Raw genomic sequence first — 72,089 nt, 5'->3', positions numbered from 1 at the left:
TTATGTATCTTCTCTCCTCTTAATCTCTCTTCCTCTTGCAATGCTTTCTTCTATTTTGCTTTGGGTGCTCCATTTTCTTTACCTACTCTCCACTAACTTGATATGAAGCAAAGTTTATATTCTCTATCTTCTCTCCTCCAATCTCTCCTCCTCTTGCATACATTTGGTTAGTAGTTTATTAACTGCCCAATCCTTATTGCATGTTATAGGAGATCTTAAAGAGATCATACTCGCATGAGAAAGAAGTAAGAATAAAGTAGACTAATAATGTATTAGATATGGAAACTTTAATATCATTTAACTATTAGAAGTATGCCCTAGAAGCCAATTTGGCAGACACATTGTATTTGTTCTGGAGGCATAAAATTTGTACTTGATCTTTTTATTAATTAATAAAATTGGGCATTTTGTTCATTCATGTTATTATGTGTCCATGAATCGTCCTAGGAATTAATAAGAAGATAATAAATATTCTCAAGAGTTGAGAATTTAAGACATGTGTCATTAGGTAGTTAATTCCTGAATTGCTTCTGATTGATGGATCATTACGAAGGACGGTGATCGATCCGATGAAGTTAGTGCACATATCACTTTTCTTGATGGACGAGTCTTAAGTTTACAGTGTGGGGACACTGAAGTGATTGTGCAAGTGCTTGTTAGAGAACAAGGGTACTGAGTGTGACCAAAACAAGAAGTCACTTGGATGCCTATCCACTCGTCAGTGACTTACTTGATGTTGCAGTTGTATGACTATTACTTAGACCTGTGATGCCTCAGCTAATCACGGTGAGGTTGCCATAGTTTGATGAGCACATAAACATGGGCCCTAAGGATTCTTGTGGTGCATATTGGCTGCAGTAGGTTCACTGTCGGATTATGGTTGCATCTAGATAGGATCTATCGATCTTGATAGATTAGGAGTGATCCTATATGATTTATAAGACTAAGTTCGAAAGACCCTAGCCAAGGCAGTTCTGAAAAAAAAAATTTTCCAATCTCGAACTTAAAGTCAAATAAATTTGACAAAAGACAGACGATGGAGTTTGACGAGTTATCCATAACCTCAGTCATGTCGGAATCTACGATAGAGATACCGTATTATACACTAACTATACCTAGAGGTTCATCCATTCCATTCTGCTGGATTGCCACTATATGTTGCTAGGTGTCACTAGTGAATTGTGGGACTCGAAGGCATTCACTTGATGATCAATAAATCCTGAAGAGTAGAGTTGAAATTGTTTCAACCCATTGAAAGAAGTTTCAATGATATTGTGTGGAGTGATTGATTATAACCCTATTTGATTTTGATGAGCTCAAAGCATTTGAGTATATCTTATGTTTACTAATGAATTCAATCTAGTGTTTCAGTGAAAATCTTGTAAATTTATGGTTAAGTGTCTCTAGATTTGGTTCAAGACATTTTGGATAAGTTAAGAAGTCAATTTGAACCAAAGTCTGAGACTCGAGTCGACTCCGGGATTTTACGAGTCGACTCCAAGCGTATCAGAAGCACTGGCACAGGCTCGAGTCGACTCCGGAACATTATGAGTCGACTCCGACTGAGAACAGACAGACGAACAGAAATACCCATCTCAAAACCTGTCAGCGAGTCGACTCCTGAAGAGCGCGAGTCGACTCCGATGCTTGCCGAGTCGACTCCGGAGTAGTATGAGTCGACTCCAGGGAGTTACAGACAGAAAGACAGAGAAATCATTTTGGACCCTGAGAGCCGAGCCGACTCCTGAGGAATGCGAGTCGACTCCGATGGTTGGCAGGTCGACTCCAAAGGAAGCGAGAGTCGACTCTCAGTGTTATACAAGGCAAAAGTCAGAGAGCAACTTTCGGACACTGAGAGCCGAGTCGACTCCCGCAAAGTCCGAGTCGACTCCGAGACAGCGCGACCCTAAAAAGACAGAAGACAGTATTTTTGTCTCTGAGACGCGAGTCGACTCCAAGACAGTTCGAGTCGACTCCAAGGCAGCGCTACCCCAAAAAGACAGAAGACTATTTTTCGGATACTGAGAGCCGAGTCGACTCCAAGACTGCACGAGCCAAAAGACAGAAGATCGGAAGTTCGGGCTCTGAGCGCCGAGTCGACTCCCAGAATTTCCGAGTCGACTCGAGTGAGCGAAGTTGAAGAATACCTCTATGGATTCGAGTCGACTCCAAAAGTGCCAGATCAGCTCCAGATTTTGGGGAGTCGACTCCGGGTTAAGTCGAGTCGACTCCCAGTCGAGAAGACCACTTTAATTCAAATCCGGAACAGTTGCCGAGCCGACTCCAGAAAAGCATGAGTCGACTCCTGCTACAGCCGAGTCGACTCCAGATCGCGCGAGTCGACTCCGATCCCAACGGACACATTGTCAGAATGTGCAGAATGTGCAGAACGGCTAGTAGATTGTGTCTAACGGCTAGTTTCCGTGGGGAATGGCTTAAATAGCTACAGAGAACTGTAGCACGGTAGAGAAGTGACATTCCACTCTAAGAAAATAAAAAATCTTCATCTGCAAACTGATTTCAACGGAAAAGAAGGAAGAGGGCCATTAACTCCATTCAACCAACTCTTCCCAGCATTAAAGAAGTCTCCTTCAGCCTTCAAGTCTTCAAGACATTCAAGAGGAGACCCAGAGTTCGAGAAGCCCTCCTCTACATCGTCATAAACTAGTTTGAGGGCTCTTAACTTCTGTATTGTCTATATTGCTGAATATCTGCTTTCTTAGAAGCTGTATTTTTCTCTTTGTTCCTTCTATCCATTTGTCCTTTACTTGATTCAATCAGGGGATTGAATCAAGGGTGTAAAGGTTTGTTGGTGAGCCTAGGTTGAAACCAACGTGTAAGGGTTCGATTGTGATCCCGGAAAAACAATCGGGTGGTTCTAGTCGGTGAGCCAGGGAAAACCGACCGAGTTCGTTGTGACCTCGTAAAACAACAAGTTGGGTTGTGAGCTTGTAAAACAACCGGCTGTAATCCGAGGGGTTATAGTGAATTCCCAAGTGAGGCTTGGGGAGTGGACGTAGGAGCAAGGGTTAGCTCCGAACCACTATAAAATCATTGTGTTTGTGATTGTCTTTGTGTCTCTCACTTTCATTTCATTCACTGCACATAGCATCTAATTAATCAACTAGCAAAAAGTATTAATTAGTATTTCACAAACCATTTAATTGCAATAATTATTTTAAAACCCAATTCACCCCCCCCCCTCTTGGGTTGTCTATCTGGGCAACAAGTGGTATCAGAGCCGGAACTCTTTTACCCAAAGAGTAAAAGATCAAAATGACACCCCCATTTGGATCTTCCCACATTGAGGGCCAGTCCACCCAAAGACCCCCATTCTTTAATGGATCCGACTACTCATATTGGAAGGCTAGGATGAGAATATTTATCCAAGCCCAAGACTATGAGATGTGGACCATTATACTAAATGGACTACACATCCCATCCATTTATGTAGAGGGTGTCACTGTATCCAAACTTGAAAAGGATTGGGATGACAATGACATTAGGAAGGCACAACTCAATGCCAAAGCAATGAATGTGCTTTACTGTGCATTAGATAGAAATGAATTCAATAGAGTCTCTATTTGCAATTCTGCAAAAGAGATCTGGGATAGACTTGAAGTGACCCACGAGGGCACAAATCAAGTAAAAGAATCCAAAATAAATATATTAGTACATAAGTATGAATTATTTAAAATGGACTCTAATGAAACAATCACTTGCATGTTCACTAGATTTACTGATATTGTCAATGGCCTAAAAAGCCTTGGCAAAAATTATACTAACAGTGAGCTTGTCAGGAAGATTCTTCGGTGTTTACCAAGGTCATGGAAAGCCAAGGTGACAGCAATCCAAGAGGCTAAGGATTTAAACAAGCTGCCACTCGAGGAGCTACTTGGATCTCTCATGACGCATGAGCTAACCATGAAACAACACAATGAAGAAGAGTCCTCTCACAAGAAAAAGGTAATAGCATTAAAATCTGTGTCTACTAACAAAGATTTGTCTTGCAGCAGTAGCAGTGAAGAGGAAGATAATGAGGGAGATGATGATGAGGCTCTCCTTGTAAGAAAATTCCGCAGATTCATCAACCGAAAGAAGTCCTCTCATCAAAGGAGAGGCCCCTCAAATTTCTACCATAAGGATAAAGGTAAGGAAAGAGAAAATGAGGGGATTGGATGTTATGAGTGTAAGTAGCCGGGGCACTTCAGAGCTGAGTGTCCTTTGCTGAAGAAGGGGAGCAAGTACAAGAAAAAGAAAGTCCTTGTCTCCACCCTATCGGACTCCGACACATCATCATCATCATCGGATGAGGAACAAGAAGAAAAGGCCAATCTGTGTTTTATGGCTAATGACAATGAGGTAACATCCGGAACACATTTAGATTTTACTTTCGATGAATTATATGATGCCTTCAATGAGTTAATGGACGAATATAAGACAATAAACCTTAAAAACAAAGAATTAAAACTAACCAACCAAACTCACCTCCGTAAGTATGATACATTAGTTAAGGATAAAGATGTTTTTATTAAAGAAAATTTAGAACTTAAGACAAGCAACCAAATCTTAATTCAAAAGACTAATACCTTAACTAAAGATAACGAAAGGCTGAACAAAGAAATATTAGAACTTAAAAATAATAAACATATCTTAAAGGAGAGTATCACAAAAGACTTAAATGATCTAAAAACAGAAAAACAAAAATTGACACTAGAACTTGAAAAGTACAAGCCTTTTGTAAAAAAATTTACATATAGCTCAGAAAAATTAGAGATAATACTTAATAGTCAACGAGCTGTATTCAATAGAGCTGGTTTAGGGTATAAACCTAAAAATAAGCAAAAACTCCTTAGTAATTTCTTTGTTAAAGCAGGGGAAAGTAAAACTAAGAAAATAACATGTTTTTGCTGTGGAACATTAGGACATAAAGCAAATGTGTGTGATTATAGAAAAGGAAAAACTAAAAAAAAAATTAAAAGGGTTTGGGTTCCAAAAGGAACCAACATTACTAACCATGAAGGACCCAAGAAAACTTGGGTACCTAAAATTGTATGATTTGCTTGTGTAGGAGTGTCTTGCAGCCAAGGTCGACAAAAATTGTTGGTACTTGGATAGTGGCTGCTCAAGACACATGACGGGTGACAAGGATCAATTCTTCACCCTTGAAGCTAAGAAGGGAGGTGCTGTGACTTTTGGAGACAATAACCAAGGTCACATCATTGGTATAGGTAAAGTACAAATTACCCCTTCAACTTTTATTGATAATGTTCGATATGTTGATGGTCTTAAGCATAATCTACTTAGCATTAGTCAATTGTGTGATAGAGGTTTTGATGTTTTGTTCAAACCATCCCTATGCATCATAACCAACTCAAATGACAATAGTTTAGTTTTTAAAGGAATAAGACGTGGGAATGTGTATGTAGTAGACCTCGAGGATCTTGCCAAACATAACCCATGTTTAGTTGTTAATGAAACTAAGGATAATGATGCTAGTTGGTTATGGCACCGTAAGTTAGGTCATGCAAGCATGGACACAATATCAAAACTAGTTAAAAGAGATTCCGTGATAGGTTTGCCAAAACTAAAGTTTGAAAAGAATAAAATATGTGAAGCTTGTCAATATGGCAAACAATCAAGGAACTCCTTTAAATCCATAAATTGTGTCTCTACCTCTAGACCTCTAGAACTACTACACATGGATCTATTCGGACCAACTAGAACCACAAGTCTAGGTGGAAATAAATATGGTCTAGTTATTGTAGATGATTTTTCTAGATACACTTGGGTCATGTTCTTAGCTCATAAAGATCAAACATTTTCAGTTTTTTAAGAAATTTCATAAGGAAGTAACAAATGCTAGAGATACTTCAGTCATAGCTATTAGGAGTGACCATGGAACCGAATTTGAAAATCATTTATTTGATGAGTTTTGTAGTAAAAAGGGGATAACTCATAATTTTTCTGCACCTAGGACACCACAACAAAATGGAGTTGTAGAAAGGAAAAATAGAACTCTAGAGGAAATGGCTAGAACCATGTTATGTGAAAGTAACCTCCCTAAGTACTTTTGGGGAGAAGCCATTAATACCTCGTGTCATATTTTAAATAGAGTTTTATTGAGACCCATTATAAAGAAAACACCTTATGAACTTTGGAAAAATAGAAAACCAAAAGTAAACTATTTTCATGTCTTTGGTTGTAGGTGTTTTGTTCATAATAATGGAAAAGATAATCTAGGAAAATTTGACTCTAAATCTGATGAGGGTATATTTTTAGGGTACTCTACAACTAGTAAAGCCTATAGAGTTTTTAATAAAAGAACCCTAGTTATAGAAGAATCTATACATGTTGTTTTTGATGATTCTAGTGATATCTCTTCTAGCAAGAGAGTTAATCTTGATGATGATGCTGAAATTCTTGAAGAAAAGATTGATGAGATGACATTACAAGATGATGAACAAAAATTAATTGGAAATGCATCATCAAGCCAAGAGGCTATTGTGGATCATGGGCTGACTAAGGCTTGGAGGTATGCTCACGGGCATCCAAAGGAATTAATTTTAGATGATCCATCTCAACCTGTTAGGACTAGAGCATCTCTTAGGAACTTAAATAATCATTTAGCTTTTGTCTCACATTTTGAACCCAAATACGTAGAAGAAGCTGAAAAAGATGTAAATTGGATAAATGCAATGCAAGAGGAATTAAACCAATTTACTAGAAACAAGGTATGGAACCTAGTTGAACGACCCTCTGAATATTCAATTATAGGTACCAAATGGATATATAAAAATAAGCTTGATGGAAATGGAATTGTAATTAGGAATAAGGCTAGACTAGTAGCAAAGGGCTATAATCAAGAAGAAGGTATAGATTTTGATGAAACCTTTGCTCCTGTAGCTAGACTTGAGGCAATTAGATTATTACTAGCATTTGCATGCTCTAAGGAGTTCAAATTATTTCAAATGGATGTAAAAAGTACATTTTTGAATGGGTATATTAATGAGGAGGTATATATAGAACAACCTCCTGGTTTTGAAAATCATCAATACCCCAATCATGTGTATAAATTGAACAAAGCACTTTATGGTTTGAAACAAGCACCTAGAGCATGGTATGAAAGACTTAGCAAATTTCTACTAGAACATGAGTTCTCTAGGGGAAATGTAGATACAACACTATTTCTAAAGAAGAAAAACAAAGATATGCTAGTAGTGCAGATTTATGTTGATGATATTATTTTCGGTGCTACTAACAATCGCCTCTGCGAAGAATTTGCTGACTTGATGCAGAGTGAGTTTGAGATGAGCATGATGGGAGAACTGAACTATTTCCTCGGGCTTCAAATCAAACAATCTAAAGAAGGAATCTTCATCAATCAAGCTAAATACATCAAGGAGATGCTTAAGAAGTTTGTTATGGAGGGAAACAAGTCAATCAGCACACCCATGAGCTCATCATGCAAATTAGATCAAGATGAATCAGGTAAATCTGTAGATCAAAAGATGTATAGAGGTATGATAGGATCTTTATTATATCTCACTGCAAGTAGACCTGATATCATGTTTAGTGTATGCATGTGTGCTAGATATCAGTCTAATCCTAAGGAATCTCATCTAATTGCAGTCAAGAGAATCTTTAAATACCTAATAGGAACAAAAAATATAGGTTTATGGTATTCTAAAGAATCTAGCCTGAACTTAATAGGATACACAGATTCAGACTTTGCTGGTTGTAAACTTGATAGAAAAAGCACCAGCGGGTCGTGTCAATTCTTAGGAGAAAATTTAATCTCATGGTTTAGCAAGAAACAAAACTCGGTTGCATTATCTACTGCTGAAGCAGAATATGTTGCTGCCGGGAGTTGTTGTGCTCAAATCATGTGGATCAAACAACAATTGGAAGATTATGGAATTAAACAAGATAAAATTCCCATTAATTGTGATAACACAAGTGCTATTAACTTAACTAAGAATCCAATTCAGCACTCAAGAACCAAACACATTGAAATAAGATATCACTTCATAAGAGATCATGTATTGAATGGTGATGTTACACTTCAATTTATTTGCACAGATGATCAACTAGCAGACATCTTCACAAAACCCTTGAGTGAAGAGCGATTCAGTGTGCTTAGGAGAGGATTAGGAGTGATTGATCCATCCTAGTGATGATCTCTTCTAGTTCATTGATTTTGATGATTAGATTTTGTTAAATATAGAGTTTCTCATCTATGATCATCAAATCAGATCATAACTTAGTGATTGTCCCTTGTTTGGTACGAAAATAGCATGATTTTTAGGTGCGTGCCAGAGTTCGAGTCGACTCGGATACGTTTCAGAGTCGGCTCATGACGGGGAGTCGACTCGCACATAGACGGGAGTCGACTCGAGGTCGATGGCCGCATAAGGGGAGTCGACTCGCACATAGACGGGAGTCGACTCGAGGTCAATGACAGCATTAGAGGAGTCGACTCGCGCATATTTTGGAGTCTACTCGAGGTCGAGTCGACTCGCGACTTACTGGAGTCGACTCGCGGTCGGGATCCGAGGTTTTAACCCTAATCCAAGCGTTTAATCAACACTTCTATTCACCGCCTCCACTGTTCACAAACCCTAGAGCCGTCTCCGACATCGTCTCCGACCGTCGTTAGGGCTTTTCCGTCGACCTTCTTCCATCCATTAGGCTTTTACCCCATCTCTAGGTCAAGAATGCCTCGGAAAATGGTTGTCCCAAGCCGGAAGAGGCCCCAACCCGCGAGCGGTGCCGAGCGACGGTCCAAGGCTCGAAACGATCCCGTGAGGCCACAACCTCCGGTTCGTTCCCCGCCGAGGCCGGTTCCCTCGCGACCGTGCGCCGGGAAGGCGGTCTCCACCAGGAGATATGTCAACTTTGACTATCTCTCCCGGGAGGGCTTCACCATAGGGGATAGGTTGAGGGCCCAAGGTTTAGAGTTCTTTTGTTCACTAGATCTCCCCACATACCCAGGTCTAGTTAGGGAGTTCTATGGAACAGTGCATAGGGGAAATGGTGGAATACAGGGAACCGTAGCGGGTGTCCCTCTATTCATTTCTGAGGATTTCATAGCACAAATCCTACATCTTCCCCAAGTTGGGGTATTTCCTACACACCCTGAGGATAGGACTGAGGCCCTTACGGCCATTTTAGGGAGTCCACCCCAGTCCCCACTAGATGAGGTGTCCGCTGGTTCACTCTCTGTTGAGATGCGGCTCCTCCTGAGCATTATATCTAGGACCCTATTTCCTAAAACCGGACGTTTTGACTTTGTGTCCGAGAGGGACCTAGCCCTCATGTACTACATTCTCCAAGACACCCCTATTAACTTCCCCAAGATGATCTACAAATACTTATGTGAGCCACTAGACAAACCTAGGCTCACCCTTCCATATGGGATGATGTTTACCTTGATTTTTAGGGAGTCTGAGATCCCCATTCCTGAGGGGGAACCCCCTCGCGCACTGCGATACACAGATCGCATGGGTGAGGGAACCCTTCATAGGATGGGCTTTGATAAGGTAGAGGGAGTCTGGGTCAGGAAATCCTCTTCCACACCTACCACTCGACACTCCCCCAGTCCTGATCCTGAGTCTGACTTTCCCACCTATCCCTCCACCTCAGCTCCATCCACCTCAGCCGGACCCTCCTCTTCAGCTCCACCCACTCAGCCGACAGAGGTCCGGATTTCTCCTGAGCAGCTCCGGGAGTTGCGACAGGAGATTGTACGGGATCTTCGGGAAGATCTGCTGAGGGAGCTCCGAGGTCCAGCCACTGCCCCTTCTTCTGCATTGGTTCCCTCACTATCAGCCGTGACCGAGATGACGGCTCACCTGAGGGAGGAGATCTACAATGTCAGAAGCCTGATACAGGCCCAATTCTCCAACATGAGCGATGTCACAAGCAACACACGGAAGATGCGAGATGACATCCGACATGACTTGGGCACTCAGAGTCAGGGGGCCGAGCGCTTGGCGAATGTGTTGATCGCCAAGTTGGATACACTCCAGGAGACTCTGACTGAGCTTTCCACGATGCACAGTAGAGCCACCTCGGCGATCATCACCCAGCTAGGGAACGTCACTGATGGGGTCAGTCTACTAATGGAACAATCAAGACTGAGCAGAGGAGCCACATCCTCGAAGAAGCCCTAGCTTATTTTTTTTATTTTGACATGTATTTACTGCTTTACTCTTTGTATTCACAAATGTACCTACACATACATCAATACAATGAGTAGACACTTTTCTTCAATACTGTGCAAATTAATCTCTAACTGCTTGTGTGTTCTACTTACTTCCTTTTTGCTATGATGACAAAAAGGGGGAGAAATATATTGAATAGACACGTAAAGGGAATCAATGAAAATCAATAAAAAGAAAACTTTTAAAACACACAATAATTTGTTCTTAGTGGATTCGATACCTCGAGGCTCATTATCTCTCTGTTGGGGCTCCTAATGGAGTAATCTCCAGAATCTATTCAAGGGATATTCGGAGATTAGTTGAATCATACTTAAGAACAAATTGGCAGATTTTTTCTCTAAAAACCAAAAATTTAAGTTCAAAAGCTTTCATACACTAAAAGAAATTTCAGAGAATCAAAACAAAGTTGAATGCATGTGTTGAGGGGGAGAATCTGAATTTTTAAGAAAGCAAAATCACTAAATATATATAAGCCAAACAATTGATTGCATGACATGAAGGCTTATATAATTCCAAATGAAAGGGGGAGCTTTAACTTCAAAATTTATTGTTTCACACCTTTCAAGTTTGGATAAATTAAATAACCAGACACTTGAATTTATTTTAAAATTTTATTATAAATTTCTTTGTTTATTGAGCAATTCACTTTACATATATTCAATGTTTTGTCATCATCAAAAAGGGGGAGATTGTGGAGTGATTGATTATAACCCTATTTGATTTTGATGAGCTCAAAGCATTTGAGTATATCTTATGTTTACTAATGAATTCAATCTAGTGTTTCAGTGAAAATCTTGTAAATTTATGGTTAAGTGTCTCTAGATTTGGTTCAAGACATTTTGGATAAGTTAAGAAGTCAATTTGAACCAAAGTCTGAGACTCGAGTCGACTCCGGGATTTTACGAGTCGACTCCAAGCGTATCAGAAGCACTGGCACAGGCTCGAGTCGACTCCGGAACATTATGAGTCGACTCCGACTGAGAACAGACAGACGAACAGAAAGACCCAACTCAAAACCTGTCAGCGAGTCGACTCCTGAAGAGCGCGAGTCGACTCCGATGCTTGCCGAGTCGACTCCGGAGTAGTATGAGTCGACTCCAGGGAGTTACAGACATAAAGACAGAGAAGTCATTTTGGACCCTGAGAGCCGAGCCGACTCCTGAGGAACGCGAGTCGACTCCGATGGTTGGCAGGTCGACTCCAAAGGAAGCGAGAGTCGACTCTCAGTGTTATACAAGGCAAAAGTCAGAGAGCAACTTTCGGACACTGAGAGCCGAGTCGACTCCCGCAAAGCCCGAGTCGACTCCGAGACAGCGCGACCCTAAAAAGACAGAAGACAGTATTTTTGTCTCTGAGACGCGAGTCGACTCCAAGATAGTTCGAGTCGACTCCAAGGCAGCGCTACCCCAAAAAGACAGAAGACTGTTTTTCGGATACTGAGAGCCGAGTCGACTCCGAAACAGTCCGAGTCGACTCCAAGACTGCACGAGCCAAAAGACAGAAGATCGGGAGTTCGGGCTCTGAGCGCCGAGTCGACTCTCAGAATTTCCGAGTCGACTCGAGTGAGCGAAGTTGAAGAATACCTCTATGGATTCCTTGGAATGAGTCGACTCCAAAAGTGCCAGGTCAGCTCCAGATTTTGGGGAGTCGACTCCGGGTTAAGTCGAGTCGACTCCCAGTCGAGAAAACCACTTTAATTCAAATCCGGAACAGTTGCCGAGCTGACTCCAGAAAAGCATGAGTCGACTCCTGCTACAGCCGAGTCGACTCCAGATCGCGCGAGTCGACTCCGATCCCAACGGACACATTGTCAGGATGTGCAGAATGTGCAGAACGGCTAGTAGATTGTGTCTAACGGCTAGTTTCCGTGGGGAATGGCTTAAATAGCCACAGAGAACTGTAGCACGGTAGAGAAGTGACATTCCACTCTAAGAAAACAAAAAATCTTCATCTGCAAACTGATTTCAACGAAAAAGAAGGAAGAGGGCCATTAACTCCGTTCAACCAACTCTTCCCAGCATTAAAGAAGTCTCCTTCAGCCTTCAAGTCTTCAAGACATTCAAGAGGAGACCCAGAGTTCGAGAAGCCCTCCTCTACATCGTCATAAACTAGTTTGAGGGCTCTTAACTTCTCTATTGTCTATATTGCTGAATATCTGCTTTCTTAGAAGCTGTATTTTTCTCTTTGTTCCTTCTATCCATTTGTCCTTTACTTGATTCAATCAGGGGATTGAATCAAGGGTGTAAAGGTTTGTTGGTGAGCCTAGGTTGAAACCAACGTGTAAGGGTTCGATTGTGATCCCGGAAAAACAATCGGGTGGTTCTAGTCGGTGAGCCAGGGAAAACCGACCGAGTTCGTTGTGACCTCGTAAAACAACAAGTTGGGTTGTGAGCTTGTAAAACAACCGGCTGTAATCCGAGGGGTTATAGTGAATTCCCAAGTGAGGCTTGGGGAGTGGACGTAGGAGCAAGGGTTAGCTCCGAACCACTATAAAATCATTGTGTTTGTGATTGTCTTTGTGTCTCTCACTTTCATTTCATTCACTGCACATAGCATCTAATTAATCAACTAGCAAAAAGTATTAATTAGTATTTCACAAACCATTTAATTGCAATAATTATTTTAAAACCTGTTGCCCAAGGTGACAACCCAAGAGGGGGGGTGAATTGGGTTTTCTAAAAATTATGTTCCCTAATTTTTACTTTGAATAGAATGCAGCGGAATAATAAGATGTTATTTACTTAAGCTCTAGGCAATTACAAGTAAAGCAGTGGAAAATTAAGCTAGAGCAATTATACTATGGCTTTAGGGTACAATTGATCTAAAATTAACTTATAGTTGTATGATCAATTTTAATCTATGTGTATGGTAAGAATGGAGTGGAAGCTAAGCAAATTCTAAACAATCACTTATAACTCTATAGAAAACAAAGCTAGAGATATTACACAATCAAGCATGAATGTAAGGCATGAAATACAAGAGATAAGGCATCACAAACACAAAGATGTATAGTGGTTCGGTGCACCCCAGCACCTACATCTACTCCCCAAGACCTCTTGGGAATTTTACTATAATCCCTCAGATTACAGTCGGTTGTTTTACAAGCTCACAACCCAACTTGTTGTTTTGCGAGATCACAACGAACTCGGTCGGTTTTCACAGGCTCACCGATTAGAACCAACCGATTGTTTTCACGGGCTCACAATCCAACCCAGTTGGTTTTCCCAAAGGCTCACCAACCACAACCTTACAACGATTGTTTTCCGGGTTCACAATCAACCCAGTTGGTTTTCCCAAAGGCTCACCAACCACAACCTTACAAAGTTGGTTTTTCCTTTGGCTCACCAACAAACCTTAACCCCTTGATTCAATCCCTTGATTGAATCAAGTTACAAGATAATAGAGCAAGAGTTTAAATCAAATACAAGCTTCTCAAATAAGCAAATATAGCAAATATAACCAAGTAAAGTAAAGAGAAGAAGCCCTCAAACAAATTTGTAGATGAAGGAACTCGGCTTCTTCTTTACTTGACCCTCTTCTGATTTTGCTTGAAGTAGAGGATCACCGAGGCAGCACACAGTTGGTGAGGAAGCTTTGGGATTCACTTGGATGCTCTTCTTCTCTCTCTTTTACTTTGAATGGCCCTTTTGTGCTTTTGGGAGATTTCTCTTGTAATCTCTTTGAAATCTCTTCCCTAAATATTCTCTCCCACTTCCATACCTTCTTCCCTAGCTCTCCTCTTGATTTTATAGCTTTAGATAGCGTGGAAACAAAAATATAGCCGTTAGAGACAAAAATAGAGCCGTTGGAGTCAAGAAAAAACTAGCCGTTATGCCTCCCAGCGTGCTAGAGTCGACTCGGCTGAAGCAGGAGTCGACTCGGCTGAAATAGGAGTCGACTCGTGAATAGTAGTCTGCCGGCACTGTAGCTGGGAGTCGATTCCGCACTGTAGCGCTGAAGTTGGAGTCGACTCGAGATCACTGTAGCGCTGAAAATCAACTCTCTGTCTTTTTGTTTGTTCTCAGTCGAAGTCGACTCGTAGAGTATCGGAGTCGACTCGAGCACTGTTTCTTGAAACTCTAGAGTGCCAGAGTCGACTCTAAACTTCCAGGAGTCGACTCGAGGACTATTCTTTTGAATCTTTCTTTGAATTTGCTCCTTCAACTTGAATCCTTTGAACTTGAAACTTGGGTCAATGAAGTGAAGCTTTCTTCCAACTTTTTTGAGAGCTTTTGAGGCCTTCTTGTATTTTTCCAACTTGCTATGTTCCTTGCAAAATAAATTATCTTTCTTCTTGCAACACAAACATTAGTAATTATACTTCAAGGTTTTGTGATCATCAAAATCAATCTTTAACTCAATCTTTGGGTCATCAGTCTCCCCCTTTTTGATGATGACAAAACTTGGAGTATGTGCAATATAAAATATATTGTGTTCTAGAACTAATGCATAGCTAAGTTGCATGAAGTAGAAAACATATATATTTAAAACATACTTCATGATAATGCTTTAGATTTAATCCTAACATAATCAACACATAAAGCATTATGAGCATATACTCAGATATTTCTCCCCCTTTTTGACAACATCAAAAAGGTTGTAAGATAATGAAACATTAAGCACAAAAATAATGGTACTCAAATAATTTTTTTTTTATAGTACTCTGATTTTCAGTTAATGCATGTCAAATTATTGCAAGAATATGAATCATATAACTCAAGGCAATAATGTTAGAATAAGATTAATTAGCATAGATCAGAGCCAATTAAGATGATTTCAGAGCAAATTATGATGAGAGCACATCGAATGTGATTCCAAGGATAGTTTTCAAATCAAGTGTAGGTGGAATCTTTTTCAAGTTAATTCAAGGAGTATCAAGACTGATATTCAAAGAAGGCACGAATGGAAATCTAACCTCTCTTCAATAATAAGTATGAAAGCTTGTTCATTTAAGATCTTTTGCCCAATATATTAAGTATTTTATCAACATGAGAGCAATTTAATTAATTTTCAGAGTATAAGATCAAAACTTATATACTCGAAAAACATATCATCATGTTGGATCATTAATTCTTAATGACTTCAAAGTTCTTTCATGATAATAAGAGCATTGGGGCACAAATACCAAAATATGGATTCATGCAATTTTTGATACATCTTAGAGCTCTTTTAAAGACTTTCTTTTATTCCTTTAGAGAGAAACACATTTTAATATATATAAAAATAAATTGGCACAGGATTGAAACTCTAAAGAGCAAGCCAATAAGGACTCATTAGTGAATTCCAAAATAGATTTTCTAATAGAGACAGATGAAATTTTTTTTTAAAAAAAAAAAATTTCAAAGCAGCTGATTTTCTGATTTTAAAATCTATAAATCTACTTTTAAATTTGTGTTCACAAGAGATACTCAAGAAAATTCAACATTATTCTCCCTTAGAAAATTCAACACATTATTCTTCCTCTTTTTCATTAAACTAGAGGCTCTTAAGATCAACTGTTTGAATTGTAATTTGGTTCATGATTGATGCATAAGATATACTAACCAAATAACAAGCTTCAAGGTGTATCATAAAGATTTTTATATTTAAATTTCAAATGATACATATTGGAGAGTATTAGGATCACTTCTCATTTAGTATTCTTTCTCTTGCCTTTAGTTATGGATTTATGCAATTAAGTTCCATATGATCTCTCATTCTGAAATTTTCTTTCTCCCCCTTAATTGATCATTCCACTTAAGAGTTTAGAATTTGAAGATAATGTTCAATAAAATTGTCAATCTCGAAAATATATTTTCTATAAGTTTCAGCTTATTTTCATAAGACTCAAGGTTTGAGATAAGACAACCTTTATAGAACTCACCTCAAGGTATAAACTTATTATATAATTAAAGCAAGTCTTGCAATATAAGGAGGTTCATCAAAATCAATCCATAAAAAAAATCAAGGTATGCATCAAATTAAAGTAACTTTTAGGGTAAGATACTGAATATCTAAAGCTCCCCCTCAAAAGATGCATTCTTCTTCAATCATTCTTTTCTTTGGTTGAACTTCAGATTTTAATGATAAACGTGAATAAAGCTGAAACTTTATGATATCAAGAATGTAGAGTGATCTAGAATTATTCAAAATTTATAGCAATCACTCTTTTTAATCTTTCGAGAACAAGTTATGCTTCCTCTTAATCTTTGAGAAAATGTACTGAAATATTAATCAGAAAATGATTCATTTGAAGCTCAATTTCTTTTAAAAGCATTTACATTTTCTTTCTTTTAAGAATCATTTGAGTGAGCTGAAATGTTTCTAGACTTAAGATCATTCACTCTTTTATAGAACTCAATTTCTTAATCATAGTTTTTCAGCAATGTATACATGAAGCACAATAAATCTTTTGCAATCAAGATCATTGAAAGACACATCATTTAGACCAATATTAGTACACTTTAACGATAAGAAAAGATATGTTTCGGATGCGTATCAAGACAATCAACCAAGGCGTCAAAATTAATTCTGTTTTTCTTATGTTAAAATTTTCATTTAGGAATCATATTGAGTTATTCTCCTAAATGACGCGATCATTGAAGCATATAACTAAGGTTACAAAGATGTAACGATATAAGCATTTTTAAGTTAAGTTTAAGCTTTTATACAAAATCAGATTCTGAATTATCATAAGAATTTCCAAGAAGGCTTTCAAAATTATAATTTGAGATATGTATCTTCTTCATTGTAGCTCATCTTAAATCATTACGATTGAAAACACATATTTCAAACATATAAGAGCATATTCAGAATATTTGTATTTATGTTGAGTTTTGGTATAAATTAGAACATTATATACCAAGGTTAGGCAAGTTGAAGGATAAAACAAACTCAATTCATTTTGCCTATATAGAGATATACTTCTCTTCTCCTTTTTACAGATTTATTCAACTATCAGATTTTAACGATGATTGTGAATGACAAATCTGAAATTTCTTTTCAATAATACCAAACAAAAATTTTATGTAGTATTTCAAACATTCAATCAAATTGTCCAAGCATGGAGCATCACAAAATATTGAGAACCCATAATACAAGACATCATGCCACATGCAAAATATATTATGTGTTAAGTCATACATTAAAATATTAAGAGCAAGCATGTCAATAATCAAAATCAATTCTTTTCAAATAAACTCCCCCTATTTAAATATAATCTTGCACTGATTTCATCCTTAAAGTGTATTTTCAAGTGATTAAAAATTTGACTTGATTCTTCTTATATTGTCATTTACTTTGTCTTTCATTTTTACTTTCTTATGCTCTATACTCTATTTGTTCCCTATCCGGTGGAGTTGGAAGGGGCACGAGGTACTACCACTAGCCTCCCTCTTGTGCCGTCCCTAATATACCCTACACCGAATAGTTGGGTCAAATAGTGCCGGGTACTACCACTAGTCTCTCCATTGGCACCATCCCTATGATGAGCAATATAGAAAGGTTAAAAGATTTACTTCAAAGTCCTCCTGTTTAAATGTAATTGATTATGAATTTTATCTCCCAAAAAAAAATGCTCACACAAGTCTCACAAATGTACCGAATATATTATGCTTGTTTTGCTTTTCCTTAAGATTGAAGTATTTGCCTTTACTTAGATTTTTACATTTCTTGAATAATATCCATTTTCTTTTCTTTATCTCTCTCTCGTTTTGTTATTCTCAAGTAATTTACATGAAAGAGCAGAATAAAGAAATAATCTTATGTATCATATAAATGTATATCATGCAAACAACATTTTCATTGTGCTCAAGGATTCATAACTTCTCACAAGTTATTTTAAATCAAAATTTTAAGCATATACTTGTATATTTCATGGTTATGATATAGGCAAAGAAATTTTTAGTTTGAGCAAACCATGAAACAATTTTTAAAAGCATAAGTCAATTAATGCATATATAGTCATGATATCTAGAAATTAATATTTAAAGATTTTAATCATGTCACAATAAGATTTAAGTTATTGACTTTGCTTAGCTAATTTATGAGAGAGGTATCTAACATTACCGATTCATTCTGCATTCTTCAAGTCAAATACCTACTAGATTTCTTATGTATGAACTTTTGGCTGAAGAAGGTCCTCTCTCTTGTTTGCATGTGAATGTTTATTGTATCTTACATGGAGATATCCTTCAAGTTGAAATCTCTCATTTTCTTGCTCAAGGATAGGGGTGGCAATCGGGTCGGGTCAAGCATAAACAGGTCGGGTCAGATACAAATCGGGTCAGAAAATTATAAATCTGAACCCGACCTGTTTATTAAACAGGTCAGGAATTACAACCTGAACCCGACCTGTTTAATAAACAGGTCACCTGACCCGACCTGTTTAAGGAAAGGAAAGGGTGGGGGCTAGCCGGCTAGGGAGATGGGAGGGGAAAAGACGAGAGAGAGAGAGAGAGAGAGAGAAGCGGGAGGGACCGGAGGGTAAAGCTGCAAAGGACAAAAAAAAAAAAAATTCCTGTTCATCTTCTTCCCCGATCGGCCTCCCACGCCATGGCTGCGCCCGAGCCGCCACCCCGCACCGCCCGTGGCCTCCTCCTTGCCGCGTCGCCGCCGGAGCTTCACCGGTCGTAGAGAAGCTTCATACCTCTCAGTCTTCGGATCCGGCCGTCGAGAAGCTCGTAGAGGAGGACGCGGCGCTGCCATGGGACTGTGGGAGCGGCCGGCGGCGACCTCGTGGGCGACGTACTTGTGGGTGCCGACGAAGGAGCAGGACCGGGCAGCGACCGGCTCGGCGATGAATCGGCGGGAGGGGAGGGAGGGGGCCGGCTTGCGGGGGCGGAGAGGCGGTCGGGGAGGCAGGAGAGGTCGTCGGCGCCGTCGGAGGGGTCGGAGGCGGCGGGCTCGAGGGTGGGGAAGGAGGTGGACTAGAGGGAGAGTCGGAGAGGTCGAAGCGTCGAACCAAGAAAAAAAAAAGGGCACCGGTACCCTGATCCGTGGGGAGATTATTTTAAACGGATCCTGACTCCTTGTGGGCTGTGGGCTGTGGACTGTGGATAAGGGCCCTATCCAATCCGACCCATATATTAAACAGGTTATTAAACGTGTTATGCAGGTTAAACGTGTCAGATATTTTAAACCTGTATCCGACCCAATTAATAAACAGGTTAAACGGGTCAACCTGTTTATGATCCGAACCTGTTTAGGCCAAACCCAAACCTGTTTATGGCGGGTCGAACACGGGTCGGGTTGGCGGGTCGGGTCATATTTTGCCACCCTTACTCAAGGATCCTGCATTATAAACAAAATTCTTTTCTTTCTTGAAGGAAAGTCATTAGTTTCTTTCAAGATACAAAACATTCATATAGCATATTTCTTAACTAGGTGACTCAATCATAAGATATGACAACAATTGAATGTTGAGTCACTTTACTCAAGAGATTGCCTAAATATAAGCAAACACATGTCACTTGAATTTAAGAGATAGTTTCATTAACCAAGAAGGTTCAAGGACAAGCATGTGAAGCAATAGGAAGATTTATCAAGGTCAAATCAATTTTTTATTTTCAGAATCAATTTAGCTTAGATTCTATTTGCTTAAGATAATTATCAATAAGACATGTTAGCTAAGTTTTAATCAATTTATCTTAAACAGTTGTTTCTATCAAAATTCATATTATGAATCATTAGAGTTAGATTGAAGTCTTGCACAAGGGCACATAATGAGCATACAATCTGGTCTACTAGCTGTATGATAAAATAATTATTCTATCATGCTTCAATACAGCTTTAAAACAATAGATCTACTTTGCTCATCCTTTTCAAATTCTACAAGATGGGGTCATAGACATACCTTCTTCATGCCAATCTCCTATAAGAGTTTTCTTGTGGACTAACTTTGGTCAATGAAGATCCCCTTTCTTGTTTGTCTTAATTTGGAGTTCGAGAAAAAAATGTTAATTCATTCATTATACATATTTCAAACTCACTTTGCATGAGCTTAGTAAAATCTCCATATAAATCTTCATCAGTAGAACAAAAATGATGCCATCAATGTATGCTTTAAGCAAGCAAGATATCACAGATTCATCTTTTTAATGTATAGATTTATCATTATTACTTTTTATCAAAAAGTTACTCAAACTTTTATATATCATGCTTTTGATGCTTGTTCCAAATCACATATTGCTTTATCATATATGTAATGAGTGTTTTTAAATAAGGTGGTTATTTTACATAGATCTTTTCTAATGAAATAACCACATAGGAGTGCATTTTACACATTCATTTGACAGAATATAAAGCTAATAAAGCAAGCAAATGATAATGGTGATCTTTACTTCTAATCATGCAAGAATCTCATCAAGATCTATTTCATCTTTTCTTGATTTAGTCTTTTAGTAGTCATCAATTTTTCTTCATTAAGTGCATTTCTGAAAAAACTCAATTTGGTTCTAATTATTAACAAGTTTTCAGATTGTTATATGTAAAAGATTAACCATATACATATATAATTTGATTTTAGTATCTTGATAATAAATCATTAGTCTCATAAAGAATAAAATGAATTGATATTTCTACAACTATAGTCTTTTCATTAAATGTTCCATATGCATTGCTTGATGAATGATATCCAAAAATAGAAATATCTTTATCAGATTTGGCATTATTTTCAAAAGACCATATCAAGCATAACATATACTACTGAAAAATATGAAAGATATGCAATAGATCATTTTCTATTTTTCAGAAGATCAAATGGAGTTTTCATCAAAAATAGATCTAATAGAAACCATATATATGACAAGCAATGATGATAGCTTTTAACAAAAAAAAAAATCATTTAAGTAGATGACTATCATACAACATTGCCTTTTACATTTCTTCAAGGATTCTATTAATCCTATTTTACTTATGGTGTTCTTGGTGCAGAAACAATTGTATTCAATATTATTTTCTGTGCACAACTTAATAAGAAATTGATTTTCAAGACTATGCCATGATACTTCTTTTACTTTCATTAGTTTGCAAACCTTTTTCATTTGATCCCTTTTTGTGAGTTTGTGCCAATGCAGAAAATATTTCAATTTACGTGCCAAGAACAAAGCCAATGTAAGCTTTTGAAAACTTAGTGTTGGAAACAACATCTTTAGATTTAGAGATTGATTTTTGTTTGTTTCCTTAGTTAACATGCATAGCAAACTTTGACCTTTCAGAAGATAATCTAAGTAAGCCAATGGCAAGGTCTTTTGAAATTAAGTCCATACTAGCATAAGTTAATTTTATATGCCCCCAAAAAAAAAATTCTTTAATATTAGTATTTATAATGCATAATTTTTTAAGAGCATATTAAGTACATATTCTTATGCCTATGATCAATAGAAGATAATGCCTTGGATACGAACTCTCAATCAAGCATATAGAGGACTCAAAAAGATAATTTAAGAAAATTGATTAATCATTAACAAAGTATCCCTTAATATAGAAAAGTATAGAAAGATGAAGGACTTTGAATTTATTTCTTCTATTTTAATTACTTTTTTTGATTATATTTTAAGTTTCACTCTTTAACGTGTGTCTAGAACACCCATTTGTATGAAAGTTCTATTTGTTCCATGGGTATCTTGGCACACCTACATCTACATCCTCATATTTTTATTTTGGGTACCCAAGTTTGCTTGGGTCCTTGAGAGTTAGGACATATGGTTCCTTTTGGAACCCAAATCTGTTTAATAGTAATAACTTTACCATTTGATTTAATTGTGTTAGAACGATAGGTAAAGTTGTTATGCCCATTCTTTTCATGTTTGAAATAAGTTATCTTATTTAATGGTTTGCTTGATGCATTGATAGCCTTTTTCTCTAGAGATTTATTGTTAACCAAAGGAGTTAACCCAAGTTTGGATTTATCAAAAACAATATGTTGATTTTCAAACATCATTTTTAATCTTTCTGAACTTACAGTGAACTTGTTAATAAGAGATTTCAGTTGGTCAACTTCTTCACTCAAGTTTTGGTTTGTTTTGATTAAGCTATGATTTTTCTGAATCAATTCTTCTGAATTTAACCTTAAGCTTTTATTTTCAGAATTTAGTTTGTCTTGTATTTCAGCAATAGAATTTCTTTCTTTTGAAATTTCCAAATTTAGCTTTTTAAGATTTTTATTTTTCATAGCTAATTTTCTACATTCACCATACAAATCATGAAAAGCATTTAAAAGTTCATCATAAGAAAATTCTTCTTGAAAATCATTTGATGTAAAAGTAGATTCAGATTTTACCTTATCTTCTTGTGCCATAAAGCAAAAGTTAGTTACCTCTTGTAGTTCTTTGGAGCTAATATCATCATTGTTGCTCCTAACTTTCATTTTCTTGCTTGACTCTTCCTTGGGTCAAAACTTTCTTCCTTTTTATCTCTTTCTTTCTTTCTTCTTGCTTCCTCTTCTTCTTTGTCTTTAGGAAGCTTTTGAATTTTTTTGTTGTTCTTTCTTCCTCGAGTCGACTCGGGTTTACTTGGAGTCGACTCGACTGACTTGAGAGTCGACTCGAGATCTTCGGGAGACGTCTCATTCTCAGAGGCCTAAAAGATGATTCTCTGTTTTTTGAACTATTCTGCCTCGGAGTCGACTCGGGCCTTGTTGGAGTCGACTCGGCTAACTTGGGAGTCGACTCGTTCACAGGATCTTCAAGACTGAGTCTCTGCCTTTCAGACTGTTCTTCTCTAGGAGTCGACTCGGACAAACTGGGAGTCGACTCGGCTAATGTGGAAGATTCTGCAGTCTCATTGTTAGTATGCAATTGAAGCACATGTGAGCTAATCTGTGATTTATCATAAATATTTCTTAAAGTATCCCAGATTTCTTTAGCAGATAAGCATGCAGAAATCTTATGAAATATAGATTCATGGATAGCACAATATAGAAAGTTCATAGCATTAGCATTCAATTGTGCTAAGTCTTTCTCATTGACATTTTGAGAGAGTGTGTGAGGTCCATTTATAATGATATTCCATATTTTATAGTTTTGTGATTGAACAAAAATTTTCATTCTAACTTTCCATTGAATATAGTAAGTTCCATCAAAACAGTGGAGGTCTGTTTATGGAAAGTCCCTCGGCAAACAATATGTTATGTGGGGTTGTCATAATCTTTAGCTCTAGTCGGTTAAGACTATAATTAATGGAAGAGCACCTGCTCTGATACCACTTGTTGCCCAAGGTGACAACCCAAGAGGGGGGTGAATTGGGTTTTCTAAAAATTATGTTCCCTAATTTTTACTTTGAATAGAATGCAGCGGAATAATAAGATGTTATTTACTTAAGCTCTAGGCAATTACAAGTAAAGCAGTGGAAAATTAAGCTAGAGCAATTATACTATGGCTTTATGGTACAATTGATCTAAAATTAACTTATAGTTGTATGATCAATTTTAATCTATGTGTATGGTAAGAATGGAGTGGAAGCTAAGCAAATTCTAAACAATCACTTATAACTCTATAGAAAACAAAGCTAGAGATATTACACAATCAAGCATGAATGTAAGGCATGAAATACAAGAGATAAGGCATCACAAACACAAAAATGTATAGTGGTTCGGTGCACCCCAGCACCTACATCCACTCCCCAAGACCTCTTGGGAATTTCACTATAATCCCTCAGATTACAGTCGGTTGTTTTACAAGCTCACAACCCAACTTGTTGTTTTGCGAGATCACAACGAACTCGGTCGGTTTTACAGGCTCACCGACTAGAACCAACCGATTGTTTTCACGGGCTCACAATCCAACCCAGTTGATTTTCCCAAAGGCTCACCAACCACAACCTTACAACGATTGTTTTCCGGGTTCACAATCAACCCAGTTGGTTTTTCCAAAGGCTCACCAACCACAAACCTTACAAAGTTGGTTTTTCCTTTGGCTCACCAACAAACCTTAACCCCTTGATTCAATCCCTTGATTGAATCAAGTTACAAGATAATAGAGCAAGAGTTTAAATCAAATACAAGCTTCTCAAATAAGCAAATATAGCAAATATAACCAAGTAAAGTAAAGAGAAGAAGCCCTCAAACAAATTTGTAGATGAAGGAACTCGGCTTCTTCTTTACTTGACCCTCTTCTGATTTTGCTTGAAGTAGAGGATCACCGAGGCAGCACACAGTTGGTGAGGAAGCTTTGGGATTCACTTGGATGCTCTTCTTCTCTCTCTTTTACTTTGAATGGCCCTTTTGTGCTTTTGGGAGATTTCTCTTGTAATCTCTTTGAAATCTCTTTCCTAAATGTTCTCTCCCACTTCCATACCTTCTTCCCTAGCTCTTCTCTTGATTTTATAGCTTTAGATAGCGTGGAAACAAAAATATAGCCGTTAGAGACAAAAATAGAGCCGTTGGAGTCAAGAAAAAACTAGCCGTTATGCCTCCCAGCGTGCTAGAGTCGACTCGGCTGAAGCAGGAGTCGACTTCGGCTGAAATAGGAGTCGACTCGTGAATAGTAGTATGCCGGCACCGTAGCTGGGAGTCGACTCCGCACTGTAGCGCTGAAGTTGGAGTCGACTCGAGATCACTGTAGCGCTGAAAATCAACTCTCTGTCTTTTTGTTTGTTCTCAGTCGGAGTCGACTCGTAGAGTATCAGAGTCGACTCGAGCATTGTTTCTTGAAACTCTAGAGTGCCAGAGTCGACTCTAAACTTCCAGGAGTCGACTCGAGGACTATTCTTTTGAATCTTTCTTTGAATTTGCTCCTTCCAACTTGAATCCTTTGAACTTGAAACTTGGGCCAATGAAGTGAAGCTTTCTTCCAACTTTTTTGAGAGCTTTTGAGGCCTTCTTGTATTTTTCCAACTTGCTATGTTCCTTGCAAAATAAATTATCTTTCTTCTTGCAACACAAACATTAGTAATTATACTTCAAGGTTTTGTGATCATCAAAATCAATCTTTAACTCAATCTTTGGGTCATCAAAACCCAATTCACCCCCCCCCCCCCCCCTCTTGGGTTGTCTATCTGGGCAACATATTGTAATGGAGATCCCAATATACCCTCACTACCAGACAGAATAGAATTTATGGGGTCACACACATTAGAGATTTTGATTGTTCCGATGGTTGGATTGTGATTTAGAATCGCTGTAGATCTTGATTGTCAATTTGATTGACAATTGGTTAACCCACTAAGAGTTAGTGAGTTAAGAAAGAAGGAGGATTTGCAATTGGATTGCAATTTGATTGATTCAATTAGACTTAATCAATTAGGCTTAAACCTTATTGGATAAGGATGAGAAGTCCTAATTAATTAGAACTCCTTATTAGATAAGGAACTGACTTCATGAAGTCTAATTTGGATCCTAATTGGATTAGGATTTATATGAATCAATTTGGAGACACATTGGGTCCTAATTGGATTAGGATTCAATTAATCAAGTGGGACCATATAATTCCTAATTAGATTAGAATATCCATGCATGAAATCATAGCATGGAAGGAAGGAAAAAATTTCTTCCTTCATGCGTGTGAGGCCAAAGAAGAAAAGAGGGAGGGGCGTCCGCCCCTCCTTGTCACACGCCCAAAGGAAGGAGGGGCGTCCTCCCCTCCTTTCCTTTTTGGTTCCACACGCCAAGAGGAGGGGCGCTCCTCCCCTCCTCTTCCTCCTCTTTTACGCAGATTGCCAACACGGCGCAATATGAGCCCATTGATTCTTTCCAATCCTTTTTAAGTAAGGGGTGTAATAGAATTAAGTAAGGAGTGTGGTAGAATTTGGAGGGATGAATCAAGGAGTGATTTCTCATTGAAATTATTTCTTGTTTAGCTAGGCATGAGATGCTTATAAAAGGAGGGGGTGGCGTGGGGCATTATAGAGCATTGGATGCATTGGAGACTCCTCTCTTTCAGCCGCCCACCCCCTTCCTCCTTCTCCTTCCAGGCGTGAGCAAGCAAAGGGAGAAGAAGGCCAACGTCATCTTCCTCTTCCTCCTTCTTCTTCATCCTCTCAAAGCAATCAAAGGAGTTAATTGAAGAGAGAGGAAATCAGCCATCAAAGATGATCTCTGCAAGAGAGCTAGCACCCCGGTGAGATCTTGGAGCGATCTGTACCTCATGTGGATACCTGTAGAGGCCGGACGTTTGTGCGGCTTCAAGCGAACTAAATCCAACGCTCATCAGACGGTGGTGAAGATCTACCCGCTCAAAGGTAAAGATATAATCTTTATAATTCTGAATAGTAGATCTGAAATTAATCTAATCTTTAATTTTAATATTTTCTTAGATTTTATAATCTTCTCAGTTTGAGAACTCAGAATTTTTTTGAAATCTATGTTCCCTAGGACGTTCATGAGATGAACGACCCCACACATGTTTTTCTGCTGCGATCGTTGCAATGCATGTGGGGGTAACCCGACATTAACTACACTGTAATATCCCTCATCTCTATCATATGCTCGCATATACCAACTTTCATGGAGCTAATCTCGTCATTAGGGTATTGGCCTTAGTCTTATTAGAGCTTACAAATTGCTGCTCGACAACATCCAAGAAATCACTTGCCTTATCACATAAAGGCATGGATATACGAATATGCCTAGACATATTAGATTCATTAGGAGCAAACTGAGACGATTGGAACACTCTCATTCTTAGGAAAGCTCTTCTATTCGGGTGTACTTTCAAATATAAGTGATGAAAGTTCATCCATTTGGAACACTAAGTCAAGGTCAACATATTCTAATGTGAGCATTATTGTTTCTTTCTATTACAAAAAATTTGAACCATTAAGAAAAATAAATTTTCTTACGTCGCTATCAATAATTATGAAAATTAATGCTGCTAATAATACATGCTTACGTTATCATCAAACAATGATACTAAATAATAATGATACTAAATAGCAATTAAACTTTATCCAAAGTAAATTAAATTTCTTTATATTTAACTTTGGCAGGCAACTAGATGTATCATTATGTTTCTCCTTTGGGTGAGTGCAATAATATGCTAGTGGTTATACCCAATTAGTGAGATATCATCATTATTGGTGAACCTCGCAGAACATGTACATCGGGTACAAGCAAACATCATAACTTTGGGTATGAAAGTGCACTTGATCCAATGCACACTCCTGTCATCTCACCTGTCTAAGCATCAAACATAAAGATGCTTCTTTAGAAAAGGCTCAATATTTTAATAGCTTACATGCAATTATGGCACTACTAAAATTTTATTGGATCAAATTTTATTTATCTAAAATATATATATTATAGAAAATTTCTGTTTTTCATGCCCAGGTTACTTTGGCAATCACACCAAGCAATTAAACCAAAAAATTTTCATTCTTTAAAAATAGTGGCAATCAATTTTACATGCAAAATATGGGATGAATATACAAATAATCGATCACCAATAACATGATATCCGACTTACAACACTTTATTTGCACATAAACAAATTAAACAACACATTGTTATTCAGTCCATAACTAGAAAATCTGGCAATGCATAGTTAAGGACTTTTATGCAATAAAACCTATATTACAGGAATGATAACATAATTATCGGAGACCACTACATAATAAAACTTATTACAGGGACAAAATATTCATCTAGGAATCTTTATGTAATAAAGTTTTCTATAGGGACCAACATGGAATTTTCAGGGCTTTTTATGGACTAAAACACTTCAGCAGAGACTAAATTGCAAATTTCCCTTTTCCGATCTAGAGCTACAGCGGGATCCGGGCATCTCGTGCGCCGCCTAATCTCTACCGATGGCCCACCGCTGGGTCCTCAACCGGCGGCCGTCTCGCTGGATCGTCCTCTGGACCGCCAATTTGCCGACGATCGGGAGGTTCTATGGGAGATCGGTGGAGGAAAAAGAGGAACGAAGAAGCCGGAGGCGGATCGGTTTAAGTGCTTCCCCTAGGAGCTGGCCGCCGCCAGCCGACGTGCCTCGAGTTCAATCTCACCGCTAGTCGAAACGAGGTCGACCGAAGGAGAAGAGGGAGAACCGTCCGGCAAGAAGAATCGGGAGATCACACCATCGGCATGGATCTTAGAGGCCACATGACGGCTGGGAAGAGGACGCCGCCGGCTTACCTGGGTGGCTGCTGGAGGCGGAACGAAGCCCGTCCCCAGCCATCTTGATCGGAGGAGGGGGGCTTGATGATGGGAGATCATGGGCGCCGCTTCCTTAGATGGCTTCCCGCCGTCCGTCCTCGCTTCCCCTTTGCCTATTTATTTATTTATTTATTTATTTATTTTATAATGATTTAGGCCCATTAGAAAAATGTAGGTTTTTTTTTTTTTCATATATACCCTCTAACATATATAAAATTATATGGATATCCTTATAAAATTGCTATTTACATGTATACCCTCATCAATACTTATTTTGCATGCATACTTTTTTTTTCTTTTTTATATATATACCCATACCATCTAAAGTTGCAAGGGTATTCATGTAATTATGCATATTTAGGGGCGTATATACTTAAAAAATCTAATAAAAAATGATCAAATTTTAGTAAAGATAATCTAGTTATTCTTATTAAAAAAAGATTAATATTATGATGTCACATGCTCTCATGTTAATATCATCTCTTATAGAATGAATTATGTTGCTTTTATAAAATTCTTGCTTCAAAAACAAACAATAATACAACATTTACAAATCACTAAAAAAATATTTTACTAATCTAAGCATCTATAATTAATTTAAATTTGTATGTTTTAATCTTTTAAAAATAATGAAGAATATATAGATGTCATAAATTCAATAATGATAATTATAACATAATTAAATGGAGAATAGTATTACCAAAATGATCACCTAATATTCCAACCTGACCAAGTCATGATATTAAAAAAGAAAATTGATAATATGACTTAATCTTTTTTTGACTTGTCGATCCAACTGAATAATAAAAGACTCAACTAATAAATTTTTTAATATATACCCTTCTAAATATTGAGAAATTGCATGAATACCCTCGTAAAATTAACTATTTAAGGATATTTCAGTCATTTTAGTTTTAAGCCATTTATTTTTTAACGATATTAGATGGTACAGATACATATGCAAACAAGAAAAAAGAGAAGGATGTACATGCAAAATAATAATTTTATGAGGGTATTCTTGCAATTTTATATATTGAGGAGGGTATACATGCAAAAAAACACAAAAAATATCAAAACGCCTTCTTCACCATGGCCATGAAGGTCCGAGTAAGGCTCCTTGGATGAGCTCCTTAGTATGGACTATGAGGCTACGCGACTTGGTCAACAGATTTATATCCATTGAGATCTTAATGTTCAATATATAAAGTTAACAAAAAAAGGGCTTTAATCTTCAAGCCTAATAACCCTAGGCTCTGATACAACAATGTTAATTAAATGAGGCAAATAAAACTTATATGAAGACCGAAGTGATTAATGTGTTGATCTTTCAAACCAAGTGTGACTGTAATCATGAGAAGTAATTCGAATGTGCTTCTCGCCACCATGAGTTAGCACCTTGATTTCCTAAACCCATCTCCAAGTATTTCTAACGGATGACCCTCACAAGCACTCTCGGATGAGTTGGACACCAAATTTGTATGGTCTCTTTTTATAATGTACCTCACCCATCAGTATCAAAATTAGTTATGGAGACTAAGATGGATATCATCTCCCCTATGATTATGTAGAATTTAACTTTATCGCAACCACTACAAAATATATCCCATCACCATATCGGAGACTTATCTTGAATCAGAGTTTAGATAAAATTAAAACAACTAAAACAAATTACGATATGTTAATGTGGGGCAACATCCAGATGGGCTCAATTGAATGAAATTCCAGCATGAGGACCTTACGATCGTTAGCTCTTGATGTACAAGCAGATCCTCACCTGTTTCGTCCTCCACCCACCTCTACTCCCTTCTCTCCTCCCTCACCAACACTGCTACTACTTCATCCTCGCCCTCTCTCTCCAGCACCATCCGCCCGCCCCTGGCCACCGCCCACCACCTATGCCTTGGGGGGCCATGGCAGGGCAAAATGTCTCCCACCTATTTATTAAAAAGCTATAAAAGAGGATCATAGCACCTCCCCCTCTTGTCTATGCGGGCAAAGTTGTTCTTGCTAAATTACACACGCAAACATGGCATTTTGTTAATAGAGAGCGTGCTTATGCTAATGTAGCTCTACAAACTTTCTGTAAATGGCACCACTAATTGGAGACACGTCCACATGTTAGCCGACACACAAACATAGGAGCATTGTAGTTCACTAGTATTTTGTTTATTGTGAAGCATTTGATTGCTAAGGGAGAAACCACCCGAGCCCCTATCCATCTTTGTCTCCCATTCATGAGTTGTCCAGATTGCGAAAATGGGTCAAATATTATCCTTTGTGCCAAGTCCCTCTACCTAAGAACCAGTTCTAAGACAACAAAACCTAGATATCTTTTCATTCTATATCTCTCTAGGTCATAATTTTTTATTTTTATTTTAATTTATTCTATTATTTTAGTAACCCCCAATATTGGTAAAAACTTAACTAGGCAAGTTCATAATTAGCTCTCACTCCAAGGCGTCTCATTGACTAACTTGGGATTGATACATTCTACTCATTGAATCACATTGTTGCACCCAAGCTCTATATTTTAGCCAATACATTAGCATCATGTAGACTATATCTTCATCCTTGTTAAGCATATTTGCTATCTTGTTGTTGTACTAGTCCAAATATGGATTGATGTTTCCTTATTATTCTGGATACACTTTCCTTTCTGACCACATTGATGGGCTATATATTCATGTACACATTATTGAAATTAGAACACTAAATACAAAGAATAAATATATTCTCTCTCACTTACATCCATATCAGTCAAGCCACCTTCGAAGGCCTTTTTTTCTTTTGGTAACATCGGCAGCTCACAGACAATGGGTGTGAGTACAGTCCAAAAAGTTAGACAATTAAAATACACTGCCAATAGAGCTAAAACAGAAAGTTATGATTTTCCTAGATAAAACTTTCGGAGTAATGAGCAGCATAGATGCCACCCCAATCCGTCGCACTGTTGGCCTCTCTGAGCACATGGGGTAGCCCGAGAGGCTCCGCATTCGCCTAAGAGACAACGCAATGTTATGGAGCAATCCCCATCTCCCTTCATTCCTTTGAAGCGCCTCACTTCTTCATGACTGTGTCAATCTCTGCAACTTTCGGCAACGGCACTAAAGCCCTATCAAGGACCTGTTGATCTCCTCTATTACTCACCTGAAATAGGAGTGTCTGCTCCCTCTTCACTATCCCCCTGCTAGTCGCCTGAGGTAGGAGCCCCCTGTTGATCTCCTCTCTCTCTCTCTCTCCATCACTAAATAATAGGTCTGGTGATTATGCCTAATGACTAGAAGGGGCCGTGCCCCAACCTATACTCTGCAGTGAGAGCAATCGAGCCTTGTCATCCCACCACTCCATCCTCGTCTTTGAGGGAGCATCATCCATAGCCTGTCGTTGTGGTTTGATCCAACCGGCCGCCCTCGGGCCCAACCTGTCTACTTCTTGGAGCCCCACTCGGTCCTCATCTTCGAGGCAGTATCATCCACCGCTATCACTGCGGTTGATTTGGCCACGGCTGCTTGAGCCTTTCCTGACCTATTTCCTAGAGGTCCGCATAGGAGTTCAATGATTAAAGTTCGACAAGCTCCTCGAAACCATGGCAACCTCAGTGAGCCCTAGACACCCTGATTCTAAATGGGGTTCTCTTTGCAGTTGCCTCATGACTTGCCGTTGCCTTGCCAATTAGGGCTTGGATCCAATTCTTCAACAAAGAAGAAGAAGGACCATGCCAAGAAGATCAGACTCGTCTCAAGCAAATCCAGTTTCTGGATCTGACTCAAGACTGAATTCAATTAACTCAGTAGGGCCTAGTTTAGATAGGTACCATGTTAACAACCATGTCAATTGACACATCAGCCTATCAGGTCAGCTGACATGTCAGCTCGACCCATCAGTTGACATGTTCAGTCTGACATATCAACATCTGATCTACCATGTCACATGATTTGCTTCATTATCATTTGCTATTGATCGATTTAGTTAGTGTCAACGCAGATAGATCTAGTTTCTCTGATCATCTATTCACCCAATTTTGATCCAATTTTTGAATCGGTTTAGATTGGTTCCCTACATTTTCAAGTATGCTTTTTCTGTTTTGGCCTCTGTTTGCCATAATTGGCCTCCACAATTGGTTTTTTGCATCTGCTTCATTTTTTTTCATTAGTTCATTCATCGCATACTTGCAATTATAGATAAATTTGATGTCCTCTATATATTTATACTATGTTAGATGGACCCCAACTATATTTCTTAGGTACAAGGATGTCTAGTTTTCTTAAAGGATCGCAAACTTTAACGGTTTGTTGTTGGAGATATCCATTAGCCTATTAAAAATCGGATGAGGATGAGGAATAATTTTATAATTGGCTTAAAAGATTGGGATAATAAAAATACCAAATCATTACAATGGTTCAGGAATACTTCGATTCCTTTTATTCATCTTCAATTTGGTCAATTTGGATAGCTAAGGAGGTTTGGGATTTCCTTGGTCAAATAGTATTCCACCTTAGATATCACACATCACTATTAACTGTTGTTTGACCTACATCACATGAAGCAAAAACCTAGGTAGTTTATCCTTGAGTTTCTTTTCTCATATGCATACTATATGTGATTAGTTAACTTGGCCTAAGCCTCAATGAGACCATGACAATGATGCTAAGACATTTGCTTCTTATAGAGATCACATGTGGCTTGATACAGTTTTCCATGACTCTTCGAGATGATTTTTAAACCACTAAGAGTATCACTTCTTCATCATGGTATCTTACCATCTCTTAAGTCTAGTGTTTCTGAACTTATCTCTGAAAAACATGATTTGCTTACTCAAATCCCAATGCACCGAGGTTTATTCTTATTACACCCCTCTCAAGCGTTTGTAGATCAAATAGTCTGCAAGTATTATCATAGGCCCTAGTCACTACATGATCAACTATCCAAAAAGAAATATAAAATATGTTAGAAGAGCTGGCCACTACCTTAATACTATCCACAAAATCAAAATAAGCAAACCTAAAATCCAGTCAATTGAGGGGTTCTCAATCTAAATCTGGCAATCAGTCATGACCCGCTCTCTTGTTCTGCTACTGTTGTTTGCTAAAGTTTTTGATTACCGATAACTCTTCTTCCATACCTTCCACCTCAATCAATGACCTATCTATCAATGATCTCAAAAATCTAATCAACAAATTCTATCTAAATCTAATACTTTCCACTTTGAGTTCTCTTTTTGTTACTTCAGGTAATTCCTGGTATTTTGATTCAATCCACATAACTTTAAATTCTACTTCTTTTCCATCAAAAACTCCCAATCCTCTTGCACCCTCCGATTCTTGCTACGGATGGTTCTATTATGCATGCTGGTCATATAGGTCATATTTCCATCTCTTCATTATCTCTACCTAACACTTATTTGATTCCTAAACTTATTTTAAAACTTATTTCTGTCATCAATTATGTGAACTTGGTCTTGATGTCCATTTTTCTAAGTAATAGTTGTTGTGTGCAGTATCATCAGACAAGGTAACTCTTGGACCGGCCATAAGATTAGACGCATGTTTGAGCTCATTAATCTCCATATTTTGCCTCAGGTATCTTTTTGATTTCCTTTTCCAATCAGCTACCTCCACCTCGTTTAATTTATCTTGAGTCTTTGACACTCTCATTTGGGTCATATTTCTGTAAATAAATTGCGTACATGAGTCATCGACTGGTCTATTAGGGTCTGTTAAGCATGAAAATTTTGATGTTTATCTTGTCCACTTGCTAAACAAACTGCTTCATTCTTTAATAATATTGATTTTGATTTTGTCTGTCCTTCTATACTATTTGATTTGGTCCATTCTGATGTTAAGGGACCTTCACCCCATGCCTACTATGTGAGGGTAAAATATTTTGTAATATTTATTGATGATTATTCTCATTTTGCATGGCTATATCTCGAGCATCATATGTCTAAGTTACTTAAAATTCACTATAATTTTGCTCAAAGGTTACAACTCAATCTCTTGCCATATTAAGGGATTTTGTTCAGATAATGCTATGAAGTATAGGGAACTAGAATTCTTAATTTTCTTCCATCAAGCAAGGCTGAACATCCCAACAAAATAGGCATGCTGAGTGTAAACCGAAAGATATCTTAGAGACTAATTCGTGCATTGCTTGCATCCTCTTCTTGTTCTGAACGCTTCTGTGGTGAAGCAGCTCTTATTGTTGTTTATACAATTAGCTGTCTTCCCTCATCTATCCTTGACAACCAATCTCCATATGAACATCTGCACAGTATCCCTCCTAACTATAGTACCCTTAAAGTGTTTAGTTATGCATGTTTTGTTCTTCTTCAACCCCATAAATATACTTAAACTAGAACCTCATACACAGTTATGTTGTTTCCTTGGGTATGGAATTGAACACAAAGGGTATATATGTTACGATCCCCGTTTCAAATTGGCTTCATATCTCTTGCCATATTCTTTTCTAGGAACATAAAATATTCTCCACGACATCATAGTTTCAGACTCCTACATCTCATCTTCAATTTCTTACTAATTCTTCTGTTAAGTTGGTTCTAAAAGATTCTCCTGACAGTTCTTTTAATAAGCTCATTCATATCACTCCTACGCTTTTCCAAGCTGCCAGCTCCGTTGGTTGATCCTGACGACGATTTCCTTCCTCCAATACTGAGTCATCTTCACCATCTTGTTATGCTCGCCATCATTTCGGATGCTCTTCTTGAATAAGAGAACTGTATATTCATCTTTGTGATTGTCATTATTTTTCCATCCATAATTTCTTACATGAGCCTCAATCGTATTGTGAGACTAGTACTAATCCTATTTGGTAGTAAGCAATGGTGAAAAGAAATGTAGGCCTTACACAAAACTCATATATGGGATCTAGTTGATCTACCTCCTGGTAGGATTGCTATAGGTTGCAGATAGATTTATAAAATCAAAACAAGGTTAGATGGGGATGTAGAGCGGTACAAAGCCCATCTTGTGGGCCAAAAGCTTTAAAGCTTTTATATGAGAATATGATATTAACTGTGAAGATATCTTTGCACTAGTCACTCGTTTAACTTTTATTCAAAGCTTGCCAGCAAAGTGGCTACCTGAAAATAAAAATTGTATCAGATGGATATAAAAAAACACTTTTCTAAATAGCAGTATTGCTGAAGAGTTATACATGCAGTCTCCTTCTAGTCTTGATCATTTTCTAAACAAAGTCCATCGACTTCGAAGAGCTTTGTATGGTCTCAAGCAAGCTCCACAAGCATGGTTTGCTAACTTCAGTCAAAATGCTAGCCAGTTTGGCTTTATTTCCAGTTTATATGATTCTGTATTCTCTCTCTCTCTCTCTCTCTCAATCCTATACCTGAAAAATAAATTAAGGTCAAGCAATCTCAACTAAGATTGCAGGGGCTTTGATACCCCTCTCAGAGGGGATATCTTTAGCTCCATATCATAGTTGAAACAAGAGCTTAATGGATCAGATACATAATAACTGGCCTAAATTAACAATCTAATCCACCTTCTGTGATGCAGGTGCATGAACGTCAGACAACTTGCATGCCATTTTCAGAGTATTAAATGGCCGAATTTAGAAACGTTATTAACATAAAGATTTCAGGTCTCTTTCTCTTCTTTCCAACAAGCCTAAGAACATTAAAATCCGAGTTATGGTTGGAAAGTTATAGGTATTTCAAGAGGCAGGTGTCTTTTGACCTTTTAAATTCCCTAAGAGAATTTAGTTGGTTTTGATGTCTTTTATTGTGTGAGTTACCCATATTAAGGTGACTTTTGATCTTTCATTTTCTTTTGTCTTTTCATGTTACCCATGACTTGCCTATAAATAGTCATGAATTGTAATGAGAAGGCATCCAAGTATTTGAATGAAAGTTATCTTCCTCCTTGGACAAGAAATTTATCTTGTCTTTTCTCCCACTTCCATTGGATTGCAAATTGATCCAAGCGGTATCAAGTGGTATCAGAGCGAGGTTATCATCTCTTGACGTTTCGAGAGGAATCCTATCGCATTTCTCGTGGTGGTGTTGACGCAAGCTTCAACCAACCATGGCAAGCCGAGGCAACCAAAGTCGTTCTAGCGATGAAGAACCTCATAGAGAGCGAGATCTTCGCGACATAGAGAATGATGAGTTGCGGCGGCAAGTCCAAAATCTTACCGAAAGGTTGGCTCGTTATGAGCAAAACCCGAGTGAAGAGGAGGGCGGCACCACTGAAGAAGATCGCAACACCTTCCGTGACCAAAGTTTACGTCGTGGTAGGAGGAGCAACTCTTCTTCATCTCACCAACATCGTCATCAATTTCGATTTCCAGATATCAGGGTAGACATTCCTGAGTTTGAAGAAAAAATGCAACCCGACATCTTTCTAGATTGGCTTAACACTGTTGAGCGGATCTTTGACTACAAAGAGGTCCCCGATGAGCTTAAAGTGAAGATTGTAGCCATCAAGCTTCGAAAGCATGCATCAATATGGTGGGAGCGCCTCAAGTTGCAAAGAGCAAAGGAGGGCAAAACCAAGATTCGTACTTGGGAGAAAATGAAGAAAGAGCTTCGCAAAAAGTACCTTCCCGAAAATTACCTTCAAGATGCATTTCTCACTATGTATCAATTCACTCAAGGGATGCGAACCGTGGAGGAGTACACTGAAGAGTTCGACAATCTTATGGTTCGTTGTGGTGTAGCAGAGGCCGAAGAGCAAACAATAGCTCGTTACCTTAGCGGATTGAGGCGTGACATTCATGATATGGTACACCTCCATTCTTTTATTTCTCTTAATGATGTTATTAAACTTGCTACTAAGGTGGAACGCCAACTTCAACAACGGCGAGAAAAGGGTTTAACAAATGCTCCTGGAGGCCGAAATTTCAAGCGTGAGGGCATTCCTAACCGGGGGAGTGCATCGCAATCTCATTCATCTTCTACATCTAAGCCAACCACGATGGTGAAAAAAGATGCTTCATCTTTTTCTCGGCCAACATCATCTCGACCTCAATGTTTCAAGTGTTCTGGCTATGGGCACATTGCTTCTGAGTGTCCAAATAGAAGAGTGGTTTCTCTTGCCGAAGAAGGTGATAGTGAAGAAAATGAGTCAGATTCTATATATGATGAAATTGAAGGAGACATCACATATAGTGATCATGGTGAAGCTCTTGTGGTCTGTCGAACCCTGAATTCAATACGAAGCGAAGATAATCACATGTGGCTCCGGCACAACATCTTTCATACTCGATGTACGGCTCATGGCAAAATTTGCAATGTTATTATCGATGGAGGAAGTTGCGAGAATTGCGTCTCAATGGAGATGGTGGAAAAGTTGAAACTCAAGACAAAACCTCACCACCACCCATATTCTCTTTCTTGGCTCAAGAAAGGAAATGAGGTAAAAATTTCCCAACGTTGCCTTGTTCAATTTTCAATTGGGAAAAATTACCGTGATGAAATATGGTGTGACGTGGTTCCTATGGATGCTTGCCATTTACTTTTGGGGAGGCCATGGTTATTTGATAGAAGGGTTGTTCATGATGGACACAAAAATACTTATGCATTCTTGAAGGATGGTGTCAAAATAACCCTTGGGCCTTCAAAATGGACAACACACCCAAACCCATTAAGGGAGAGGGAAGTACCTTTTTGTCCATGGCAGAGTTTGAAGTTGAAATTCGAGAAGCCTCCCAAGCATATGCTCTTATAGTGGTGGAATCTAATCCGGAGGGCAATTTATTGCCACCCAAGATTACTTCTTTTTTGCAGGAATTCCAAGATGTGACTCCCAATGAAATTCCTTCTGGTCTTCCACCAATGAGAGAAATTCAACATTGCATTGATCTTATGCCAGGTGCAACTTTACCAAACAAGGCGGCATATAGAATGAGTCCCAAGGAGCATGAAGAATTGCAAAGACAAGTGAACGAGTTGGTGGCCAAAGGCTTGGTACGTGAAAGCATGAGTCCATGTGCGGTTCCTGCCTTACTTGTCCCCAAAAAGGATGGAACATGGCGCATGTGTATTGATAGCCGAGCTGTTAACAAGATCACCATCAAATACCGTTTTCCTATCCCTCGGCTAGACGACATGTTAGATCAACTTGCCGGCGCTTGCATCTTCTCCAAGCTTGATCTTCGAAGTGGCTATCATCAAATTTGCATGAGACCGGGTGACGAATGGAAGACGGCATTCAAGACAAGAGATGGACTATATGAATGGCTTGTGATGCCATTTGGGCTCTCTAATGCACCAAGCACATTCATGCGCCTCATGAATCAAATCTTCAAGCCTTATATAGGTAAATTTGTCGTTGTTTACTTTGACGACATTTTGGTCTATAGCAGGGATCAAGAGCAACACTTGGAGCATCTTAGACAAATTTTTATGATGTTGCGAAAGGAGAAGCTCTATGTCAACCTTCGCAAATGCGACTTCTTGACCGATAGCCTAATATTTTTGGGTTATATGGTCACCGCCAACGGCATCAAAGTTGATCCTAAGAAGATTGAAGCTATCTCTAGTTGGCCGGTACCTCGTACCATTCACGAGATCCGGAGCTTTCATGGGTTGGCCACATTTTATCGAAGGTTTATACGACATTTTAGTTCTATTATGGCCCCCATCACAAATTGTTTGAAAGGTGGATCCTATCAATGGACTATGGAGGCTCAAAAAAGTTTTGAGAAGCTTAAGGTATTAATGACAACGGCCCCTATCCTTGCCTTGCCAGATTTTGAAAAAGTTTTCGAGGTGGATTGTGATGCCTCTAATGTGGGCATTGGCGCAGTGCTTAGTCAAGAAGGACGCCCTATTGCCTTCTTTAGTGCCAAACTTGGAGATGGGCGAAAGAACTATTCAACATATGATAAAGAATTTTATGCTATTGTTGAGGCTCTTCGTCATTGGCGGCACTATCTTGTGACTAAGGAATTTGTTCTCTACTCCGATCATGAAGCCTTGCGATTCCTCAATACTCAACACAAGCTTAGTGCAAGGCATGCCAAGTGGATTGAATTTTTGCAATCTTTTACCTTCACCATCCGTCATAAAGCCGGAAGTCTCAATCAAGTTGCGGATGCTCTTAGTCGAAGACATGCTTTGTTGTCAACCTTGGAGATTAAGGTAATCGGTTTTGATTTCATCAAAGATCTCTATTCTAATGATGATTATTTTGGCGAGATTTGGGCTCGATGCAGTGATGCTCCTCATGAAGATTATTCAATTCAAGAAGGTTACTTATTTAAAGGTAACCAATTATGTATTCCTAATTGCTCTCTTCGCCAAGCAATCATCAAAGAAGCCCATAATGGAGGACTTGGAGGACACTTTGGCCGAGACAAGACTTTAATCCTTGTCAAAGAAAATTTCTTTTGGCCGAAGATGAGAAAGGATGTAGAGAGACATGTCAACTTATGTCGAACATGCCATATTGCCAAAAGCCGAGCTCAAAACACCGGCCTTTATACTCCTCTTCCTATACCTCAAGCTCCATGGGAGGATGTAAGTATTGATTTCGTTCTTGGTCTTCCTCGCACTCAACGTGGAAAGGATTCGGTCATGGTGGTTGTTGATCGATTCTCTAAAATGGCACATTTTGTACCTTGCGAGAAGACCTATGATGCATCTAAAATTGCTGATCTTTATTTTCGAGAGATTGTCAAACTTCATGGCATTCCAAAGACTTTCACTTCGGACCGAGATCCAAAATTTGTAGGACACTTTTGGCGGACTTTATGGGCGAAATTGGGCACCAAACTTCAGTTCAGTTCTTCTCATCATCCACAAACCGATGGTCCAACGGAAGTGGTGAATCGAAGCCTTGGCAATCTTATTCGAAGTTATTTGGGCAATAACAAGAAGCAATGGGACTTAATTCTTCCTCAAGCGGAGTTTGCATACAACCGCTCAAGTAGTTCTACTACCGGTGCTAGTCCTTTTGAGATCGTCTATGGGTGCAATCCTAATGGCCCCCTTGATCTAGCTCCCCTTCCTCATGTTGTTCGATTTAGCGGTGATGCAGAAGCAAGAGCTAATGAAATCAAAAAGATGCATGAGCAAGTTCGATCCAAGATTGAGAAGAACAATCAAAAGTTTAAGGAGAGAGCTGATAAGTATCGACGCTCGGCATCATTTAAAGAAGGCGACCTTGTATGGATTCATCTTCGTAAAGAACGATTCCCCCATGGAAGATATAGCAAATTACAAGATCGTGCTGATGGACCATTTCGAGTTCTTAAGCGTATTGGAGAAAATGCCTATCAAATTGAACTTCCTGGTGACTATGGAGTTTCTGCTACCTTCAATATTCTGATCTAATTCCATATCATGATAAAGAAGAGGCATTGGACAACTCGAAGACGAGTTGAGCTTCAACCGGGGGAGTATGATGCAGGTGCATGAACGTCAGACAACTTGCATGCCATTTTCAGAGTATTAAATGGCCGAATTTAGAAAAGTTATTAACATAAAGATTTCAGGTCTCTTTCTCTTCTTTCCAACAAGCCTAAGAACATTAAAATCCGAGTTATGGTTGGAAAGTTATAGGTATTTCAAGAGGCAGGTGTCTTTTGACCTTTTAAATTCCCTAAGAGAATTTAGTTGGGTTTGATGTCTTTTATTGTGTGAGTTACCCATATTAAGGTGACTTTTGATCTTTCATTTTCTTTTGTCTTTTCATGTTACCCATGACTTGCCTATAAATAGTCATGAATTGTAATGAGAAGGCATCCAAGTATTTGAATGAAAGTTATCTTCCTCCTTGCACAAGAAATTTATCTTGTCTTTTCTCCCACTTCCATTGGATTGCAAATTGATCCAAGCGGTATCATTCTGCTTCCTTAAGACATCCCTCTATCAATATCCACACTTAGCAATTAGCCACTTCCCTCTGTTATATCATTAGCAAGTGGGCACAGGCTGAACAGTGCTGGGCGGTGGGTGTGGCTCCAAGTTGACAGGCAGAATAGTAGTGCTTCAATTTAAGGACGCCAGGAGGCCGGTGCTCCGCCAGACACGGCACACTGTTCGACTAAAGAGATGCCATCGGCCCCCCATCCCATATCCTTTATTAATTCATCAGAATTTGGACCTTTGGCTGCATGGGAGACAGAATCCAGGACAGACTGAGCCTTGACCAAAAGCCAGCAGCTCCTAGGGGAAAAAAAAAACACAAAGACTTGAACACCAAGTTAGCTTACTGCATACGAAAGGACAAAAACTATGCCCCAAGAGTATACGAGAAGAGAAGAATGAAGCTGGAAAACAGCCGAAAACTATGACACTGAAAATTATGTGGTCAAGTAAAATGTAACAGAAACCTAGATAACAGCTTGGTAAACGTAATGGGAGTGTTAAATAATTCTCCTCCATAATTTCAATCTCAACAGCCAGATAACTTGTAATATAACTTTTATGGTATGCGTAGATGTATGTAAATATGACAACATAAATTCTTGAACATAAATGATGTTCTCGAACTAACAATGCAGCAGTAGTATGTGATATCTAATACACCACTAACTTGTATCCAAGGACCGCGAACCGCGAATCCGTACCAATCGGTGGTCGGTATGGTTTGATACCGAACCAGAATCAGTACAGTTAGAACAATAATGCCCCAGTGCCCATAGTCAATCTAGTTCGAAACTGAGTCGACTCAGTGCGAACCAACTAGTTCGTACCAAGTCGGCATCGAACCGGCCGGTTTCACAAAAAAAAACTCCTATAAACATACCATTAAATGATGAAATCTGCATCTCTTCTCCAAATCCTATTCGGTGACGGCCTTAGCAACTTCTAGGCAGGATTGGCAGCTAGAGAAAAACGTGGCAGAAATGCTGTAGTTGTACACGGGATCTCAAATCTCAAATGCGATATAAAGCAAACTCCCGAGTGACAGTCAACCAACTGGTACTTCACCATCCTCATCTTTTACCCAGTGCTTCTGTAATCTTTTTTGGCTAGATGTACGTGTCTTGCTTGAACTCTCTTCTCCTTTTAAAAGAGAAATAGGAGCATTGCAATAGTAGTGCATTTGTCAGGTTATATAAACAACTGAAAATTTTCACAGCTATCCATTCTTCTGCTCACATCCATATCACATGCCCGAGATCTTCTCTTTACTAGGGTAAACAACTCTCTTGGCATGTCAGGATTCAAGTATTATGAACAATTGAAGCTTATAACTGCAGGACAAGCCAAGCGATACAACAGTTTATCTATCAGATAGAATTGGAGACTGAATAAAAAGTACAACGCGATTTCGTGATGAACGAGAGGTTGGTTAACATATAGTTTGCAGGTAGTTTATTTTTGCTAGATATCATGTTGAAAACAACTCAACACAAAACAACTTCAATGGGCATGTCAATGAAGAAAGATAAATATTGCAGACAAAAAAGTATTTGTGAACATAAAGCAAAAACAGTACAGATATTAAGTTCATGAATGCTTTTATATACAGTAAAATTGATCACATATAGCCTAAGGTCTATTTCAGCAATCCCTGACTTAAGAAACTAATCAGTAATAAACCTTAGCAATTGAAGTAAATGCAAAAATATAGCATATGATCCCACCTTCATACTTTCCCACTAACAGGAAAATTATCTGGTTCTAAATATATAGTTTAAAAAGGTTGAGGTGATTAATCACTGCACTTACCTAATTTTTGACCTCATGCCCATCAATGTGATATTACTGAGTTGTGCAAGAGAACAATTTTGCTGAGCACAGTGTCAACTTGTTGGGTACTATAGTGTAAGACATATTCTTGAATCACAGAACTCTTTCAGACTATGCTTTGTTGTGCAATGACAATATCGCAAGCCTAGAGTAATGAAGAAACTTCCAAGCCTTGGAAAGACCAGAATTACAATTAACTAACCCCAGCTTTAGCATCCCAGGGATGATTGGAAAGTAAATTACCAGAAAAGATGGAAAAGTGAGGATGACGAATTATCAAATACAATACGAGTGCAGCACAAATTTTAAATATCTAAAACGTTGTTGTTTTTTCTCTGCGTCAATTTATATGTGCTAGCTTTCTTTCAGCATGGTGAACAGGTAATCTATTGTCAGTTCAAAGTTGCAAGATTTCTCATGCATAATTAGTGACCTTCGATGGCTAGCTATCTAAGTTGGTTATTCAACTCACCAAGTAGCTTTTCTTTCTTGATGATATAGAGTTGTGATAACCCAATATGATGAATAGGCGAGCTGATAACTTGTCATCATCATAAATATCAAATATCTATGTTTTCTTTTCTTTTCAAATATTTAAGTGTTACATAAAATGTTACTAATTTACAGTAAGTATTCTTTGTTATAAATATGTGATTATAATACCGCAAACTATTTTTGAAATTTAATAAATTATCATGGTCATGCGATGAATAATTATAAATGTACAAAATCTTTCATAAAGATATAATTCTTTATGCATTTACCAATTTTTTCATTTGATACATACAAACTTTGGTTTAATAAAGTTTTCCATGACATGCAAGAAAAATCAACATGTTTGGAATCTGTTTTAACAATCTGCTCTCGATGAAAACAAAAGTATTTGTTGCTATATACGCACATGATATAAGAGAAGAGGACATCTTACACATTGAAAAAAGAATTCATCACCGTTGGGAAAGAACCAGCAAGAGCCGAGAACCAGAAAATTTTGGGGGTCGTCCCTGTTGTTGATCCATATCACTACCTGAATGACAGATACAAAAGTTGCCAATATGTAGCCTTCTAATTCAACTTTTCATGCACATTAATGGCCTGTTTGGATGACTGCATGCTCTGTTCTAGGAATAAAGAATATGGGTTGGGTTTTAAGTGAGACGATAGCAGCAACGTGAAGTGTAAATTGTGAAGAGCAAGGGATACTCCTTTCAGCACCTTTACCTTCACAACCTAAACTCTTTGGGAACCTTATTCCGCGGACATGGGTATGAGACCACCCAAAGAGGCTACAAGTTGATGGGTAAGCATTTTGGAGGCTTAAGAGTTAAGATAGAGAATAAGTTAATATGCAATCCTTGAAATAATCATCAGATGATAAGCTTATGATATCTTAACTAGTGAAGCCATGGGAGGGACATAATCATAACTATCAATCTTTATCCCCTATATTTGTCTATTTGGCATTCACTCTATGGATCCTCATTTTTACATTTGTATCAAAGTCACTGAAGTTTCAAACTTTTCCATAATTTTAAGCTACCGAGGACCATTGTCAGATATTTTCTCATATATATAACTAGGACAGATCTAATTCTGTAGATGAAGATCAAGCACACCTTATATTTTATTATCAATCACAAAATAACACAGTTCGAACTTTCACTTGGAATCTCATGGCATTTAAATTTTGCTTATATTGATTTATCTCAGATATCAGGACATGTAGCAAGGACCCATGATAAGCAGCTACCAACATCATATGAAGCTTGAAACAAAATGAAGAAACTATTCAAGAGTGATAAATCAATCAGCACTACAACAGAAAATTTGGGATAGATCATGGTATCCGTGAAAGTCCAAGAAACACAGCAGCAGATGACATTTGCACATGCAGATCAGCAATATCAATATCATGACCTCCTTCAACCAGGCCCCATCTGTCAACCTGAACAGATAAACAACATGGGAAAAGTGAAAACTGACAAGTGACAAGGAACAAAAATGGATTACACACTCACAAGAAAAAACATGAGAAATCAATATTCAATGCAAACCTGCAAGTCTTCTTCAAGCCTGATCAACTCAATGGCCTCCTCAATCCCCAGCCTTCCGTAAAAAATTCCTAGAGGAATGATCAAAGAATGTGCAGCAGCAGCCATTGCATCAATTGCTGCTAATTCAGAGTCACTTGTTTTCTCCAGAACGTTTTTAATAGCCTTAGTTAGACCATCATCCTGCTTGCCCCCAAAAAAGCTGGAGTATACTACTGGCTTAAACCCAAATTCAGATTGTACCCAATCAAGTATAGGGTCAATTTTCTCTTCTTGTCTTCCTGCAAATTATTTCGCAATAATAGGAGTCAAAAGGTCAGAATTATCATTAGTCTTCACTAATCTCAGTACATTTTATGCTGACCTGTCTAGTTGTCGTCTGAAGCACTGATAAAACAATTATTCAGAACTTTACAGGATTCATTTTTAGTAAATCAATACATCATAAAGAAAAACTCATCCGCATACTATAATTTTCCGAAGAGAAACAGCTGATACTGGTGCAATGCACGTTTAAACAATTAAAGATGCATCTATTCTCAAGTTATATAAATTAGAAATAAGAAAAGTAGTTGTATAACATAGAAATGCCCAGGTGGATGCAGGTTGCACATGGTGACTAGTTTGTGAATTTAGTGGTCTGGATCAGGCCGTGTGCCAATTGAGCGAAGGGTGTGTGGCAGCTGTTATGTAGATTTAGAAGACTGGACTAGAGATGGCAGCAGACACCATTCTAGATAATTTTTTCCCACCTCTACTCCTCCTTCCCCTCCTCTTGTTGCTCTCCACCTCTCCACCTTCTCCACTTTCTCTATAATAATTCTTAGTTTTTCTAAATATTATTAATTTCTTCCTGATTTTCTATTTCAGCTTCTCATAAATTTTATTTAGTTTTAAATATTCTCAAAGACAAGCTACCTACTCATTGGCCTATGAAGCTGCATACTGCCTAGGATCTGTTCAATAACCAAACTGCTTGTAGATTTCAGCAGCCTATTAGAACTTTGGAACTTCATTAAGGAAACTTACACTTAGGGATTACACTCATTTGAAACCTCTTTGAAAACTTGCTCCAGACCTGCTTACTAAGGTCCTTTCCCTTTTCGAAGATTCACGTCCGACACCAATTTTTGATACAGGTAGCCAAGCCTTAGAGATAATAAATATTAACAAGTTGGCTTTATAACGTTGACTTGTTTTTATAGATCATGGACATTTTTCACGTCAACTAATTTTCTTTGTTTTCGTCTACTAGCTTCTTATTTGGTGTATATAGAAAGTACATGCCTATGATATTTTCAGAGGTTAAATAACTTAATAAATGCTTGAAATTTTATAGTATGTTGTCATATAGAATTATATCTTCTACATGTTTTACTTTTCTTAGTGGCTTGAAAGTTTAACATTAATTAAAACAACTTAATTTAAATTAGCATTTTACCTACATAAATCGATAAAGACCAAATAGACTGGGGTTCCCATTACATGACAGTTTAATCCCCTTCATCATTCCCTGCCCCTTTGATTATCGTTTTCCTAGGCGCATTGCATTCATTTTCTTTTGATCAGCTCAATTATGAATAGTATAATTCAAACAGATTTCTTTGTGATTTTCAGTCATTACGAACCATAATACCCATTCTTTCCAAATTTTTATGTTTTATATCTTAAGTATTACTTTGATAACTTAATAGAAAAAGGAGCCAATTTATGGGGTCCACTTAGAAAATATCTACAACGACACGTGTATATCATAAGGAGCCAAGCTGATTTACAAATTTACACCATCAATAAGAATACATTATTGCATATTAAATAAGAAGTTAAATTAAATAAAGATGTGTTTGTGCCCTATATGTCTTTTAATGTAGTATTACATAGTAACTTAAATGTTGATCATGGCATATGAAAACTAAAAAACAAGTTTCACAAAATTAGCATCGTGACTCATGTCGATCAAGTACCAAGTCGGCATCATACCATCTTATACTATACATGGTGCGCACATTGGTGCCGATCAAGTACTAGTGAGAGCAAACGAGGAAGAAAGAGAGAAGGCAGAGACAGAGAAGGGGATGAAGATCCTACAAAAGAAGGGGAGCCATTGATTGAAGGCTGGAGACCATCAATTGTAGCTGGATCTCATAGATTGGGTTTGGAGGTTGTCGATCCGAGGCTGAAGGTCATCGATCAAGGCCGGACATCGTTGATCAGAGCCAAACATTGTCGATCAGGGTCGGACGTCGTCGATCGAGGCAAGAGCCATATACGAGGTCCCCCATGACGTCTCTGGAAGAGAGGAGATTAGATGGATGGTGATGTAGCTGGATCGGGAAGAGAGCGAGAGATCTCAACAATGGCTAGGGTTTGAAAAGGAGATAAGCGAGAGAGAGAGAGAGAGAGAGATCGAAGTATCAAACACAAGAAAGCGGTCAATGTTTTATTTATAAAAGACTCGGTTTGCTGTCAAGATTTTATTTATAAAAGAGCCGGTTTGGCATGGGTGAACCAGCTCAAAACCATCCAAAACAGGACAGAACTAGTCAGTTGGGCTCGATTTTGTCTGGTTCTAACCAATTCCATGGTATTCCATTTCAGGTGGCCAAACCATCCTAGTTTCCAGCTGGTTCGGTTTGGTACACCCCAAACCACCCAATTTAGGATGGTTCGGTAGCCCTTCTAAAAAAATCTTACCATGAATTGCTGTTTAGAACCTATTTGCCATCTCACATGGAAGGATTTTCTCGTATTTTATGCATTATCTTTTATAAGTTGCCAATAGCCAATATCTTAGTTGGTTGGCACCCATCTAAGAGGTCTCAAGTTCAAGCCTGAGTGATGATGAAATTCTTCAAAAAAAAAGAAAAAAATACAGTTGCCCCAACATAGTTAAAAAAATAATGGCAGGTAAAAGAAAGCAAGTAAAATGAAATAAACTTACTGAGAACTCCTCTTGTCAAATCACTATCACCCGGGAAACGGCAAAATACTAAATCTTGATGAAACTTCTTCATTAAATTTTTAATAATTTTCACACGTGTTAATGGAACTCTTTCCAATGCAGTACAAGCAAGCTTCATGAGAGGCATTGTGAAAGGTCGGATTCCATCTGTTTGCTATAAAAATAAATAGTTTATTAAAACTGAATCTATGAATAATAAGGAAGACTAAGAAGAGAAAAAAATGAAAAATATTTGTAGCTGGTTTCAGGAAAACTTAACGTTACAGCGAGTTCAAGAGAGAAAATAATAGAAAACAAGTACAATTTTACAAGATCAGTACATGAAATACTATTTGTAATGTTTCTAAAGTTCTAAACCCTCCAACTAAATAATAAATTTTTACTCATCAAACAGTCACTAAGGTAGGGATTGTTTCAATGGAAATGGCTTCAATTTTGACAACATCAAACAAAGCTTCCAACCAAAAGTGATAATAGATATTCAAATAATGCTCCAAGGATCATAAAACTAAAGCTAACATAGATAAGACCTACAGTTATTTAAGTGAACAATAGCATAGCCTTTCATTCCGTCCCTGATGCTATAATAGTGGACACAACTGTTACCAAAACCCTGCACTCTGCATATAGGAGAATGGTTTATCTAGCATTAGGCCAAATATCTGAAGAGTTTCTCTCTCATTCTAGTTTTTTTCCGTTCTTTTTCTCCTTGTCTTTACAAGCTGAGAATGACATGTATCTTTCAAAGAAGTACTTTTTTCTTAAATAACCCAAAGATTTCTAACCTATTACTTCAGAAATTTGCAAAGCATGTTCAAATAAATCTTTATAAATAAAAAAAAGATTATAAGATCAATTCTATCTCACCTAAACATGCTGCATTTTTTATGGATGAGTGAAGTACATCAGTGATTGTAGAAGTGTTGTGGAGTAAAGCTAGAGCACAACTTGTTAAGCCTTAAAGTCCAGAAAGAACCATAGGCCTAAACAACCATGTTCAGACCCAACCCATGCAAATATTGGACACGTATTTGACCATTCAGTTCTTCACGAAAGAAGACATCTATGGTTTTAATTTTCATCAAAACCAAATCATAAGCCAAAACTAATTGACTCTGGGTAAACCCCCTCAAAAATCTACTCAGTGCCAAAGTTTGGTTTCAGATATTTGGGGAGGTGCATCAATTTAGCTGCAACAGAAACTAATAAGATGATTTGGGAAAACCTGCTTGAGGATTGGCTAATAGTTAATTCAGATGGATCCAAATCTGCAAATTACTTTTAGACAACCTTTGCAGTCCCCTTTTGTCTTACTCTGTACCCATTCATGGAATAATCAAATTAGTCATTGAATTGAAAGGTGTTATAGTTGATATCAGGCCTTTTACCCAACTCAGGGGCATAATCTTAACATTTGGTTGAAGTAGGTCAATATTTTTTATTGGATGGATGGTAAAAAAGTTTAGGCCATCTCGGAACATTGAAGCAATTGTTCTTGAATTTGGAATGCCTGTATTTTTTTAGATGACTTCAGAGGCTCACATTGGCATGAAGGAAACAGAGCATCTGAATTACTTGCAAAGATAATCCCTAGTGGTTGGCCCAAAGACGGATTATTAGAAATATCTTGTAATAGTGCTATTCCCCTTGAACTTAGCAAAATCATTGAAGAGGATAAGCAGGGGTAAATTGCATTTTAGATGTTAGCTTGTTTTGCTTTTCCCTAGTGCAATATAATTTAGCTATTTAGGTTTCAGCAGAAATAAAAATTTAGTTTTGGATCAACTTTGCAGCTAGAAAAAGTCGACCGAAACTCAGCCTAGTTAACTTGATTTAGCAGGTTTTCGAGTCAACCTGAAACATTGCCTAGTTTATGTTAAACTCACCCCTAGGTTTGTTTCTAGATTGAGTGACTGATCAAATAACTTGAAACTTAGATCAAATCAAGTGACTCAGCTAAGTTTAGGACTATAAAAGTATCCACCAATTTTTAAGTTCTACCAACTCAACAAGGATCTCACTTGTTAACCGCAAATAAGTAAGTGGATTTCATATTTAAAGTTAGAGATGGCTTGATGCAGCACAGGATGAAACCAATACGTACTATAACTAGCGGGACCATGCCAAGCTTCGGAGGAACTAGTGGATTCTATATTTGTAGTAGAATAATTCCAGGATGTTTCCTTGTTACTGAGTCCTATTTAAAGCCTATTTAAAGAATAATTCTATATTGGGTTTAATACCTAAATTAGGATTAGCGGTCATGTCCCAAATATATGCATATAATACATTGTATAGGGTAGCCTTTTGAGATATTAATAAAATTTCTTTGAGAGAATTTCCTTCACCAAACAAAAGGTTCTACAATCCAATTTGCGTCTATTTGTATGTTAGTCTTCGAAGTCAAATCCCAACGATCAAATTTCCCTTCATCCTTTCTCGCTGCGTCATGGCTTTATCGCACTGTAAAAGCTCCATCCCAACCCTCCTCTATGTTACATGCCATCCGCCCCCTTGCTGCACACCTCTCTTGCTGCCTATCACTTGAACAGTTAGCCCCACCCAACCATGCAGCCAACCCACCCCAGCACTAACAATCAACCTACCCAATGATCAAGAACTAAAGCCAGAAAGTCATAGGATGCCCTTCACCATAGAATGCCCTTCTCTCTTCTCTCTTTCTCCCCTTGCCTAATTTTTACAAGGCATAGTCACGCTACAGGTAGCCCACCTTGGCAGCTAGACCCTCCTTTGCCCTTGTTTTTGTTCTCCACCTCGCTTCTTTTTGTTATAGCCACAGCCATCATTTGTTTTCCCCTATCCTCCCCTCACTCCATTCTGCCCCACAGACACACAGGCAGACAGAAAACGAACCCCACTACAAATACATCACAAGCAGCAGCACCACTGCCACAACCCAAAGAGTTTTGAAAAGCCCGACTTTGATCTCATCTAACCTGATCCAACCAAAATCATAGTAATGATAGACTTCTTAATTGAACCAAATTTAACCTTCCTCAAATTAAAACCCGACTTTGATCTCATCTAACCTGATCCAACCAAAATCCTGTTTTGGTTGAGAATTTCATTAGTCCAGATTGGAAGATTGCATCCATTGTCAAATTGAGTTGGATAAATCACTGAAACACCCCTAAGTCCCTCCAACATCCCATTTCCCTCCATCTCTCCATCTTAGTTCCCTTTCCTCCAAACCATTGTCCTTTCTAATTGCCCCTCAACCAAGATGTTGAGATGGGCCAAGAGAAGGCAGCAGTCATATACAGTAAGTGGTTCAAGCATTGGGTATGGGTGAGGAGAAAGTACAGCAAGAAGGTGCATCAAAACGAGGGAAAATGGTAGATGGAGTAGAACATGGAGGTGAGTGTATTTCGTGGGCACTAAGATCCAATAATCATTTAATACTCTCTTTTTTCATCCAATAACACAACTACATGTAATATATATATATATATATACATACAATAATATATATATATATATGTATGTATATATACATATATACATACATATATATATATATATATATATGTATACATATATACATATATATATATATACATATATACATATACATATACATATATATATATATACACACATATAGATACACATATACATATATATATATATATATACACACATATATATACACATATACATATATATATATATACACACATATATATACACATATACATATATATATATATATATACACATATATAACATATATACATATCTATATATATACATATATATATATATATACACATATATATATATACACATATATATACATATATATATATACAGATATATATATATATATACATATATATATATATACACATATATATATATACATATATATATATACAGATATATATACACATATATATATATATGTATATATATACAAATGCATAGCCATAAATAATACATGTTTGTACACATAGCATCCTAGAGTTTAAAACTAAGTTTGATTCCACAAGGTGTAGATAGCTATTTTTAGGCCTAGACCTAGAAAAATTTCACCAAGAATTCAAAAAATAAACTAGAAAAAGGAAATTATGTTTCTTCTACAAATATTCCATAGGAACCCCTCAACCCCATAGCCAAGTGGTGCAATCAAATGAACTAGCTATAACAAATCAACTTTGCATCAAAATTCAGCTCAGTATGGGCTTCCTCTAGTAGTAAACATAGCCAAGCCTGAGCCATGACTCTTATTTTCAAATACAAACGACTGGATAATGAGTTGCACTTTGCTTAATCGTATTCAACTTAATTAAATTCAAGATAAACATAACCATGTCAATCTTATATTTATTTATAAAACATATTTTTCTCCTTCAATCATAATCCTTCTTAGAATTATGGAGTGAACTCCTCTAAGTCCTCCCTTGCTCCTCACCAAAGTGGCCTCCCCAACCTTCTCTATTGTCTTTCCTCCCCTCTAAAGTAGTGATCCTCTTTGATTCCACTACCTTTCTCTGTATCTAGATCGCATCCTCCTTAATTTTGCTGCCTTAATTGATCGATCTTGACATCCACCTCCATCATTAGATCCATGTTCACCTCCTCCCTCCCTTGCACCACATAGTGCTCCCTAATTCCAGCTCCAGCTGTTGATCTTAACAACCTGCACCATTGGTAACTCTGCAGTTCACCCTCATTCGCCTCTCCTGTTCAACATTGAAGCCAGCCCCTCCATATGCTTCTTTGTTTATTTCTCCAACTCAACAATCTCTCAACCATCACTCCCACATAGTCACCACTCACCACAATCAAACCATGGTTCTCTAACTCCTATCGCCATCTGATCCAAGCTTAACGAGCCAAGCTTGCGCTGGTTCAAGTGTTAATGAACAAACTTGTGCCTGACATAGTCAGCTTGTGCCAAGCACGGGCTAGCCTTTTTGAAAATCAAACCAAGTTTAAGCTGGCCTTTGCATGTCTAAGCCTGGCTTACGCTCTTATATCTTAGTAAACTACTTCAGTACCTTAAGTAGTAGGAATTATCCCTGGTACATTTTCCTTATAAAGAAAAATAAAAGTTAATTTTATATGTTTTGAGGTTAGAATTTTTAAAAAAATCCACATATGATGGCCCCTGCAAACATTAATTGCTTCCTTTATTTTCCCCTAAAGTATCCATGCAACCTCTATTTCTCCTAAAAAGTGCAGTAAATTTCACTTTTGTTTAAATGTGCAAAGCCTCATAAGCTGTCAACCACCAAAGGTCCATTCATGTGGTTGATTTTCATGATTTAGTTTGGAAACACTACTAAATTAGAGGCCATTATAAGATTATTTTACCTATTAATTTTTTTAAAAAAAAAATCCATAATCCATCACATTCTCAATCCTAATCCTAATCCCAAAATCCAAATATGATTACTTAGAGGAATCAATGGGCTCACCCACGAGCCTATTCAAAATTTTAAATATGTTTTACCTAGACTCAGCCCATCAAGATACCTCCTCATGTCATCAAATTCATGTAGATAGGCTAGGTCTAGCCAAACTCAAAATAGCCATAATGGTAGGGCTGCCACCAAATTCAAAGGTGAAGAGGATAGATCCATGCATACCTACACTCCAAAGCCAAAAGTCAGATCTACTACAAAGTACAAATCCACAATAAAACCAAAAGATCTAGTTGGAAAAATATGTCTTATTTCCAAACCTAAAGTATTCTCATACCATTGTTGGTTGAAGCCAAACCAAATGCCCATATGGTAACCAGGATAGATCCATGCATATCTAAATTCCAAAGCACAAAACCAGATCTACTATAAACATATAACAAAACCAAAAGATCTATTGCAAAAGTATGTCTTATTTCCAAACCTAAATTATTATTATATCACTACTGGTTGAAGTCAAACCAAATGCCCATATTGTAACAAGCATAGATCCATGCATATCTATCAGTGCTTTAAAAAATGCTGTGCATGTGGCTGCACAGGTACCTGCATATGCAGATATGGTCCATTGACTGCACCGAATGCTTATATACAGTTATGATATGCAATCATACTGCACATGGATTAAAAAAGCAGCCCACATAACATTGTACAGTCACATATGTAACTTGCTTAGCATTGTACCACAGCATATATGAGCCCTCTTAGCAATGTCAAGCCACATAAATAACCAATTCTTATGCGCTCATGCAGATGAAGCATATTCAAGCTGAAGAAGGTTTTCTGTGGGTTTTAGGTGGGCCTTATATGGGTATCGATAATGTTAAATGTTGACAATGTAATAGCTAGTGCTATTAGGTACAATAATACTGTCATTATTGTTCTTGTTATTATATTTAATGTATTAGATTTACTTTTAAATAGGTAAAAAATAGTAATCGCATATGCACCTACATATGCAGCCCGCATACCTTATGTGCACTATGCGGTCTCTTGATTGCCTGCATAACGCAACCACCTTTTAAAACATTGAAAGCTATTCTCCAAAGCTGAAAATAAGATCTACTAAAAACTACAAATATATAATAAAACCAAAAGATCTATTGGAAAATGTGTCCTATTTTCAAATTTGAATTATTCTTAGACCATTATTTGTTTACTGTTGAAGACAAACCAAATGCAGTAGAATGGAAACTTCGTATTTTTGTTGCCAACAATAAAGCATCAATGCATGATAAACAACATAAAAAGCAAGATCAGATTATGAAAATTCAAGGATTATACCACCTAAGAAAACTCAAGCCCAAATAACTATCATACATGTCTAACAACCAAGATTCTAAAGCTTCTTGGTGCACCACTTAGCAAAGTCTTCTTCCTATGTGTTTGTCACTCTCTCTTCCTCTAACTTTCTTTTCAAGAAGGGGGCAAACTACAAGGTTATCCAAACCTCAAGCTTCATCATGGTAGATTGAGATATTCCCTCAAAAATTAGGTTTAGCATAAATGTATATAGACACCCCAATTTGATACACTTAACCAAAGTCATAATTTCATAAACTAGTACTGCTCGTTAGTAAGGAGGATCCTTGCCAAGGTATGTTGTACCGGCCCAAACCGAATAGTACGGGCCATACTGTACCAGTTCAGTACCGGTACCCGGTATAGGTGACATACCGACACTCGATACGCCAAAATAATTCTGTATCATACCATACAGACACTGCTAGTACGACATCAATACATAGTCCGGTATCGAGACGGTGAACCTTGATCCTTGCAGGTGCATTGAATCCTACATCTAATAGGTTGGGAAAGTCTTGGGTATATATGTAAAGCCAAAGATCTCGGGTAATATTGTTTTCGGATAGCCTTTGTTTGGATTAGGTCTAGCTTGTTACAAATGGTATCAGAGACGACCCATCCAAGGCATATGTGGCTAGGGGTGCTACATCAAGAGCCCTTTTGGGATGACCACGAACTGGTATTGGACTTTTCCTCTGAAGATGTCAAGGCTTAAAAGAGTGGAGTATATGAGAACTCACATAGGTATGTATTTAGTCTCATATCAAGTGTGCGTTGGGAGGTCTTGAATACTTAAGCAGGTCCAGGAATCTCAATTAATGACCTTCTATCTAGTCTTTTTGGATAAGATCTTAGATCATTATAAATGGTATAAGATCTGACCCAGCCCATAGCTTATGTGACGAGGGGATACCACGACACAGGCCCTTTTGAGGCTAATCATAAGCCATTTGTGGTGTTTGTGATTAGATATTCCCATAGCATCAAAGCTAACATAGGGGGAGTATGTGAGGACTAGCATAGGCATGTGTGTGGAATCCCCCAATAAGAGTGTTTTGGGAAGGTCTTGGGTACTTCAGCAGGGGGGCCCAATTATAACCTTTTTGTTGCCCAAGAAGACAACCCAAGAGGGGGGGGTGAATTGGGTTTTAAGTAATAGTTGCAAATTAAAAACTTAATGAGTAACTAATTAAACTTTATTGCAAGTGGATTAATTAGTTTACTATATGCAGTGGATGAGGGGAATGGGAGAGACAATTAAACAATCACAAACACAAGTGATTTTATAGTGGTTCGGAGCTAACCCTTACTCCTACGTCCACTCCCCAAGCTTTACTTGGGAGTTCACTATAATCCCTCGGATTACAGCCGGTTGTTTTACAAGCTCACAACCCCAACTTGTTGTTTTACGAGATCACAACGAACTCGGTCGGTTTTCACATGCTCACCGACTAGAACCACCCGATTGTTTTTCCGGGATCACAATCGAACCCTTACACCGTTGGTTTTAACCTCGGCTCACCAACTAACCTCTACAACCTTGATTCAATCCCCTGATTGAATCAAGTAACAAGAAAACAATTTGTAAAGAGTATAGGAAAAGCTTCTTAACAAGCATATATGAACAATATAAATAATGTAGAGTTAGAAGCCCTCAAACAGATTTTAGAAGAGGAAGAAGGGGCTTCTCGAACTCTGAGTCTCCTCTTTGAATGCACTTGTGATCTGATGTCAGAGGAGAGCCTTTAATGTGAGGAAGACGTTTGGAGGATGGACTTCAATTCACTTCTTCCTTCTTTTTCTTGTATTAACTCTTGAGAGGCTTTGGTAGGTGGAAATCCCTTTTGCTTTGAATGGAGTCTCTCTTTTTTCCACTATTACTGTTCACTCTGGCTATTTAAGCAATCCCCATCGAAAACTAGCCGTTAGACACACTTTTAGAGCCGTTCTGCACAATCTGCAACTCCTGACAAAGTGTCCGTTGGGATCGGAGTCGACTCGCTCGATCTGAAGTCGACTCGGCTGTTGCTGGAGTCGACTCATGCTTTACTGGAGACGACTCGCCCACTGTTCAAAATTTGAAATAAAATATCGTCCCGTTCTGGAGTCGACTCGGCTAAACCTGGAGTCGACTCGGCAATGTCCGGAAATGACTCTCCCTTCTGGAGACGACTCGTTCTTCAGGAATCCAAAGATCTTTCTTTCGGGTTTACTTCCTCGAGTCGACTCGGATTCTCTTGGAGTCGACTCGGCTCTCAAAGCCAGAAAAACTGGTCTTCTGTCTTTGGAGTTGAACTGCCTCGGAGTCGACTCGCACTTTGCTGGAGTCGACTCGGCTCTCAGACACCGAAAAACTGGTCTTCTGTCTTTGGAGTTGAACTGCCTCGGAGTCGACTCGCACTTTGCTGGAGTCGACTCGGCTCTCAGACACCGAAGAACTGGTCTTCTGTCTTTGGAGTTGAACTGCCTCGGAGTCGACTCGCACTTTGCTGGAGTCGACTCGGCTCTTAGACACCGAAGTTGGCTCTCTGACTTTTAGGCTTGCATTCCTCTGAGAGTCGACTCTTGCTTCTTTAGGAGTCGACTCGCCAACCGTCGGAGTCGACTCGAGTTCTTCTGGAGTCGACTCGGTTCTCAGAGTCCAAAACAACTTCTCTGTCTTTCTGTCTGTTACCCCTTGGAGTCAACTCGGAACTATCGGAGGTCGACTCGGCAAGCATCGGAGTCGACTCGAATTCTTCAGGAGTCGACTCGGTGACAGGGTCTGAGATTCATCTTTCTGTCCTGCTGTCTGTTCTCAGTCGGAGTCGACTCGTAATGTGCCGGAGTCGACTCGAGCCTGTGCCAGAACGTCTGAAACACTTGGAGTCGACTCGAAATCTTCCGAAGTCGACTCGAGTTCCAGACTTTGGTTCAAACTGAGTTCCATGCTTAGCCAAAATGTATTGAACCAAAGCTAGAGACAATTAAGCATAAATTCACAAATATTTGGCTGAAACACCAGATTGAATTCATTAGTATAACATAAGATATACTCAAATGCTTTGAGCTCATCAAAATCAAATAGGGTTATAATCAATCACTCCACAATCTCCCCCTTTTTGATGATGACAAAATATTGAGTATTTGTAAAGTGAATTGCTCAACCAAAAGGAGATTTATAATAAAGTTTTGAAATGAATTCAAGTGTCTAGTCATTTAATTTATCCAAAATTGAAAGGTGTGAAACAGTAAATCCTGAAGTTAAAGCTCCCCCTTTCATTTGGAATTATATAAGCCTTCATGTCATGCAATCAATTGTTTGGCTTATATGTGTTTAATGAATTTGCTTTCTTAAAATTTCAGATTCTCCCCCTCAACATATGCATTCAATTTTGTTTAGATTCTCTGAATTTTCTTTTAATGTCTTGAAGCTTTTGAGCTTAAATTTTTGTTTTAGAGGGAAAATCTGACAATTTGTTCTTGAGTATGATTCAACTAATCTCCGAATATCCCTTGAATAGATTCTGGAGATTACTCCTTTAGGAGCCCCAACAGAGAGATAATGAGCCTCGAGGTATCGAATCCACTAAGAACAAATTACTTTTTGCTTTAAGAATTTTCTTTTTAGTGATTTCCTTTACATTTCAATTCAATATATTTTCTCCCCCTTTTTGTCATCATAGCAAAAAGAAGTGCAGAACATAGAAAAGTATTGCACAGTTTGTAAAAAAGTGTCTACTCATTGTATTGATGCTGAATTGAGTATAATTGTAAAAAAAAATACAAGTATAGAAAACAAATACATCATAAGGTTGAAAACAAAGCTACACTAGGGTTTCTTTGCAGTGGAGGATGAAGCTTCTCCTCTAAGCCTAGTCACTTGCAAGACTAAGCTTATCCCCTCCGAGACGTTCCCTAGTTGCTTGATGATCTCCGAGGTAGCCCTAGACTGTGTCGTGGTAAGCTCGGTCACACTCGCCTGAAGGGTGTCCAACCTGGAGAGCAGTGCATGGGCTAGTCTCTCTGCACCCTGGCTCTGGCTCCCTAGCTCATGTCTGATGCCGTCTCGCATCTTCTTCGTGTCGTCCTTGACGTCACTCATGTTCCAGTATTGAGCTTGGACCAGGCTGCGCACATTGGATATCTCATCCCTCAAGTGCGCAGTCATCTCGGCTACTGCTGCCAGGGTGGGAACTAGCTCGGTGGAGGGAGCACTCGAAGGACCTCGGAGCTCCCTCAGTAAGTCATCTCTCAGATCCCTCACTATCTCCTGCCGCAACTCTCGGAGCTGCTCAGAAGATATACGGATTTCCAGAGGCTGCTGTTGAGAAGGTGGGGCAGTGGAGGTGGAAGGCTCAGTATAGGTAGGAGCAGAGGTGGAAGGATAGGTGGGAGGATCTGTATAGTGGTCCTGGTCATGGTCAGGACTGGGTGAGTGATGAGTGGTAGGGTCAGAAGATGTGGATGATTTCCTAACCCAGACTCCCCCTACCTTGTGGAATCCCATCCTATGAAAGGTCCCCTCACCCATGCGATCTGTAAACCGCAGTGAGCGAGAGGGTTCCCCCTCAGGAATGGGGACCTCTAACTCCCTAAATATAAGGGTGAATAACATGCCATAAGGGAGGCTGAGCCTAGGTTTATCTAGGGGTTCACAAAGGTATTTGTAGATGAGTTTTGAAAAGTTGATGGGAGTGTCTTGGAGGAGGTAGAACATCAAGGCCAGGTCTCTCTCGAAAATGAAGTCAAACCTACCAGTCTTTGGGAAGAGAGTCCTAGAGATGATACTAAGGAGAAGCCGCATTTCAGCCGAAAGCTGATTTGCGAACACCTCCTCTATGGGGGACAAGGGTGGACTCCCTAAGATGGCCGTAAGGGCCTCTGTCCTATCAGAGGGGTGTGTGGGAACAATCCCCTCACTCGAGAGATGGAGGACTCGAGCAATGAAGTCCTCCGAGATGAAAACAGGGACACCCATAACAGTTCCCTGGATACCCCCGCTAACCCGTGCGACTGTACCATAGAACTCCCTAACTAGCCCTGGATAGGTAGGGAGGTCAAGAGTGCAGAAAAACTCTAAACCCTGGGCTCTAAGGTGATGCCCTAGGTTGAACCCTTCCCGGGAGAGGAAGTCAAAGTTGACTTGCCTCCCGGTAGAGACAACCTTCCCGGCGCATGAGCGCGAGGGAACCGGCCTAGGCGGGAAAGGAACCGGAGGTGTTGGCCTCGCCGGTTCGTTCCGAGCCTTGGACCGTCGCTCGGCCCCGCTTGCGGAGACGGGTCTCTTTCGGCTCGGTACAATGACCTTCCTAGGCATTTTGACCTAAGGACGGGGAAGGACACGGAAACTAGGAGGAAAAACTCGACGGAGAAGACCTAGACTGGGTCGGAGACGAGTTCGGAGACGGCTCTAGGGTTTTGGAACAGTGTCGGCTGTGAATAGAAGTGAGGAATAAACGTTTCGATTAGGGTTAAAAATCGGATTCCCGACCTCGAGTCGACTCCGGTAAGTCCCGAGTCGACTCCCAAATATGCGCGAGTCGACTCCCCCATGAGCCGACTCCCAAATATGCGCGAGTCGACTCCCCCATGAGCCGACTCTAAGATATGTCCGAGTCGACTCGAACTCTGGCACACAACCAAAAATTTTGTTATTCTCGTGCCAAAAGAGAGAGTTATGAGCTTATCTAGGATTTAAGACCTGATTTGATGATCATAGATAAGAAATCCTATGTCCAACATAAACTAATCCTCAAAATCTATGAACTAGAGGAGAGTATCACTAGAATGGATCAAACACTCCTAACCCTCTTCTAAGTATGCAAAATCGATCTTCACTCAAAGGTTTTGTGAAGATATCAGCAAGTTGATCATCAGTACAAACAAATTGAAGTGTCACATCACCATTCAGTACATGATCTCTTATGAAGTGATGTCTTATCTCAATGTGTTTAGTTCTTGAGTGCTGAATTGGATTTTTAGTTAGATTAATGGCACTTGTATTATCACAGTTAATGGGAATTTTATCTTGTTTAATGCCATAATCTTCAAGTTGTTGTTTAATCCACAAGATTTGAGCACAACAACTCCCTGCAGCAACATATTCGGCTTCAGCCGTAGATAGTGCAACTGAGTTTTGTTTCTTGCTAAACCAAGAGATTAAGTTTTCTCCTAAGAATTGACATGACCCGCTGGTGCTTTTTCTATCAAGTTTGCAACCAGCGAAGTCTGAATCAGTGTACCCTATTAAGTTTATGCTCGAATCTTTAGAGTACCATAAGCCTATGGTTTTTGTTCCTATTAGGTATTTAAAGATTCTCTTAACAGCAATTAAGTGTGATTCCTTAGGATTAGATTGATATCTAGCACACATGCATACACTAAACATGATATCAGGTCTACTTGCAGTGAGATATAATAAAGATCCTATCATACCTCTATACATCTTTTGATCTACTGATTTACCTGATTCATCTTGGTCTAGTTTGCATGATGAACTCATGGGTGTGCTGATTGACTTGTTTCCTTCCATATCAAACTTCTTAAGCATCTCCTTGATGTATTTAGCTTGATTGACGAAGATCCCTTCTTCAGATTGTTTGATTTGGAGCCCGAGGAAATAGTTCAGCTCTCCCATCATGCTCATTTCAAATTCACTCTGCATTAGGTCAGCAAATTCTTCGCAGAGGCGATTGTTAGTAGCACCGAAAATAATATCATCTACATAAATCTGAACTATTAACATATCTTTGTTTTTCTTCTTTAAAAACAATGTTGTATCAACGTTCCCTCTAGAGAATTCATGGTCTAACAGAAATTTGCTAAGTCTTTCATACCATGCTCTAGGAGCTTGTTTCAAACCATAAAGTGCTTTGTTTAATTTATACACATGATTGGGGTATTGATGATTTTCAAAACCAGGAGGTTGTTCTACATACACCTCCTCATTAATATACCCATTCAAAAAGGCACTTTTTACATCCATTTGAAATAATTTGAAATCTTTAGAGCATGCAAATGCTAGTAACAATCTAATTGCTTCAAGTCTAGCTACAGGAGCAAAAGTTTCATCAAAGTCTATACCTTCTTCTTGATTATAGCCCTTTGCTACTAGTCTAGCCTTGTTCCTAATCACGATTCCATTTTCATCAAGTTTATTTTTATATATCCATTTAGTTCCTATTATTGAGTATTCAGTGGGTCGTTCAACTAGGTTCCATACCTTGTTTCTAGTGAATTGGTTTAGCTCTTCTTGCATTGCATTTATCCAATTTACATCATTTTCAGCTTCTTCTATGTTTTTAGATTCAAAGTGTGAGACAAATGCTAGATGATTATTTAAGTTCCTAAGAGATGCTCTAGTTCTAACAGGTTGAGATGGATCATCTATTAATTCCTTAGGATGCCCATGAGCATACCTCCAAGCCTTAGTCAGCCCATGATCCACAATTACCTCTTGGCTTGTTGATGCATCTCCAATTAGCTTTGGTTCATCTTCTTGTAATGTCATCTCATCAATCTTTTCTTCAAGAATTTCTGCATCATCATCAAGAGCTACTTTCTTGCTAGAAGAGATATCATTAGTATCATCAAAAACAACATGTATAGACTCTTCAATAACAAGGTTTCTTTTGTTAAATACTCTATAAGCTTTACTTGATGTAGAATATCCCAAAAAGATACCTTCATCAGATTTAGAATCAAATTTACCTAAGTTATCCTTGCCATTATTATGAATGAAACACCTACATCCAAACACATGAAAATAGTTTACTTTGGGCTTTCTATTTCTCCAAAGTTCATAAGGTGTTTTCTTTATAATGGGTCTCAATAAAACTCTATTTAGTATATGACATGATGTATTAATGGCTTCTCCCCAAAAGTACTTAGGGAGGTTACTTTCACACAACATGGTTCTAGCCATTTCCTCTAGGGTTCTATTCTTTCTTTCTACAACTCCATTTTGTTGTGGTGTCCTAGGTGCAGAGAAATTATGAGTTATCCCCTTTTTACTACAGAATTCACCAAATAGATGATTTTCAAATTCCGTTCCATGATCACTTCTAATAGCTATGACTGAAGCATTTCTTACATTAGTTACTTCCTTATGAAATTTCTTATATACAGAAAATGCTTCATCTTTATGAGCTAAGAACATGACCCAAGTATATCTAGAAAAATCATCTACAATAACAAGACCATATTTGTTTCCACCAAGACTTGTGGTTCTAGTTGGTCCCAATAGATCCATGTGTAGTAGTTCAAGAGGTCTAGAGGTAGAGACACAATTTATGGATTTAAAAGAGCTCCTCGATTGTTTGCCATATTGACATGCTTCACAAATTTTATTTTTCTCAAATTTTAGTTTTGGCAAACCTATTACAGAATCTCTTTTAACTAACTTAGATATTGTATCCATACTTGCATGACCTAATTTACGGTGCCATAACTAACTTGCATCATCAACCTTAGTATCACTAGCTACTAAGCAAGGACTGTTTTTAGCAAGATCTTCAAGATCTACTACATAGACATTTCCACGTCTTATTCCTTTGAATACTAAGCTATTGTCAATTGAGTTGGTTATGATGCATAGGGATGGTTTAAACAGAACATCAAAGTCCTTATCACATAATTGACTTATGCTAAGTAAGTTATGTTTAAGACCATCTACCAATCGTACATTATCAACAAAGGTTGAGGAGGTGATTTGTATTTTACCTATACCAATGATGTGACCTTGATTATTGTCTCCAAATGTCACTGCACCTCCCTTTTTAGGCTCTAGGGTGAAGAATTGCTCCTTGTCACCCGTCATGTGTCTTGAGCAGCCACTATCCAAGTAGCAACAGTTTTTGTCGACTTTGGCTGCAAGACACTCCTACAAAAGGGAATCATATAATTTTAGGTACCCAAATTTTCTTGGGTCCTTCAAGATTAGTAAAGTTGGTTTCTTTTGGAAACCAAACCTTTTTATTTTTTCTTTTAGCTCCTATCTTCCTATGGTCACACACATTAGCTTTATGTCCTACCTTTCCACAGCAAAAACAGGTTATATTCTTAATTTTACTTTCCCCTGCTTTCACAAAAAAGTTACTAAGGAGCTTTTGCTTATTCTTAGGTTTGTATCCTAAACTAGCTCTATTAAACACAGCTCGTTGATTGTTAAGTATCATTTCCAATTTTTCAGAACCATATGTAAACTTTTCAACAATAAGTTTGTATTTTTCAAGCTCTTGTGTTAGCTTTTGTTTTTCTGTTATTAGTATGTTTATGTCTTTTGTGAGATTATCTTTTAAAGTTTGTTTACCGTTTTTAAGTTCTGAAATTTCCTTGGTTAGTTTTTCGTTATCTTTAATTAAGGTATTAGTTTTTTGAATTAATTTTTGGTTGCTTGTTTTAAGTTCTAAATTTTCTTTAATGATAAAATCCTTGTCCTTAATTAATTTATCATACTTATGGAAGTGAGATTGATTAGTTAGTTTTAGTTCTTTATTCTTAAGATTTATTGTCTTATATTCATCCATTAGTTCATTAAACGCATCATACAATTCATCAAAGGTAAAATCTAAATGCGTTTCAGATGTTACCTCATTTTCATTCGCTATGAAGCAGAAGTTGGCCTTTTCCTCTTGTTCCTCATCTGATGATGATGATGATGAATCGGAGTCCGACAGAGTGGAGACGAGGACTTTCTTTTTCTTATATTTGCTGCCCTTCTTCAGCAAGGGACAGTCAACTCTGAAATGTCCCGTCTTCTTGCATTCATAGCATCCGATTCCTTCATTTTCTCGTTCCTTACCTTTATCCTTGTTGTAGGAACTTGAGGGACCTCTCCTTTGATGAAAGGACTTCTTCCGGTTGATGAACTTTCTGAACTTTCGCACGAGAAGAGCCTCATCATCATCTCCCTCATTATCTTCTTCTTCGCTGCTGCTACTGCAAGATAAATCCTTGTTAGAGGAAGTAGATTTGAGGGCTATTACCTTTTTCTTATGAGAGGATTCTTCTTCGCTGTGTTGTTTCATTGTAAGCTCGTGCGTCATTAGGGATCCAAGAAGCTCCTCAAGTGGAAGCTTGTTCAAGTCCTTGGCTTCTTGGATTGTCGTTACCTTGGCCTCCCATGACCTTGGTAAACATCGAAGAATTTTCCTGACAAGGTCACTGTTAGTATAATTTTTGCCAAGGCTTTTTAGGTCATTGACAATATCAGTAAATCTAGTAAACATGCAAGTGATAGTTTCATTGGATTCCATCTTAAATAGTTCATATTTATGAACTAGTATATTTATTTTAGATTCTTTTACTTGATTCGTGCCCTCGTGGGTCACTTCAAGTCTATCCCATATCTCTTTTGCAGAATTGCAAGTAGAGACTCTATTGAATTCATTACGGTCTAAAGCACAATAAAGCACATTCATTGCTTTGGCATTTAGTTGTGCCTTCCTAATATCATTGTCATCCCAATCTTTTTCAAGTTTGGGTATAGTAACACCCTCTACAAAAATTGATGGAATGTATGGTCCATTAAGTATGGTGGTCCAAATCTCATAGTCTTGAGCTTGGATAAATATCCTCATCCTAGCCTTCCAATAGGAGTAGTCGGTTCCATTGAAGAATTCGTGCCCTCGTGGGTCACTTCAAGTCTATCCCATATCTCTTTTGCAGAATTGCAAGTAGAGACTCTATTGAATTCATTACGGTCTAAAGCACAATAAAGCACATTCATTGCTTTGGCATTTAGTTGTGCCTTCCTAATATCATTGTCATCCCAATCTTTTTCAAGTTTGGGTATAGTAACACCCTCTACAAAAATTGATGGAATGTATGGTCCATTAAGTATGGTGGTCCAAATCTCATAGTCTTGAGCTTGGATAAATATCCTCATCCTAGCCTTCCAATAGGAGTAGTCGGTTCCATTGAAGAATGGAGGTCTATGGGTGGACTGCCCCTCAATATGAGAAGATCCAAATGGGGTTGTCATTTTGATCTTTTACTCTTTTGGTAGAAGAGTTCCGGCTCTGATACCACTTGTTGCCCAAGAAGACAACCCAAGAGGGGGGGTCAATTGGGTTTTAAGTAATAGTTGCAAATTAAAAACTTAATGAGTAACTAATTAAACTTTATTGCAAGTGGATTAATTAGTTTACTATATGCAGTGGATGAGGGGAATGGGAGAGACAATTAAACAATCACAAACACAAGTGATTTTATAGTGGTTCGGAGCTAACCCTTGCTCCTACGTCCACTCCCCAAGCTTCACTTGGGAGTTCACTATAATCCCTCGGATTACAGCCGGTTGTTTTACAAGCTCACAACCCAACTTGTTTTACGAGATTACAACGAACTCGGTCGGTTTTCACAGGCTCACCGACTAGAACCACCCGATTGTTTTCCCGGGATCACAATCGAACCCTTACACCGTTGGTTTTAACCTCGGCTCACCAACTAACCTCTACAACCTTGATTCAATCCCCTGATTGAATCAAGTAACAAGAAAACAGTTTGTAAAGAGTACAGGAAAAGCTTCTTAACAAGCACATATGAACAATATAAATAATGTAGAGTTAGAAGCCCTCAAACAGATTTTGGAAGAGGAAGAAGGGGCTTCTCGAACTCTGTATCTCCTCTTTGAATGCACTTGTGATCTGATGTCAGAGGAGAGCCTTTAATGTGAGGAAGACGTTTGGAGGATGGACTTCAATTCACTTCTTCCTTCTTTTTCTTGTATTAACTCTTGAGAGGCTTTGGTAGGTGGAAATCCCTTTTGCTTTGAATGGAGTCTCTCTTTTTTCCACTATTACTGTTCACTCTGGCTATTTAAGCAATCCCCATCGAAAACTAGCCGTTAGACACACTTTTAGAGCCGTTCTGCACAATCTGCAACTCCTGACAAAGTGTCCGTCGGGATCGGAGTCGACTCGCTCGATCTGGAGTCGACTCGGCTGTTGCTGGAGTCGACTCATGCTTTACTAGAGACGACTCGCCCACTGTTCAAAATTTGAAATAAAGTGCCGTCCCGTTCTGGAGTCGACTCGCCAATGTCCGGAGATGACTCTCCCTTCTGGAGACGACTCGTTCTTCAGGAATCCAAAGATCTTTCTTTCGGGTTTACTTCCTCGAGTCGACTCGGATTCTCTTGGAGTCGACTCGGCTCTCAGAGCCAGAAAAACTGGTCTTCTGTCTTTGGAGTTGAACTGCCTCGGAGTCGACTCGCACTTTGCTGGAGTCGACTCGGCTCTCAGACACCGAAAAACTGGTTTTCTGTCTTTGGAGTTGAACTGCCTCGGAGTCGACTCGCACTTTGCTGGAGTCGACTCGGCTCTCAGACACCGAAGAACTGGTCTTCTGTCTTTGGAGTTGAACTGCCTCAGAGTCGACTCGGACTTTGCTGGAGTCGACTCAGCTCTCAGACACCGAAGTTGGCTCTCTGACTTTTAGGCTTGCATTCCTCTGAGAGTCGACTCTTGCTTCTTTAGGAGTCGACTCGCCAACCGTCGGAGTCGACTCGAGTTCTTCTGGAGTCGACTCGGTTCTCAGAGTCCAAAACAACTTCTCTGTCTTTCGGTCTGTTACCCCTTGGAGTCGACTCGGAACTATCGGGGGTCGACTCGGCAAGCATCGGAGTCGACTCGAATTCTTCAGGAGTCGACTCGGTGACAGGGTCTGAGATTCATCTTTCTGTCCTGCTGTCTGTTCTCAGTCGGAGTCGACTCGTAATGTGCCGGAGTCGACTCGAGCCTGTGCCAGAACGTCTGAAACACTTGGAGTCGACTCGAAATCTTCCGGAGTCGACTTGAGTTCCAGACTTTGGTTCAAACTGAGTTCCATGCTTAGCCAAAATGTATTGAACCAAAGCTAGAGACAATTAAGCATAAATTCACAAATATTTGGCTGAAACACTAGATTGAATTCATTAGTATAACATAAGATATACTCAAATGCTTTGAGCTCATCAAAATCAAATAGGGTTATAATCAATCACTCCACACTTTTGGCTACCCCTTTTTGGGTAAGATCCTAATCATTATGTTATAGGAACGTGATATATCTTATTGGAAAATTCCTAGAGAAGAGAGTTTAGTATCAAGTACTTTTGTGCACAATGATCTCATATCATCTAGTCCCTCCACCTACCAATACCCAATGGTAGTCGTCTGAAAGAAGTTAAACACACTGTTGAACTAATTAGACATCATGAAGTTATTACAGTACAAGGATCTCTCAAGCTGGTTTCTCTGCCATTTAGGGTGGCTCTTCATGCAATCAAGCTTCAAAAAATATTGCTTGTTTTGTCTTTCATTCGAAGTGCAATAAGCACCTTTTATTTTTGAAAGAATGGTGTCAGAAACCTCTAAGTTGTTGCAGTGTGCTACTACTAATAATTAGCCACCCTAGCCCCTTTATTTAAAACTACTGATTCTCACAACATGCATGAGGTTTTTGCACCAAAAATTATTGACCACTATAAGATTTTGATGCATTGTTACTTGTTCAAAATATTAATTCATTATCGTTGAATGCATGATATAATGGTTACACCCTCTGTCAAATGACCACATGTAAATTATTTTCTATAACAATCAAACATTACCAACAACTTGTCCCATCTAGGCATCTTTGTCTTAAGGATCAGAATATAACCAAACAAAGTTTAAACATGATGAGGAAGCCCTACCTGCTAATGATCCTAACAACGCATTTGCCCACTCACTCAGGCATCCTGAAAGGCCATTTACCATCAAAGTCATGTATATGACTATAATTTGGCCAAGCAAGAAGTAAGCAAAACCATATTTTGATTAATGGAAGATGCATCATAAAACTATCTCTGATTACCATTCCAATTAGAATTCTTCTAAAATACAATCTGCAAGGATAATGAGCTAATGGAATGGTTTAAATGTCAAACAAATTAGAATATTAGAATTGATCCACAAACATCAGACCTCAAAATTAGTGCCACCTCCCCCCATTTAATACAAATATCGAGGTACCAATAAAATTAGTCATCATTCTTCTCTGAGTAAAAATAAATAAATTAATTAAATTAACTTATAACCAAAATTGACCAAAAAGAAGGCATTTTGAACAATCTTACGAGGTCCAATGAACAAAAGAAAAACGGAAACGTAGAATTCAGAAAAGCAAGGCAAAAGAACAAAGGAGCAGAGACGACGCGAACCTGGTACTCCCACTCCGCGGCGATGGCCTTGGCGAGGGCGAGGTTCTGGAACTTGAGGGGCCTCTTGGAAGGGCTCTTGAGGGTCCTGTAGTCGAGCATCACCGTCCAACCATTGCCGTCATCGGCCAGCCGGGTGGTCACCTCCTTGTAGAAGCGCTTCCCCACGATGGATCCCGTCACGAAGGACATGGGCATCGTCACCGAGGTCGCGTCCCGGGTGGCTGCCTCCGAGCTGGGCTTCTTCAAGTATATGGTGTCTTCCTTCTTCTTCTTCTCTTCCTCCGCCGGCGAGGCGAAGGAGGGGCGTTCCAGGTCGGGATTCGGTGCGGCAACGGCGGCGAGGCGGCGGCGGGCGGCGGAGGGAAGACGGTAGGAGGAGATAGACGGTCGGCAGGAGAGAAGAGAGTGGAGGGATGTGAGGATTCGATTGGCGGAAGAAGCCATTTCGATCGGTCGCTCTCGGGATTGCCGCGGCTGCTCTCCGATTAGACGTTCGAGAAAGCTGGGGTTTAGGCAGGAGGAGGGAGGGAGAGCAGCTGGGGCCAAGACGCCGGTTTGGTTAGGGTTTCGCTCTGGCCCGATCAAGATCGGAAGAGAGCTCTTTTTTTTTTTTTTTTTTTTTTTTTCAACGCAGCCCACATATGTCGGGCACGAGAGCAGCCAGCAAAACCAAAGTAAAACATAACACCAAGCGTGAGGCACCGCCACGTGGTCGGCCCACATGAAGCATCTAGTGTAATAAGTTGCGAATAAAGCCACTTAGTCAGTCGCGTTGTTCGCCTCTCTATAGACATGTATAGCTTCTAAAGGTTCACACTTAGCTAAGAGCCTGTGAATGTCCCGTAGTGGCGGTCTGAAGCCGGCGTCACGACTCCGGCTTCGGATCCACTTGACCACCATGGATGAGTCATCTCAAGGAGGATGCAGTCCGCTTCCAGCATCCGTCTTGTAAAGGTGACTCCCTCCTATGCTGCTCTGATCTCAACACCAAGAACAGAAGTGTCGAATATCCTCCGGTCTCCGACCGCTATCAACCTGACCTTATGGTTTCTGATGATGAAACTTACGCCACTAGTGCTCCCTCCTGCACCCACACTACAGGTAGGAAGTTTTAAAAGTAAATCAAGAAATTAGCATATCAATGCACTGGGTATTCCTTTTTTTTAATTTTATTGTATATAAAATATTTCAAATTAAGTACTCTTTTTCGAGGAAAATGTACATAATGGAATTCTGTTGTTTAATCTCACATGCATCTATTGTTAAAAAATTTATAGATTGAAAGATAACATGATATAAAAGACTACTCAATTCACGTAATATAAAATTTATAAATTTTGTTTGAATAAGAAAATAAGGTGTAATTGGAGGTACTAAGTATTCTCAATTGAAATATAAAGTCAAATTGTTTAAATAGCATTGGTCGAAACAAACATAATAGAAACTTCCAGAAACTCTTTTTTTTTTCTTTTCTTTTCTCTTCTCTTCTTCCCCTTATTTATGCCTTTATTTATTTTTTTCTTTTTTTTTCTTTTTCGTTTCTTCTCTTTTTTTTTCTTTCCTTTCCTTCTTTTTCTTTCTTTTTCTTCTTCTTTTTTTCTTTTTTTTCTTTTCTTTTTTCTTCCCTTCTTCTCCTTCCTTCCTCTCTTCCCTTCTTCTCCTTTCTTCTCCTCTCGCAAGGTCGGCGGCGCCGGAAAGGGGCCAGGCCGCAGCGGCCGCGAGAGGGGGTCGGGCCATGGCCAGCGGCAATCTCGGTGGAAGAGAGTCGAGGCAGCTTGCCCGCCCCCACCATGAACGGACATTGCCGCCCCACAGCTCCACCACGGGCACACGTCGCCGCGGGCGGACGCTACCGCCCAAAAGAGCACCCCACGACCGGCCACCGTGGGGGCTTCGCTGCGACTCGCCTCTCCAGTCCTGTGGCTGGTGGAGGCCTGGCCACTCCACGGTCGAGCCCGGCCGCTCCATGGGCCGGCCGCGCGCCACGGGTGGCGTCGCGACGACCTGCGGAGGGGTCGCTGGCCACGAGTGGTGGTCGGTGTGGTGGCTGCTACCGTGGGCAGCCATGGGTTCACCAAGAAAAAACAAAGAAATTGCCGGCGGCGTTGAGAAGAAGAAGGAGATAGAGAGGGAGAGAGAGAGAGTGGTGGCCGGCATAGTGGCTGCCATTGTGGGCAGCCATGGGTTCACCAAAAAAAGCCATGGGTTCACCAAAAAAAAAAAAAGACAGCCGACGGCATTGTTAAGAAGAAGGAGATAGAGAGGAAGAGAGAGAGGGAAGGGTGAGAAAGGAAGAGGCGGTCGGATAGAGGGTTTTGGGAGGAAAAAAGGGAGACTTTTAAATAGGGATATTTTGGTAAAAAAAGCTTTCCGACAAAACTGAAAACAACTTTGTTAGAAAGCTCCAAAATGGAGCTTCTCCTAAAAATCTATTTTCAGCTTTCTGAAAAAACTAAAACATCTTCTCGAAATTTTTACCAAATATCCTTTTTTCATCCAAAAGTACTTTTGGAGGGCCAGAAGTGCTTTTTGGCCCTCCAAAAGCTCCCCCAAACGGAGCCTAAATACAGCCTTGGCAAGTATATCCCAATTTATTTTAGTGATTGACCTTAACTCTTATTAATAGCCATAGCAAAACACACGGTAAGAGAAAACTGTCTACGTTTCAATATAAAATGCTATTTGGATTGACGATATGATACGGCATCTCCACATGCGTCCTCTTCTTCCTCCCCATCTCAAATAGAGGGAGGAAAGAAATAATACCTTAATCATATGGAAAAAGACAAAGCCAACGAGGGTTCATTATGTGCGTTAGGATTCTTGAGAGCACTCTTCTTCTCCTTTCATTCGCACGTTTCTTTTTTTTGGTGCTTTATATTTTAAAGGGACACTTTATGTAATTATATAATTTTATCATGAATTTTTTGGTCTAAAATGAAAAATTTTATAAAGCTAAACTAGCTTTCCGATATATGCTAGATTGTAGTTTTCTGAAGAAACACCATTTTGGAGCTTCTCCCAAGTAAATATTTTCAGCTTTCTGGCAACAACAAAATAACCTCTGTTTTTTTTTTACCAAACACCATTATAACCATCTAAAGTACTTCTGGAGGGTCAAAATTAGGGATGCAAATGGGTCGGGTTGATCCGTGACCCAACCCGACCTGCGTAGACC

General features: G+C 38.8%; 1 protein-coding gene across 1 annotated transcript; it reads right to left on the bottom strand.

Moving 5' to 3' along the window:
* Positions 1-44,633: 44,633 nt before the first annotated feature.
* Positions 44,634-69,538, bottom strand: LOC103721791 (ATP synthase mitochondrial F1 complex assembly factor 2). The gene is made up of 4 exons (XM_008812129.4): positions 68,912-69,538; positions 47,969-48,143; positions 45,031-45,308; positions 44,634-44,921 (listed from the first exon to the last, which is right to left on the bottom strand). The coding sequence occupies exons 1-4, from the start codon at positions 69,353-69,355 to the stop codon at positions 44,814-44,816; spliced, it is 1,005 nt and encodes a 334-aa protein (XP_008810351.2). The 5' UTR covers positions 69,356-69,538; the 3' UTR covers positions 44,634-44,813.
* Between the last annotated feature and the right edge of the window lie 2,551 nt (positions 69,539-72,089).

Source organism: Phoenix dactylifera, unplaced genomic scaffold (genome assembly GCF_009389715.1).
Source record: "Phoenix dactylifera cultivar Barhee BC4 unplaced genomic scaffold, palm_55x_up_171113_PBpolish2nd_filt_p 000522F, whole genome shotgun sequence".
NCBI lineage: Eukaryota > Viridiplantae > Streptophyta > Magnoliopsida > Arecales > Arecaceae > Phoenix > Phoenix dactylifera.
The sequence above is the reverse complement of the archived record's forward strand: the minus strand, read 5'-3'. Positions and strand labels throughout refer to the sequence as shown.

Coding starts and splice junctions, on each gene's coding strand:
- LOC103721791 (XM_008812129.4), bottom strand. CDS start 69,355: ATGGCTTCTTCCGCCAATCGAATCCTCACATCCCTCCACTCTCTTCTC. Junction 48,144..68,911: donor CCGCGGAGTGGGAGTACCAG/GTTCGCGTCGTC, acceptor TTATTTTTATAG/CAAACAGATGGAATCCGACC. Junction 44,922..45,030: donor GGCTTGAAGAAGACTTGCAG/GTTTGCATTGAA, acceptor TTATCTGTTCAG/GTTGACAGATGGGGCCTGGT.